Source organism: Stegastes partitus, unplaced genomic scaffold, assembly GCF_000690725.1.
Source record: "Stegastes partitus isolate 25-593 unplaced genomic scaffold, Stegastes_partitus-1.0.2 Scaffold3, whole genome shotgun sequence".
Lineage (NCBI taxonomy): Eukaryota > Metazoa > Chordata > Actinopteri > Pomacentridae > Stegastes > Stegastes partitus.
Window position 1 is genome coordinate 656138 of NW_007577734.1, and position 68575 is coordinate 724712.

Below are 68575 nucleotides of genomic sequence, written 5' to 3' on the forward strand. Positions count from 1 at the left end.
ATATAGTCACCTCTCTACAGATGTTTCTGCCACAACCATAAGTTCTGATTCAATTTTATACCACACCTAACTCCAGTTCAAAGAATCAATAGATTACAGCTTTTATTTCTTGTAGCCCAAAGTACTACAACAACCTCTGTGGAAATCTGACGGCTGCAGCAACCATAAGTTTGAAGCTATGCTCAAGAAAGCCCCCCTTTATAGGGGGAATCAAGCCTCTCACTCTAGCACCAACAGAGTTAATGTCAGGGCACCAAGTCTGACTGACTGCCTCTCCCTGATCCAGTGTACTTATACTATTACATAAGCATGTGCACAGAATGTGTTGCAGCTAGCTCATTGGTTCCTCCGTGTCCTTGGGCCTTCTTCCACCATCTTGTAGGTGCAGAAACTTGCCACTCAGCACCCAACTGTTGAGCACCTTCAGTTTCTCCCTCCTGCAGATACCTGCTTGTGCCAGAGAAATATACACAAGCCAACAAATTCTGTTTCTACCTACGTTTTCTCATGCTGCAATTGTTTACAAGTTATGTTGATTATGCCTTAAGATAATAAGAGATTAAGACAATAACAGATTAAAACATGAATATAAAATATTTGATCGTAACAAAATCAACATGGCAACGTGAAATCTGCCAGAGCACATGTCAAGTCAGTGCAAAAGTGTACATTTGTAGTCTACTCTTCATTTTATTATCAGTACCAGCATGCAGTTTCAACAACCAAACATTAACCTGGGTCGCATTCAACTCTGGCAACCATTCATCAAGTTATTCTTTTAACCTTTCAGTTGTACTTCGGGTGAGAGCGTTTCATCACTGGCAGAGGGTGACGGGATTCTGAAGCCGCTTAGAGGTAGATATGTGCAACACATAATCCAGCTGTCTCGTTTTTGGCACCCACCAGCTCTGCCAAAGTGCCTGCAGCAAGATACTAAACCTCCAACAGCTCCAAGAAAAATGATTTATGGCTGACACACCACAGAACCATCATAGTCAAATGTGTGTGAGAAAAATTTTGAAGCAGGTCCAAGATAACAGGAGCTGCACCTTATCTTTCGTGACATTTTCTGACGGCCCGTGTGCTGTAGCCGTACGGGCGGACCCGAAGGAAAAGGGGAGGCAGGAGAAACAGGTTACAAAGAATAGGTTTATTAATAAAGGTGAGGGAGTGGAGGTCACCAAGAGGAGGAATCTGGTGCAGGAGTGCCAGTCGAGGGGGTGCGGGGGGTTGGGGGGGTCGTCCGTGCTGAGATCCGTGAGGGGAGTGCCGCTGAGGTTGTGCTGGGGAGGGAGGCGTGGAGGGGGATTCCGAGGACGGTGCGTGCAGAAACGGTGCTCAGGGGACGGTGCTCGTGGTCAATCCTTCCCAATGGAGGTTTTTCCCGGAGTTGGTGCTCGAAGAGGGGTACTTCTCGTGAGGGTGCTCGTAGCTGTGAATTCCGTAGTGAGGCCGGTGGGCGATAAGGCTGGTGTGGCAAGTGGAGCGCTGGAGGCTGGAGCCGAAGGGGGGCGCTGGAGGCACACTAAGAAAACACGAATTACTCGAAACTCGAAAAACACAAACTTAGCTAGAGGCTCAACAAAGTGTAGCAGCTAAGCGGCCTGACTGTACCACTAAGGATGCATCACAATCATCTGGCACTGGAGTTCTGTGAGACACTCGTATTTGAGGTACTCCGCTGATGAGCTGATGAGCCACAGCTGTCAGTGTGAGAGTGTCCCTCTCCGACTTGGCTCCGCCCAGCCTGCACAGAAAAAACCACACGCCCATCAAAAAACACAGACACAGGAGGCAGAGAAAGCCAAAACGCAAAACATGCTCCATAACCCTCACAATTTTCTGACGAATGAATCAAAATTTTCTTTGTCAATTATTTAACTTTTCCTTGCCAAAATGGAAAGTTTGCAACAACAAAAAAAATTACACAGACTTGGTTTCTCTCTGTAGAGTTTGTGCAATCTGGCCTGTTGAAAAGAAAACCACCAATGCACATCCTCTTCAAATTTCAATCAGTGTTGTGTGGCTGGTGGCTTTTTTCATGTTTGTCGTGGGCCCCAGTTTTTCCATAATGTCCCTGAAACATGCTGCTTCTGGGATGTCAAGTATACTAGTATTACTTGTAGCACAAATGTTGGAATTCTTTGACAGCCTTTACAACAACAAACAAATCAGTGTAGTTCAGGGTGTACTATCAACATATGGCTGCCATGAGTAGCTCAGCAAGTGAGGGTAAAAACATCAGGACTGCTGGGAAAGAGAATGAATAGCAAAATTGTCTGTGACTGTATACAAACAAAATAAAACATCTTGAACTCTTTCAATCTTTTGTCAGGCAAAATTTATTTTGCAGAATTTTGCTTGATGAAGGCCTGAAACCTTGTAAACGAAGTGATCAATAGTCTCACTCTCTTGAGTACTCTGTGGTAAGTGTCATTCTGAATGCATGCAAAAGTTTGAGGGTGTGCATGAGGCTTCAGAATCAACATCCTTTCTGGTAACAGCATTTTAAGAAACCCCAAACCTCTTCCCTTACCACACGTGGCATTGATGTTGCATAGCTTCGCAGCACTCAGATCGCTTCATACTCCAATGTCTTAATTTATGCTGACACACAGTCTACAATGCTCACTGAACCTTCCATTGGGGGTTCTTAGCCCGTAACATCAGCGCTGGTGTAAACCTCAGCCTTCATCTGTCACACCGAGGGCAGAGAGCTTTGGTGCATTAGTATCGTCCCACGGTACTGGCTCAGGGCCATGCATATTGTATGAGCATGTAACCTACATCTATCCACACTGCTGTCAGCCGAGGTTCCCTGATCAGACAAGTTCAGTATGCAGAGTGTAATGGTGTCCAGGAATGTGTAGCGTGGTGTTTAGTCAATTTATTCCCTTGTCAAAAGAGATCAAGGTCCTGCTGATTTTAAACTCCTAAAACTGTTTCTCAAATGGCTGCCAGAAGTCTGGGGTGTGTGCTCCTCAAATGGGCATTCGAAATGGTTTGAGGCTGAAACAGTAAAATTATAATGGAGGTTTTATGAGGTGTGATGAGGGTGAGCTAAAACATTAGCGAATATATTTCAAATATTTCAAGAAAATAGTTTAAGATAGTTTTTGATTCGTGTTATCTTGCAAAATCAATGTTCATTTTTGCAGTTATTAACTTGCATTATAAATCAAACTGCAGTCATGATTTCATGGAGCTGCAGTGAAGTGTGTACTGAAAAAAAAAGTGAAATAGAGAGATAAAAGGTCTGTGAGACATTGAGGTCAACAAACTCCCACTAATGACAGAGAATGGGAGGTGTTAATGTTGGGATTTACTAAGGCAGCGTAAAATCAGCCAAATGGTGAGGGAAATTTTAATCATCGCAAGGCTGAGGGAGGAACACTCATGAATAATTTTACTGTGCACCATATTTAACTGACAGAATATTCTGTAAAGCTGATCAATCATTAACCACACAGTTTAAGCTTTCTGTTTGACAAAAATGTTTGTGGTTTCTCTCCTTCTTCTTTTTGTCTCAGATTCTGATTGGGGAAGTGACCAGTTTCTTTGTGAAGACGGAAGGAGCTCAGGAGAAGACCATAGTGACCGCTGACTGCTGCTATTTCAACCCTCTCCTCCGTCGGATCGTACGTTTTCTGGGTCAGTCATAGTGCTAAAGATCAGAGTTTCTTCAGTTTTGACTAATAGAGCCTCTGTACACTGGGACTAAGCCTCATTAAGACTTTCACCACTACGCCTCAGTGATACAGTATGAAGCGTAAACAAGAAAAGCCCTTGTCCTCAGTATGGGTCTCCTGTGGGCCAATTTCCATTGGCCTTCTTTTCATGTCCCGTTCTGTTGATGCTTTGTGATCTTTTTCAACTTGTCTGTATGCTAGATTGAAGTCATAAAACATAAAAGCAAAGGCTATGCCTTTCTGGCCTTTGGCTCTCACACAGACAACAGTCAGCAACAACAATATGATTCCCGTTTAAGTGCTTGTCTCTGACTCTGCACCATCAATGACTTTAAATTCATGTATATATCTGTACAATCCCTCTCATTTACTCTCTCTCTTTTACACTCAGGTGTCTACTCCTTTGGCCTATTCACCACCACCATCTTTGCGAATGCCGGTCAAGTGGTGACAGGAAACCAGACACCTCATTTCCTGTCTGCCTGCAAGCCAAACTACACAGCTCTGGGCTGCCAGTCTCCACTGCAGTACATCACAGACCGCCGAGCCTGCACAGGGAACCCATACCTGGTGGTGTCCGCTCGCAAATCCTTCCCCTCCAAAGACGCAGCACTCAGCTTTTATTCAGCTATATACACAGTGGTAGGAAACCTTCAGACATGAAATATGAACACCTTGTGTATGTGGATGCTTTGTTTAATTAGTGAAGCCATAATACTAATACTACTACTAATAATGATGATAATACTCTTTCTTTATATGGCATTTATCAAAATAAAGTTATATAGTGCTTCACAAAACTTAATAAAGAACACAGAAACCATAGCAAGAGACCAACTCATGGGGAGATTTTGGGGCCAATGCCAATAATATCTCAGAAAACGAAAAATTCTGATAACAATATACTTTATACAAATAAATAAGTAAAATGTAAAATGAGCTGGAATCAAGCTAGTTGTCTATTTTACAGTATATTCTATTCTAAATAGCTTAATATTCATGATGGATTTTGGAATTAGGATATTTAGGAAAATCTAAAATAACATCTGATCTTCTCTCCACTAAACATTGTAGTCTCTACTATACCAAGCCAGCTATGAAATAACGGTCACCAACAGCAAATAATGGTTCGCTATTGCTGAGTAATGCGAAACCAAACTTTTAAATTTTCACTTTTGTAAATGCAGTCACTGGAATTGTTCTGTTTGGAAGGCGTAATAAACTGCAAGTCCTGAGCAACTCATGTATAACGTAATATTAGAATTAGTAAGACTCTTATTAAATTTATATTGTATAAAGAGAGTGGGTTTAGATGCTAACACATTAGCTTCCACTCAACTGAGAAGTTATGAAAGCTACTTGCTAGCTAGGTAATATAGCATGTTAGCAAAAGTATGAGTAACATGAAGGTTTTCAAAGGGACTAAATGATGAGGACATTGTTTATTACTTATTTTTTACTGCAGCATTGCATCTCACCAACTAGGTGACAAGGTGGCATGAAGTCAGCACTCAGCAGACTATTAAATTAGATTTCATGCTAACCTTTTAATCTGGTACGTAGACTTTATTGTCAAGCTATGGCTAACTAGCTACGTTGCTAACATAGCCAACAGATACAAGTGCAAGTGACATGACAGTAATCCTGAAAAGATGAAATGATAGGTTTGTTTTTTCTTATTAATCTTCCATCAATGTATTTCACAAATCTAATTTGTTGGTGAAGACACCACCAGACTCTGCACCACCATCTGCTCAGCCATGATATGTATTCTGCCTGCTGTATGTGCTACTGAGATTTTGACCAACAATGGAGTCAGAGTGCTCTCTGCTGGATAAACTACATGATAACACCATTTTTTACTGATGCCAAGCCTCTTTTTTTGGCGTTACATCCTTTTAAATTAACTTTCATATTGTATAACATAGATTTTGATACCAATATATCTGTGATAGGCCTAATTTGGCTGATAAATCAGCTGGGCTCTAATAAAAACACACACAAAAAAACCCAACTGTAAAAATAGAATTAGCACACAGTAGAGTATAAAGGGGTTTATAAGTTGTGACTGAGTGATTTAGTAATGGTTAGTGTCATTCACATTACATGAATTAATTACATGGATACCTTCTAAGTTGTCATATTTTTTAAAATCCCTTTAGCTGGTCAAAACACAACACACAACTCATGCCTAAGGGTTTTCCTAATCAGTGGCTGAAAGCGGATTTGTATAAGCTATGATTTATAAAAATTAAATTCCCCTTAGGTATAACTTGTCAACCCATACTGCAGCCTAAAATTACAAGAGGACTGAAATCACACAACATTCTATTAAAAAGAAGGAACGTTCTAAGTGCTGTCTTTGAACTGACCGCTACCTGCTTCACAGCTGTTATTAAGGAACAATTCCTTATAAGGTCAGGTACTATTAAATACTTTTTTTTTTTTTTTTAAAGCAACAGAACTTTATTAATTTTTTTATTATTGTTTTTTCCCCAGTCGTTTTCCAGCACATGTTCATGAAACTGTGCAATCTACATGAGAAAAAACAAACATTTAAATTTGTAATCAATGATAATTACTACAACAAATAAAACTGTCTGTCCCCCTCTCATATTAAACAAATAACATAAACCTTCCCTGTACAGCCTGCCAAGACTCTCAACAACCTTTAGAGGCACGTGCACAAATAAAAACACACAAACATACACATTACTCAACTTGTCATATCAATTATTTTACTGCTGTTCTTTCATCCCCTGAGAATCTGACATTTTGACCTCATATCGACCTGCTGAGATACACATCTGCTTTAAAGTGTTTACACTGATGGTTATCATCTCAGTCTTAACACAAATCCTCTGCAACTTTTCAGGCATTTGTCTGATTTATGTTTTACATCCAGCAAAGTTTGTAATTTCCAAGGGTAAAAGGTGTGCACAACTATAGGCCTGGAAAGTAATAAGGTTTTGCGTTTAGTTTACATTATTTTAGATTTAAGCACCACTGGGGGGAAAAAAAATCATAAGCCTTTGTTCTCTTTTTAATCACACTGCCTTGTTCCTTTCATTTTAGAAGTATTAAACCAATCATGGTGGTGTTAATAAAGTGCTTTTTTCTCTTTTGGTAAAACCCCTCAGCTGCTCTAAAATTACTGCAAAGTATGGTCTCATGTGGCTTAATTAAGCTGTTCAAGCTATTAGTGCAGTTTGTGTGATCTCAGCTGGCTGACTGGGCCTATGATCCAACACCTGGTTTACCTCACGCTGAACACATAACATACCATTTCATGTGCATGTTTGAATAAACATATGTCACACTTCCAGATGTACGTGACCCTGGTGTTCCGGACCAAAGGGACCCGTCTGACGAAGCCCACCTTATGCCTGGTGCTGCTGTCTCTGGCTGTGCTGGTGGGGGTGGTGAGGGTGACCGAACACAGGAACCACTGGAACGACGTCCTAGCTGGATTTGTTACGGGAGGAGCCATTGCTGCATTCCTGGTGAGAAGGAGGGAAGGGAGGTTGGAGGAGGTGATGGATGGGATTTCATTTGAATCCGCAGCTTCCCTCAGCTTTATGGAGCTTGTATTCAGTTTCACTTCAGCTATCCGCCCGCAGCTTTACTGTTTGGGTAGTCTCACATAGGCTGACCACTGACTGTACATAAGGAAGACAAATTGGCTGAATTTACAAGAGCCAAAAGCAGAGATAGCAGTTACTGTCTGCAATAGTGTTACTGTTCTTTTGTTTTGTTCTGTTTTTCTGTCATGACTGAAACTAACCACTGCCTCATTGAGTTGTGTGGAAAAACTGTTATGTGGGTTAATTAAAATAGATATTTTTTCAATTACTGATAACAGCTGAGGAAAAACAAACAAGTGAACAGTCTAGTTGTAGTTATCTCCCCTGTTTGCTTTGCCTCTGTCACTGCAGTTTGCTTTTTTAGCTCCATTTTATGGTCACTTCTAATTTTAAAAAGCTGTTTTTTGGGAAATTGTACCTTCTGTGGCATATGTGCTTTTTCAATAGTAAAGTCAGGTTCAGATATTACGTCAGCTTTGACCGAATGTGTTCCACTGCATTTTTCATTTGTAGGACAGGATGGTATGATGAAGGGAGAAAGGAAGGGTCAAATTTGTATGAGGGAAGAATACAAAGATAGAGCAGTGTTGGCGTGATGTGGGTGCAGGAGAGATGGTGGGAGCATCGACTGATGAATAAGACTAGAAGGAGTTGTGTGATACAGGACACACTTTTATACCTATGAATGCACAAAAGCATGGACTGTGCTGAATCTTTATTGTGGCACATTCGTATAGCATCATTCGGTCTCAGACCTCTTGGCTTAAATCATTTTTCCAGAAAAACTTCTAGGATCAGTGTTAACTTCAACATAAAAATATTCCCTGTGGCATGCCTCAAAGACTATAGATTTTTTTCATGCCTCCTCCCATAATTCATTCTTTATCCCTCTTACTTTTATCTCTCACTCTCCCCCTTCACTGTTTCCATGCACACTTGGAGCATTTCATGCACTATAAATTCATCCATCTGTGTTGTGAAGTGAAGCGTGTCTCTCCTTTCCTTTTTCTGTTACCCCCTTTTTGTCTGCTCTCCATCAGGTGTCGTGCGTAATCAACAATTTCCAGCCAACACAGATAGGGGTGCCAACTCCTCCACCTCCACAGCGTCTAGAGCCCCCCGTCGGGCTGCCTCTCCTCAGCCTGCCTCGTGTGGAGAGTCCACTCGAAAAGTTAAGTGGCCTCCAGGTAAGGGGTGGGGAATAGAAATATTAAAATAATCAACAGAATATAATGCAGTCATGAACAAATGTTTAAATAGACATGTTAAGACGAAGCATATCATGGCTGTCTTGAGTTTCTAATGACTGAATTTTCTACGATGGAATTATTGAAACCCATTTGTCTTTGTCATAAAACACAATCATGCATTTTGGTATTTTTTTCTTGATTTATTATAGGCCTTCTGGAAATACAACAAAATCTGCGCTGTTAAAAAAATAGAGAAACAGCAATGATTATATTTGCTTGTGTCTTGGTAACCGTCAAAAAGCTTCTGACAAGTTTCTGGTTGTATCTTTAACAACTCCTGGCAAAATTGGTACAGTTCAGCAAAAGTTGTTGGCTATCCTGAATAGATTTGTTTCTATATCACAACCCACAGGTTCTTGATGGGGTTTATTTCAGGACTTTGAGGAGACCAGTCTTAAACATTAATTGTAGCCTGATTTAACCATTTGTTTACCACTTTTGATGTGTGTTTGGGGTTACTGTCTTGTTGGAACACCCAGCTAGGGGGTGGTAAGGGCCTTATGCTCTCTCCTCCAAACATATTGCTGGTCATTGTGGCCAAATAGCTCTATTTTTGTTTCATCTGACCACTGAACTTCCTGCCAGAACAGCTTTTCTTTGTCCATGTGATCAACAGCACACTTCAGTCGAGCCTTAAGATGCTGCTTCTGGAGAAAGATTTTCCTTCTTGCACAGCAGCTGCTCAACTCATGGTGATGTAAAACACACTTGACTGTGAAAATTGACACCTGTGTTCCAGCACCTTATAATTCATTGCAGACCTGCTTTTTTGTGATTCTTGGTTGGCTCTTGACCCTCCTGACCAATTTTCTCTCAGATTTGCTTTTTCATTTCTGTGCTGATGTCCTCAGACTTTCCCACTGTAGTGTTTGTGTAATGAGTGTATGATATGGGTTAGGGTTAGGGTTAATTTAAATTGACTCAGAAGAGTCACCAGCTGTAGTCCATTTCTCATGGGAATGTAAGTCATGCCAGTAAGAAAATTTGATTATAGTAAGGGAAAAATATCAAAATCTGCCAACTAAATCACTACCAAACAATTTCTTCACCAATATGTTTGTAAAAGTATGTAATAACATGCCTTCGAGTGTTGAAGTTCAACTCCCATGGGAAACCTTAAAAAAAACCCTGCTCAAGTTAGGGTACCAATAACCGATTGACAAAAAATCGATTTTTAAAAAATCGGGCCTTAAGTAACTTATGAGGGGTCAAATCAGGGTTTTTTCATGGTTCTGAGTTGATTGTTAGCATTTATATTTCACCACAAACACTCCATTGTTGAAAAAGGCCACACTCACATTTACATTTACATACACAGTTGCTTTTATTTCACACACTTATACACCGCTCAAAAAAAATAAAGGGAACACTAAAATAACACATCCTAGATCTCAATGAATGAAATTTTCCAGTTGAAAATCTTTATTCATTACATGGTGGAATGTGTTGAGAACCAAATAACATAAAAATGGTCAATGAAAATCAAAATTATTACCCCATGGAGGCCTGGATTTGGAATGAGGTAGCAGATGTACTCCGGAGGGATCTCCTCCCAGACCAGGGGCCTCATGTACAAAGGGTGCGTACGCACAAAAACTTGGCGTATGCACTTTTCCATGCTCACGTTCAGATGTATCAAGAGTGAAATAATCGTGGAAATGTGTGGTCGGTCCTCCATGTCAAATTCTTGACTGGCGTACGTACATTTCTATTGCTTTTGAGCCGTTGGCAACACTTAGAGGTGATGCTGGGAATGAAAAAATGGAAAAAATAATGGGAAAAAAAGGTCATTCCTCAAAGTGATATGCACATCAGAGAAACTTCGATGTACAACTAACACACCCAGGTGTTTGCAATCAGATGAGTGGATATAAAAGTATGCGTAAAACAGTGCAGAAGATACCGTTAACAACAATGGCAGCTTTGACACTTTTGGAGGATATTACCAATGGAGCAGTGTGAAGAGAACACATTTTCGGAGACCGAGAGAATTTTTTGGCTCAGGATCGTCCTGAGTCAAAAAATCATCTCGGTCCCCGAAAACCCGACTGGCTCATCAGCCGCTTTAGGTTCCCGAGGGCAATCCTCCTGGAACTGTGTGCGGAACTGCGGCCATTACTGGAGCACAACACGGCCAGGAGCCATGTCCTACCTGTGCCCATACAGGTGCTTGTTATATATTGGCGAGTCAGGAGGCTTGCTTTGCATGTGAAACATCACATTTTACTTGGAACCATTACATGCACTGGCTGCATCAGCTCCGGCATACTGCACATACCCAACACACATCACACACCTGCGTGTTTACATACATCAACTTCGGGTGCCTGTTAGGCACTAACCTTAATACATTACATCCCCTTTTTTCACTTTTTTTTTTTTTTTTTTTAAAAACATTCACCAACCATTCCAAACCAAACACTGCAACTGCTTCAAATTTATATCTGTTCTGTCTCTTATGTACTTCAACACATTTTAAACCATGACTCATTAACAAAACAGTTTCATTGTCATGTGAATATAACTCAGTCTCTGTATCTAGACGGCAACCAAACATGTCTACCAGATCTGGTTTGATGTGAAAGCGTTTCAGAGTGTTCATTCTGTATCCCTGTCTTGTCAACAACTGAGTGCTCAGCTGTCTTGTCTGCATATTCCACTCCTGTATCCATGTCTTCCACGACTGAGTCAGTGTTGTGGTTGGAATCAAGTTCCTGTGTAGGTTGAAAAGTTCTCTCCTCTGTTTTAAGCAGATGCTTCCTGTTTCTCCTGTACAGTCCTCCATCAAGTGTACGAACCACATAAGATCGTGGTTGTTCATGTTTTTTCAGGACTACGGCTGGCTGCCACGTCTCCCCTCTTTGCATTCTGACATTATCACCTGCCTGCAGGTCAGACAGCCTCTTAGTTTGTCTGTCAAAGTAAAGTTTTTGCTTCTCTTGCTTGTCTTTCATCTTCCTGCGCACCTGAACAGTTCCATCTGGAGTAAGCAGTGAGGTGGATGTTGGCAGTTTTCCTTTCAGCCGTCCCATAAGCAACTGCGCTGGTGACAGTCCAACACCATCCAGTGGTGTATTGCGATACTCCAACAGTGAAATATAGGGGTCACCCTTTTCACCTTCAGACTTTTTCAGCAGATTTTTTATAGTCTGTACTGATCTTTCTGCCTGGCCATTTGATTGGGTGTAGCCAGGACTAGATGTAATGTGCCTAAATTCCCAGCTTCCTGCAAAGTCTCTGAACTCAGTGCTGGCATACTGTGGACCATTATCTGAGATAACAACATCAGGAATACCATGCCTTGCAAACACTGATTTCAGTGCGCCTATGACACTGCTACTGGTAGTGTCCTTTAACTTCATTATCTCTGGAAACTTAGAGAAATAGTCCACACATAGCAGAAACGCAGATCCTTTGTAATGAAAGAGATCGGTCCCTACTTTCTCCCATGGTCGATCAGGTAGGGGATGTGGGAGTAGTGGCTCTCTTGCATTGCTGTTACGGTTTTCATTGCAAATGGCACACTGAGAAACCACCTCCTCAATGTTTGATGACATGTGTGGCCAATAAAGAATGTCTCTGGCTCTTTCTTTGTACTTAACCATTCCTAAGTGTGACTCGTGGATTTTGTTTAGCGTCTCTTGTCTTAGCTGCTCCGGAACAATGAGCTTCGATGCTTTGAACATCAGCCCAGCTGTGTATGTGATCTCATCCCTGAATGTCCAGTAGGGCTGAATTTCCTTTGGCACTGCACTTTTCTCATTCGGCCATCCCTTGAAAGTGATTTCTTTCAGGAGTTGCATTTCAGGATCCTCTGCTGTTGCTTTTCTGAACTGCTGCAGTTTTTCCTCTGAAATGGGTAGCTGAGGTGTCACCATGTGTACCTCTAGTTCTTTGTCTAGCAGATCCTCCTTTTGCTCATTGAGGTATGCTCGGCTTAATGTGTCTGCAATATGAAGTTCTTTACCTGGGTGATAAGTAGCTGTCAGGTTGTATCTCTGCAGCCTCAGTAGCATCCTTTGCAGTCTCATAGGAGCTTGGTGTAAAGGTTTTTTAAATATGCTCTCAAGTGGCTTGTGGTCGCTCTCAACATGAATGCTTTTTCCATTCCACTGGTGGAATTTTTCACATCCATAAACAATTGCAAGCAACTCTTTTTCTATTTGCGCATACCTGTGCTGACAGTCTGTGAGAGCCCTTGACCCATAAGCTGGAGGTTGTCCAATAACTACACCAATCCCTTCAGAACTGGCATCAACTGACAGCGTGACTGGTTTGTTCACATCATAACACTTCAAAGTTGGAGCATTGGTGACCAGCTGTTTAAGATGTTCAAAACTTTTCTTTTGTTCTTCTTCCCAGTGCCACTCTGTGTCACCTTCAAGCAGCTTTCTTAAAGGGGCACTGATGTCTGATAAGCTTGGCATGAACTTGGCAAGATATTGGATCATTCCCATGAACCTCTGCAGTTCCTGCTTGTTCTCTGGTAGAGGTAGCTGTATCACTGCTCTCACCTTTTCCTCATCTGGTCTCAGTCCACTGCTGCTGAGTTTGTGTCCAATATATTTGATCTCCTTTGTCCTTATAACACACTTGGTCTTGTTGAGCTACAGGTTGTATTCCCTGGCTCTGTCCAACAACTTCTTCAGTCTGTGGTCGTGCTCTTCCATGGAGTCTCCCCACACTAGTCATCAATGATATTTACCACACCTTCTAGTCCTTCAATCATCTGTGCAACAGCCCTTTGGAATACCTCTGGTGCAGGTGAAATCCCAAATGGCAAACGTAGGAATTTGTATCTTCCTATGGGGGTGTTAAACGTGCACAACTTTGAGCTCTCAGCATCAAGTTTTATCTGCCAGAAGCCCTGATTAGCATCTAGTACTGAAAAGTATTTTGCATTTGGCATGCGAGACACTACTTTCTCAACAGTGAGCGATGGATAGTGCTCCCGTTTAATAGCGTGATTTATGTCTTTTGGGTCCATGCAGATACGGATCTTCTTAGGCATGACCACTGTTACCATACTATTGACCCACTCAGTTGGCTCAGTCTGCCTGGCTGTCACTCCCAATTTTTCCATTCGCTGTAGTTCCTCTACTACTCATTCTCTGATTGCTACAGGGACTCTTCTGGGTGCATGCACAGTGGGCATTACTGTGTGGTCAATCTGTATATGGTGCTGACCGGGTAAACATCCTAGTCCATCAAAGAGATCATCATAGTCTTTCAGAATGTCATTTTCCTTTACAACATCATGCATTCTCTTAACTAAGCCTAACTTGACACAAGTGGCTCCTCCCAGTATTGCTGGAACATCTTGTTGTGTGATTTCAAACTCAATCTTGTGTTTTTGTCCTTTGTACTCACATGTTAGAGTTGACTTTCCCACTGGTGCTATCTTTTACCCAAAATATGCAACTAATTTACCTTTAGTCGCTCCAAGTCTGCCTCTAACATTCAGTGCTTTAAATGATTTGAATGACATTGCATTACAGTCTGCACCTGTATCCAGTTTGAAAGTTATCACTGTTATCTGATCATACAGAGAGGGGAATCCCACCTGTCGGCCCTGTTTATACTCATTTGCATATTTAAATTGGGGGTGTGGAGAGAGAGGAGTCTGGTACTCCAACATGTGCGGTCAATTCCACGCTGAGTGAGATGTACAAAGGAAATGTGCTTGGATTCAGGCGTACGCTCACTTTCGTTCATCTGGGGCCTCATGTACAAAGACTTACGTGAATTTCATACTGAAACGTACGCTTCAATCCTGAAAACTGCGCATGCACAAAAAAATACAGATGAACGAAAGTGAGCGTACGCCGGAATCCAAGCACATTTCCTTTGTACATCCCACTCAACGTGGAATTGACCGCACATGTTGGAGTACCAGACTCCTCCCTCTCCACGCCCTCAATTTAAATATGCAAATTAGTATAAACAGGGCCGACAGGTGGGATTCCCCTCTCTGCAGGATCAGATAACAGTAACAAGGATGAACTCACCATGTTTGAGCAGAGAGTCGCCACTATTGTGAGTGACGTTGCTGTCACAGGGGTGGTGGGAGCACACGTAGGTCACTCAGATCACCCCAAGGTCAATATATATGGTGTAACTCACAGATTTATTCACTACACGGGTCATATAATAATCTGCTCGCAGCCAAACAAGATACAGGTTCTTGCGTAATCATGCCAGGATATAAAAGAGGAAATCAAAACTTTGTCTCATGTCAGATTACTCAATTTATTATTTTTTGATAGACAATGAGGCAGGAGAAGACTGTGAGACGCAGTCCCAGCCTCGTATCACAGACCCACAGGATTCCTCCAGCCTCCCCAGCGTCAGCCGATCCTCCAGTCCGCCACAACAGCCAGCTGCTGATGCCGTCCGGGGCGCACATCAACGCATGTCGGGGGAATTAATGTTAGGACAATTAAATGACTTACTCACCGAGAAGCCACCACCGTGCCAGCTTGTAGCCTGTTCTCAACCACACTGTCGGTCAGAATGTGTTTTGATCAAGGCCGCCTCGCAACAACGGTACTTAATTGTATTTGGGCATCACAGATGATCTGTACACTGATTTAATAAAAAATGCCTCCTGTTTACATAAACACATGCATCTTGTGATGGTGCCTCTATAGCAATGTGTGTGCAGTCGACAGCTCCGATTACAACAGGAAAACCAGCCGTAGCTACAAATTGCACTTTTATGTCGCCCTGTTCAACTGTAGTGTGGGAATTTGATATATCTGGCTGACATTCGGATGGTTCCAACCCACACAGCTGGCATGGCTCTGCTCACTGTCGACTGGCACAGTCCCGGTCGGTCGGCCAGCTCCGTCTGAAATGACCCTGTGGCCAGGAAGCCCAGTGTGGTCAGCACCTGTATGGGCACAGGTAGGACATGGCTCCTGGACGTGTTGCGCTCCAATAATGGCCACAGCTCCGCGCACAGTTCTAAGCAAATTGCCCTCGGGAACGTAAAGCGCTGATGATCCAGTCGTCGTCCTGAGGTCTCTGGAAACCCGTTCTCTTGGCACTGCTCCATTGGCAATATCCTCCAACAGCTCCAAAGCTGCCACTGTTGTTAACGGTATCTTCTGCACCATTTTATGTAAACTTTTATATCCGCTCATCTGATTGCAAACACCAAACGCCAGTCAAGAAGTTGGCGTGGAGGACCGCACATTTCCACGTTCATTTCACTCTTGATACATCTGAACGTGAGCGTGGATAAGTGCGTGCGCCAAGTTTTTGTGCGTACACACGCTTTGTACATGAGGCCCCTGGACTTTTTTGTGCGTACGCAGTTTTCAGGATTGAAGCATACGCCAGGTTTCAGTATGAAATCCACAGAAGTCTTTGTACATGAGGCGCCTGGATTAAAACATCAGTCAACTCCTGTGGTGCAACGTGGAGCTGGTGGATGGAACGAGACATGATGTCCCAGATGTGCTCAGTTAGATTCAGGTCTGGAGAACTGACTGGCCAGTCCATAGCATCAATGCCTTCATCATCAGGAACTGCTGACACACTTCAGCCACATGAGGCCTAGCATTGTCATGCATCAGAAGAAACCCAGGGTCCACTGCACCAGCATATGGTCTCACAATGGGTCTGAGGATCTCATCCCGGTACCTAATGTCAGTCAGGGTACATCTGGCTAGCCCATGGAGGGCTGTGGGCCCTCCAAAGAAATGCCTCCCCACACCATTACTGACCCACCACCAAACCGGTCATACTGGAGGATGTTGCATTCAGCAGAACGTTCTCCACAGTGTCTCCAGACTCTGTCACGTCTGTCACATGTACTCAGTGTGAACCTGCTCTCATCCATGAAGAGCACAGGGTGCCAGTGGCCAATCTGCCAATCTTGGTGTTCTCTGGCAAATGCCAATCTCCCTGCACGGTGCTGGGCTGTAAGCACAAGCCCCACTTGTGGACGTGGGGCCCTCATACCACCCTCATGGAGTCTGTTTCTGACAGTTTGAGCAGAAACATGTATATTAGTGGCCTGCTGGAAGTCATTCTGCAGGGCTCTGGCAGTGCTCTAGCAGTGCTCCTCCTGGTCCTCCTGCACAATGGAGGAGGTAGCGTCCTGATGCTGGGTTGTTGCCCTCCTACGGCCCCCTCCACGTCTCCTGGTGTACTGGCCTGTCTCCTCGTATCTCCTCCAGGCTCTGGACACTGTGCTGAGAGACACAGCAAACCTTCTTGCCACAGCTCGCATTGATGTGCCATCCTGGATGGGCTGCACTACCTGAGCAGCTTGTGTGGGTTGTAGATACGCCTCATGCTACCTCTAGGGGTGAAAGCACTGACAAAATGCAAAAGTGACCAAAACATCAGCCAGAAAGGATGAGAACAGAGACATGGTCTGTGATCACCACCTGCAGAACCACTCCTTTATAGGAGTTGTCTTGCTAACTGCCTCTCATTTCACCTGTTGTTTGTTCCATTTGCACAACAGCAGGTGAAAGTGATTCAAAATTAGTGTTGCTTCCTGACTGGACAGGTTGATTTCACAGAAGTGTGATTGACTTGGAGTTACATTATGTTGTTTAGGTGTTCCCTTTTTTTTCAGCAGTGTATAACACAGAGTTATTTCTCATTCACAATGTCAGAAGCTTCAAGAGTCATTGTCTATGTCTTCTTCAGACTCAACATCATGACTGCAGTTTCTACATGTAATGCCTTTACAGATTCCACAGGCCCAGATACATGTGACCCCATTCTTCTTGCAGCTGGAGATGTCCATGGACTCATCCATGTCCCCTGCACATGTTTTCTGCACATGTTTTGTGCAGGGGACATGGATGAGTACATGGACGTCTTCCTTGACACAGAAGCCACCAAAGAGCCAGTGATTCAGGCTGGTAATGTGCTGGTCCAGCACATTTATCATGGCGCAGATACTACATTGGGTGAAATTTGGTACAACCTGTTCTCAAGGAGGGCTGCAAGGTGGCTCGGTGGTTAGCACCGTCGCCTTGCAGCCAGAAGGTCGCCAATTTGCCTCCTGGTGAGGACAGCCGGGATCTTTCTGTGTGGAGTCTCCATGTTCTCCCCGTGCAGCGTGGGTTCTCTCCGGATTCTCCGCCTTCCCCCACCAGTCCAGAAATATGTTAATGTTAATTGGTGATTCTAAATTGTCCGTGCGTGCTTGGTTGTCCGTCTCTAAGTGTAGCCCTGTGATAGACTGGTTACCTATCCAGGTGAACCTGTCTTCACCCTGAGTCAGCTGGGATAGGCTCCAGCCCCCTGCGACCCTAGTGAGATAATGGATGGATGTTCTCAAACCAGAGACTCTAACAGAGGGTGCAGCTGCACAGCATTCACTCTGCAGACCCGGGACTGGATCCTTCTACAGAGCATGTCTCTGAAGTCCAGTGACTATGGATAGACATTAGGTGTGCATGGGTATGAGCCAGTTCCAACACTAGACCCCATGACTCCTGAGGAGCTACTGGAGTTCATGAGCTGTAATTGTCATTCTTCTTGCAACAACTGAAGTTCATGAGCTGTAATTGTCATTCTTCTTGCAGCAACTGAAGTTCATGAGCTGTCACGTGCATCTGGGCCTGTGGAATCTGTGAAGGCATTACATGTAGAAACTGCAGTCATGATGTTGTTGAGTCTGAAGAAGACATAGACAATGACTCTTGAAACTGACACTATGAATGAGAAATAACTCTGAGTGTTATATAAGTATGTGAAATAAAAGCTACTGTAAATGTAAATGTAAAAGTGAGTGTGGCCTTTTTCAACAAAGAAGTGTTTGTGGTGAAATATAAATGCTAAAAATCAACTCAGAATCATGAAAAAAACCCTGATTTGACCCCTCATAAGTTACTGAAGGCCTGATTTTTAAAAATCGATTTTTCATCAATTGGTTATCGGTACCCTAACTTGAGAAGGTTTTTTTCAGGGTTTCCCACGGGAGTTGAACTTCAACATTTTAAGGCATGTTATTACACACCTTAACAAACATATTGGTGAAGAAATTGTTTGGTAACGACTGAGTTGGCAGATTTGTGATAAATTTCATAAAATGCCCTTACTATATAATAAATCTATGAAAGAACCAAAATGCACGATTGTTTTTTTGTGACAGAAACCAATGGGTTTCAATGATTCCATTACTGAACGTTCAGATACAGCGCCCTCCATAATTATTGGCACCCCTGGTTACGATGTGTTAAAATCCTTAAAATAAATTCAATTTTTATTGCAGAAGCATACTCTCACACTGAAAATTGTAGAAAATGTAACCTTCAACTCAACTCAAATGAATTGTTGGCAAAAGGGGGGTTGTACAAAGTATTAACATCAAGGGTGCTAATAATTGTGGCACTACAGAAGCCGAGAGCGGTCATGGTGGCCCCGCTGGTGACTGAGGATGGAATCCCAGGTGTGTGGGAGGTCCCACACACCTGGGATTCCATCCTGGACCGGGCACGAGCGGGCAAACACAAACATCAATTATCTTGTTTTCACGAGAAAACGACTCTTGTTGTCCCTTGTCCTCACTATAAACTTTGTTGTCTCATTGAATCTTAATCTGTCCTAAATGCTTCTTTGTGTCTGATATCTTAGTTTCGTGTGGTTCTCTTTTCTAGAAATCATTACAGTGAATTGCTGTCTCTTATGGTTTCAGTCAAGTCCAGTTGTTCTGATGTTTTTAATAGTCTTACTTCCCTCTCTGTCTCATTTTCGCTGTTCTTAGACTCCAGGGCTACCGTATTCTGAGATCACATGACCATCAGCCAATCCCATCCCCCGCCCCTCCCGATGTGCTCCTCCCCTCAAGGCGTTGCCTCACCAGCGCAGTCTAGACCTGCCCATCGAATGCCCCCCGCCCTGCCCTGCCCACCCTGAAGGACGAAAGCCTCTCCGACGAGTCAAATCTACCCAGGTCTGAACGTCTACCAGTCAAAAGAGACAAACCAGCAACACCTGCACACGGCGAGCTCGGCTGAAACTTGTCATTTGGTGAGGACCAGTGGAAGACAGAGAACCGTCCTTCCTGCCCTGAACTGTCCTGTTTGTCCTCCAAGATGGCCTCCTTTTTCTTTTGGGTGTAAAAGACCCAATCAAAGACTCGCCAAAGCCAGAGCTGTTAAAGCAATACTGTGTCCTGTTTCCTTGTCCGGTTTTCCACAAAGACTCAACAGTGACTCTAAAGACTGTTGGCTGGTGATGACTTGATATTTCCAATCAAATAAAGAAAAAAAAAAAAAGGTTTGGGGATGAAAGAAAATCCCAGTCACATGTGGATTGTCCCCAAGACCATTTTGCAACACTCAGGACAATTAAACTGAAACAAGCAAAGGACAAGAATAACAACAAAGACGTATGTGTAATCAAAAAGCAGGTACCATCGAGTATTATGGTACAGATTTTTCTCTGTCCTCAAAACTAACAAGAGATGCTGTCAAAGAGGAAAGCACTTTTGTAAATTATAGCACAGATGAACCAATTTAACGTTCACTCAACTGTGTTGTACCTTATTTTGTTTTGTTTTATATTGCGTGAGGTGATAGATGAGAGATTTATACACACTAGAGCTGTGCTTGTGATACCACATTGTTTTGAGGCATCAATTCATTCATCCCTGAAATGAGCTGAATTGGATTTCTGCCAACTTTCCAAATATCTTTCATTTACTTACTATTCAAATGTGTGTTATAAAATGTCTGTAGGTTTAATGTCCATGCTGTGAAATATCTGGGAAGTTTTATGATTTGACCAAATATCCATTCCCATGTGGAGGTCCTAATATGTACTAGTTTATAGAAAAGTCACTTTTCTTTCTATTTCCCTCCGTTGTTTTAACATATTTACGCCTCTTTTTTTTTTTTTCCCCTTCAGACTACAACTATCTAAATACAGGACGCTAATATGATGTTTTCTACATTCACATCAGCTGGTGTTTTCAAAACCAATGTGATATACGAGTGGTTGTGACATCAACCTGCTGCTGTTTCTGCATCTGTCTTGTCCAGTTTTTCCCTGCTTCTGTCCATCATTACTTCCTCACACTTACTCTATGAAACTAATGGCACAGACAAAGTGTGTAACACGGAGGTGGGACCTCTGAGTTTTGTATAGTTTTGTACAGTATATAGATTTCTTTACACAGTATATACCACACCGTCATTATGTTTAAATTATGTGAAGAATGTGAAGCTACCTGAAGCTGTCTTGCAGGAACATGAGTAGTGGCCTGATCTAAAGCAGGAATGTAGCGCAGTGGAGAAGTGTGTGAAATCTAACAGCATACAACCAGTGTGATTGGCTCACAATTTGCTTGGTTCTGCTCAGTTCAAAAGGACACTGCAGGAAGGTTTACGCGATGGGTTATATAAAGAAGATGTTGTTATGGTTTTATTTAGTGTGTGTGTGTGTGTGTGTGTGTGTGTGTGTGTGTGTGTGTGTGTGTGTGTGTGTGTGTGTGCTTATTGAGATTTGTGTGTATGTTTATAATGAGCATATTGTATGGCAGCATAACTGTTAATTTGGCAATCTGTTTTCTTAAGTTAAACTGTCAAAAGTAGCTGCTATAATTACACACTTGTGCTTGTGTGTAACTGCAGGCCTTCAAAGGACCCCTGCCAAGGCGTCCTAATAATGCCTGTTATAGCAGAAGGTGCTCATTATAGCTCTGAGATTACCTACAGTGAAACTTTTCAGTCTGGATTCTTTTGTAAACAACTGAAGAGATAGAAAACACCATTACTGTCCCAACAAGGTTATTTTCATGTTAAAAATGTCTCTGTTTTGTATTTATTTACCAAAATAAATTGCAATTAACACATATCACTGTGTGAACAACATTTTTCACATGATTTGTCTGAATTCCCTGAAACCCTTTAATAAGGCCATATTTGTTATACCAATTCTATTTGTTCCATTGCTGTTACTTCAAATTACTGAGATACAGTAGCCACTGAATGTGAAAGTGTGTGGGAAACGACTTTCAATTAATCTTTACTTTAAGTCAGACTATGAGTAACAGGAGACATTTTGACTTAAGCACAGTGAATTGCTCGTCCTTTTTTATAAAATTTGTGTTTAAACAGATCGTAGGCAGAAATAAACAGGTGTATTATGTATTCTGACAATTTGTCACTTTTCCACAGATATTGTGTGGAACAGGGACACTCTAAAAGGAAAGCACTGCCCCTTTGTGGACTTTAACGGCTTCTTGTTTGAAAGTGTAAAGGTGAAAAACAATGTGCAAAATTCGTATGTGAGATAAACATATTCTGACTGAGTATCAAGGAGGCGCATTTACAGCAAATCTAGTTGGGGAAAAAAGCATTAAAAAATGTATTATTGCAAGTTTCAACATATCAAAAGATTATGTTGAAAACCTACAGAGATGCAGGATCAACTCAGTTCAATAAGCTGTAGTAGGCAGCTGTGGACACAGGGTGGCATTGTTTACCATGCTTAGCAGAAGGCCGGGGAAATGCAGGCGTGAGGCTTCCAGAATCCATTACTTCTAATGTTTATAAAATCAAACAGCACATTAGCAAAGTGAAAATGAGCTAAAACAGAAAAAAATGTAACTCTTTTTTGCTTGAGACTTCTGCTGGCCCACAGCAGGTATTTGTCATGAAGCTAATAAATGTAAAATAATGGCACAATTACTTTGAAATATAGACAGAGGCAATTTCTCTCTGTTTCTTTCTCTCTCAATTGCCCTAATCTCTTCCCGCCCCCTCTTTGTGTTTCTTTGAGTTTGTGTTTGTCAGTCTTGTTAACGACAAGACACACACATACACACACACACACACACACACACATACACACACACACACACACAAAGAGAGAACTCTCTGCACTCTCTCGACAACATTATCTTTTCCGGAAATTGCTTCTCAAGCACAGCCAGAGCCCCATTAGAAAAGAAGGGCTCTACGCTGTAACCTTTTTAAAAAGCCATTAGTGGTGCACCTGCTTCTCTCTGTCTCTTTCTCTCTCTCGCTCTCTGTTCCTATTTGTGTGTCCTATTTGTCTCCCTTGTTAACTCTGACACACACACTCCATTTCTCCATCCTCGTCACCAGCATCCACATTCCCAATCCTACAAACTGAGCAATATAAGCACACTTCCACTTCAATTAGAGTATGAATCGCTTACATCTTTGAGTTCAGCCTCAAAGTGCAAAAAACGCTCAATTTAATAATTTACATGTGCTATTCTAATGGTTTGTGACTGTTAAATTAATGTTTTGGACATGAGTAATTCTCTCTCAAAGCTACACAGTGAGAAAACAAGATATTTCATAATATGTCAAGTCACCACAGCGAACAGGCTCCATCCGAAATAGAAGAGGAGCTTATTTGTAGGGATTGAGATACTGTTTACATCAATTACCTTAAGTGCTGCCAAACTGGAATCAATGACAGTGACGTGAGATAATATGTTGTGTGGCATAACATGTATTAAATTCTCTTCAGATAAATGTTTGGAAGAGAATATTAAAGGAGAACTCCACGGACTTTACAATTTAAAGTCTGTTTAAATGCATTTAGGAGGACATACGTGACTAAAAAAAAAGCCTTTTGTGTTTCCAGATGGAGCTATGTAAAGCCTGATAAATGACTCCTTATATTGTTTCTTCTTAAATAGTGTTGGGTTTGGGTTCGAGGAATACAAGCTTGAAATTAAAGCAAATCTTAAGGCGGGTTTAGAAGGAAGTGAGCTTATCAGACCTGCATGAGGAAAGCAGCTCAAAGCTACATCAGCAGATGTGCACTAGCATAACACATTTAAATATCCAGGTGAACTGACACTGATCAAGTTGCATCCTGGGTAATGTAGGCAACAGGTTTTGACAAAGAAGAATAATGTGATTGAGGCAGTTTCATTGCATACTTCATAATGGCAAAGAAGCTTTTGGATTTCAACCCAAACCCAAGATTTAGTTTATACATTACAAGGTCCCTTATGAGTGATTGTGTGCTTGCATTGACCTTAATGCATGCATGAATGTCTGTGTGTGCCTGTGATTTCCTGTGATGAGCTGAACTTTGCTCTCCTGACTCAATGTCTGTCTGTTCGGCATAATGTTCCTGACCCCCAGGTCACACCCTGTCTGCAGCATAACCACTGTATGTGTGTGAGAGGGAGAGAGAAAGAAAGAAACAAACAAACAAACAAACAAAACAAAACAAAACAACAGAGATAGCAAGAGAGAGGATGTGAGTGTGCCTATGTGAAATGGGAGAGATTAAAAAAAAAAAAAAAAGTATGTGGATGAGTGTGGTTTATCGCATCCCAAAACAAAGCAGAGGCCTCTAGGTGTTAAAAATGTACTATCTGTCATAGTAAATTACAAATACTGGTCTTTGCCATGCTGCAGTCTCATGATTATGCTCAGTGGTTTGCCTCTGATAATTATGAAGCCATTAACACTGTGTATGAGAGTGTGCATGTGCTTATGTGTGTGTGTCAGAAAGAGAAGGAAAAAGCGAGGGGGGTAGAGAGAGAGAGAGACAGAGAGAGAGAGAGAGAGAGAGAGAGAGAGAGAGAGAGATAGAGAGAGAGAGAGAGACTCTATGGCTGCTGATTTGAAGAAATATGCTATCATTTATTTTGTGGCCTCAAAGGCTCCAGTGCCTTACAGCATTAGCCTTGTGGGCTCTCAAACATCAAATTTACATGTTTGCTGCCTGCCTGCTAATCTGTCACTGATGCCTCCAAACAAACTAAAGATAGTGAGGAGAAAAGGGAAGAGATTAAATGAAATATAATGGATAAAAGTTAGTGTATAGCAAAAAAAAAAAAAAAAAGAATGCTTACAAAAAGCTGGTTTGAGCTCTTGTGTGGGTCATCATTCTTGCATTTAGCTTTGAGTTTCAAGGGGCAGCGTTTTTACAGACCACCAGATGAGGAGAGAATTATACAAGGCCTTAGCACCAGTCCCATCCAGCATGTCTGCTGAGGAAGACCATCTATCAAATACAGAGATCCCATTAGGAGTAGGATTAGGAGTAGGAACACACACATGCACACAGACACACATACACTTGCACACCACAGGGAATTTAGAAACCTCTGTTGAGACCCTGCAGGAAATAGCCTTAAAGACATGCAGTCCAATTTCAGCCTAATATGGTTTCAGTACTAATGATCACTCTATTTCTGCATCTTATATATGTATATGAATATGTAATACGGCAATATTACAGACTCCAGAAAACGCTCAGCTCTGTGAGAGATAATGCTAGGGCTTCTACTGTTAATAAAATATTATCTTTATTGTTCTAACACAAGTCATAAAAGAAATTTGCGATACTGTGCGCTCGACAAAAAAATAAATAACATAAATTGACAAACGCTAGAAATATTGACGTTATAGTAAAAATACTTATTAAAAGAGATGAATTTAAGTGAGATTTCAAATAAATAAAACAAGCTGCAAATACTGTACATCTAATGTCAAATGCAATACATTGCAGCAACCCAGCAACACATTCTTGATTGAAACTTATTCTGTGATCCAACAAAAGTCAATAACAGCACAAACTATGAATTCTAAAATGACCACTGGAGTTAAAGCAATGTTTCAATATGCTAAATTGCCTCCAAAAATAAAGAATAAAAGATACAATTGCAGACTTTGGTTATTTATTGCATGGCTGTTGCACAGGATTGCATTGTGTTTTAAAGGTCTGTCCACCCCCATTATTAAGAACACTGTCAGACCGTAGGAGTCACAAAAGCACTATTAAGACACACACAAAAAAAGACTAGTGATGCACGATACTAAAATTTCTGGCCAATACCAATATTAAGATTTCTGATATCGCTGATAATCGATATTACTGATGTCGATGTTCAATTTTTTGTTCACACCAAAAAATAAGTATAAGTAAGCACTGTAAGAATGTGAAAACTATTCAAAAGAAGCCCATACCAAATTAGACCACATAGTCTTCTTTATTACGTAACAAAAGTAAAACATATTTAAACATATTTAATGCTCAAGTCCAGAACAATTTAAGTAAAAACATCTGTGAAATAGCAGCAATATCAAATGTAGAGATGAAGACGCCAATGTTAGACAATCATCAGTTTTTCACATCGGTTAAATATGTTCATCGGACCATTACCGATATATGGGGGAAAAAAACACTAATATCGGCCGATATCGATGTGGTCGCAGATATATCATGCATCCCCAAAAAACACATTACAGGTTGTGTTTTAAAAATCCTCTAGATAGCATGTGAAGGAGCCCTGCCTCAATCCTCTGTGTGTGGTCAGTGAAGCAAATGAATCAATCTCACACATGCTAACCCCTAAAAACTCTTATTTCATCATCAATACTGTTTTTTCACTCGGGCCTACCGGTGCTCCATTCATAGACTCTGAAGTCCCCGGACCCCAGCTTGGGAACCGCCGCACTATGGGGGCATGCTCCTCGGGCAGGAAGGGTTTGGATGGAGGAGGGCACGGACCAGAGAGGAGGAGGAGGAGAAGAGGATCAGAGGAGGAGGAGAGGGGAGGAGAGGTGAGAGGTTGCAGATTAGTTGGGATGCTGATGCTGCTGATGCTGCTGCTGCTGCTGCTGCAGCATAGGCTCCATCGCTCCATCCCTCCCTCGGAGAGAATGGAAAAAACAAGGAGTGGTTATGTGATTCCCCACAAGCGGGAGGAGGACGAGCGCACAGTGGAGAAAGGAATAGCAGGGAGGGAGGGGGGGGCGTTTCCCTGCACAGCATCGCCTATTCTCACACTTTAGCATGGATACAAATGTATGGCATATGGAAGCGGCGTCTTCGTGGCAGCTGACATAAAGGGTGGACACAGCGGTAAGTTCAATATTATTTTTCTCGCTGTTATTTGACACGAAGAGTGGAGGAGGGGGGAAAAAAACAACAACAATAACAACAACAACGATTTGGACACAGTTCAGAGCGCGGCGGTGCTCCGGGTCCAATCACTTTAGACCTGCCCTGGTAATTAAGAGATATTCCTTGATAATCCCTGAAGTGGAGAGAGAGAGAGAGAGAGAGAGAGAGAGAGAGACAGAGAGAGAGAGAAAAGAAGCAAGAGTTGCGGGTTTAAGCTTAAAGGGGGGAGCCTAATCGTGGCACAGCGTGGCATAAGATTAACGCCCGATCCATTTCTCGTTGGCACGCTTTATGGTTTGATAACTAAACAGGTAGGTCCCAGCAGCATTACTCCCAAGTGTCTATCAAATGACTTGATGAGAGCTGCACCTGCACGCAGCTTCACATGTATGGCACATTGCCAGCATCTCCTTTGTATCCTGTTAGATTAAAGAAAGAAAGAAAGAAAGAAAGAAAGAAAGAAAGAAAGAAAGAAAGAAAGAAAATGTTTAAATCTCTTTCCACTCCCTGCAAAGGGTTAAGATTCAATCCACGCTTGCCACTCTGAACTGGGTTCTCCTTGTCAGTGGAAAGCGGATGTATTTACAAACAAAGAAAGCTTAATATCCAAGCCTGTCACGTAGGGGACAGGTGCTGACTATCTGCGATTTGTACAGTGCTGTGTGAGGTTGTCTGGTTATCTGGGCTAGTAGGCCAACTGGAGTCTTTGCATTAAGGCCCCTTGCAAAAGATTAAGGAGACCAAAAGTGTCTCTGAAAGTTTGGCCCAAAGGCAGACAGTTTCCTTTTCTGCACTCCAAGGCTGAATTTGTTGCAACAGCCATCACCAGGTCATTTATTTTTTGTCTGTGTGGTGACTATTAGACTCCACAGTGTAGCCAAAATGACTGTAAAGATTTGCTATTGCAGGCATAAGCATAAACATCCTCATAACAGCGCCTTTAGTTCCAAGCAATTAAGCAGTAATGTGCAAGCAGCCGCCCGGCATCAGCTTAGTCTCCGTCTCCATCTCCAGCCCCGTCTTGTCTTTGCACCCTGGCACAAGCCACTTGTGTTTCTGTATCCTATCTGAAATACCAGGTACATTAAAGGATTGATAAGTCTGTTGTGTCAGACATAAATATGAAACACAGACCGATTTTCTTTCATTAGGCCCTCCAGCTGGAGCCAGTTCACTTTCAATCAAGTCAATTCAGGAAATGGATTTTCTTATAAATGCAAACCAGATGTCTTTCACCATGAAATAAACTTCTTACCCGGTTCTACACAGCAATTATTGGGGATGATTGTAAATATGTGGATCAGTTTACATGAGCGTACGACTGAGGTGACAAACGAAGGTTCGAAACTGCAACTGCAGGCACACCCATGCGTGTGAGTGTCATGCGATCACAGCTCAAACCCCCCTCCACACCCACATACACGACTAAAAAACCACACCGAGGCATGTCTTCAAATTAGACGAAGACATTCCAGTGACACAGAGCAGCAGACTGGTCCTGTGTAGTGAAGAGGGCAAGCAGCAGGGTGTATTTTTACACCAGATCTCTGACACCTACGTACATCTCTTCGCAGCTCTTGGTGAGAACAGAAGACACGTCCACTTGAGTTGTCATCATCAGCAGCCCAGACATGGACAGTTGGGGATGGAGAAAGAGGCGAGGGGGGAATAGAGAGAGAGATGAGGATAGAGAACACCAGAGGGGTATAGGTAATGAGGGAGATGTCAAGATCTTCTCCACATGACGGGCCCCAGCTAGTTTTGACACTTCCCTTACAATGACAGCAGGTTAGGAAGTAGACGAGTGCTGGCGTGAGAGAGGTGAGAAGGTTGTCAGTGGCAAATGGGAACTTTCGAGGAGTGTCAGGTTTCATGTCGTGCAAGCTTTGATGGGGGAGGGATGAAGGCAATGATGCATGCTGGTGTTTGTGTCTGAGCGGACAAACACGCTGGTCTGGGGAGAAGAAAGTGGGGACAAAAGGGCAAACACAGGGCAAGAGCAGGAAGGGATCACAATGATTAGAGGCCAAGAGGAAAAGTGAGAGAAACAAGGAGAGACAGTGGAGTCATGTTTGTAAACCAGCCTGAGTTTTCCGGGGGGAGCTGTCTGTGGTGCTGATGCAACCCCACAGACCTCCCTCCGCCTCCCCATCACCCAGTGACTCTCCTTTCTTCATCGCTCTCTCCTCCTTAGCTGTTGACTGACAGCTACTGTGTCTCTAATTGGCAAGTGTGGATAGGGGAGAGAGTTGGGCTTATTCTCAATGGGACGGACCAAGAGAGGGAGAGAGAGAGAAAGAGAGTGTCGTGGTGGGGAGGAGATGAGGCACAGCCGGGGAGTCTTCCAATAATAGTTGAGGAGACAAAGATAGGAGGATAGATGGTGGGAAGAAGCGAGGGAATGGAATGACAGTAGGTGAGGAGGAGGGGGATGGAGGTGAGGGCTGAACATCTGTCTGGTAATCACTCTCTCCCATCAGAGCAGTGTAACACACACTGACACCTATTTGATAATTGGTGAGCCTGCCCTCTCCTCATTGCTTGGCTAAATGGTTGCTTGATACCAGGGAGAGCAAAGAGACTTGCTGTTGGCAGTGTAATCTGTTTACTTGTGCAGCTCAAGTAAAGACACATAGCAGGCTGCCTGTGTACAGTAGAAAGAGGGTGTGCGGCTACTGTACTAAGGTCACAGTCGGGGGTTACTAGTCGGACAGGGTGCTCAAGGTGTGACTACGTTGTCATCCATGGATAAAATATCATCTCTTTTATCTGTTTTATCCTAGGTGCCACTCTGTAAAGATTCGCCTTCACACAGACCCCCCTGTCCTTCTATGCTGCAATCTTATTCAGAGTGCAGGAGCTGAAGGGATGCACACAAGAAGAAGAAGAAGAAGAAGAAGAAAAAAAGGAGAGTGAGCTCTGGAGCCAAGAGGAGAGAGGAAGGACTGGAGGGGGGGAGGAGGAGAAGGAGGAGGTGGGCATCTTTGCTCCGGTCTCGACCACGGGTATTCTTGGGTTGATAATACAGATGTGGATGTTATTGCTTGAGAATACGCGTAGTCGAGAGGAAGCTTTATCGTCAACACTGGACCAAAAGCAGAGAGCGATTCAGTACGCTACAGTGGCAGAGACATGGAAATGTACAGCCAAACTGAGAACAGGCATTTGGTGGTTTTTAATTAAGCACCCAGAGGTGACTTTTTTTTTAATGGGAAAGGCTTGTTTTGTTCAATCAGAAAGGTTAAAAAAAATATAAAAATAAAAAATAAAAAAGTGAATGCAATCAGACCTAGCCAGGTGCCCAAATCAAATCCAGCCACTGAAAATGTTTTCATCATCATAGATTTATCAACCATGTCACTCTTTGCACCTGTGGAAGAAATGAGTTTGCAGCCTGATTCAGTCCCTCCTGAAGAGGCGCTGCTGTGGAAATCTTGCACCGTGCCACTAAGCTAAACCCTCAGGCATTAGTTCAGGGAGCTTAACACAAAAGTCTGTAGACTCAGACGTTAATTTCAAACCTCCTTGATTACATATCCTTGTCATTCAGTCGTACACACAAGTGATCCCATAATCAGTTGATTGGTGTCTTTCACAGCCCTTCACACTCAGCACTGAACATTTTCCTTAAGCTGAAAAGAAATTTTAAGTTTGCAAAATTGGTGCGAGAGTGCGGCAGTTCTTGGTCCTTGGACTTAAATGACTGCGATGCTATGGGATGGTATGTTATAGCTGCACATAGTCTCTCATTTCTATTTTGGACTACCCGGCTAAAAATGTGTGAGAGTTTGATGCCTGTAGCAGCAACAGGAGACAGTAACACATGGGGACACGTCAAGGCTTGCTCTCGTAGCTGACATTTCAACTTTTGACTCAGCTGACTGGCTGTCATGATAGAGATTCGGATCCCTACACACACACAACTGCACGAGGGTGCGCATAATCTACATGCCTGTAGGGAAACGGGATTGATGAATCTTATGAAAAGAGGCATAAAGATAGATCACGTACATGTGAATGTGCACACATTGCAGCGAGTAGGTTCACTCGGTCCACAAGCCAGTGGGGAAATAAGGAATTGACTGATTTTATGGGTAGCTATTTTTAGTCACAATGATGGATGTTTATGTCTTTTATTGATCAAGTTGAGGTGTGGGTTTGAAGAATTCTTGGACGTTTGGGCATGCTGATTAATCAGGTAGAAAAGGTGTTGGACTAAAACATCCTGAATTACATTTTTGGTACATTAGCATTATTGTGAAGTATTATAAATTAGAAAATCAACATTTCATTGCAAATTCAGCAATACATTAGCATCTGGTTGTGCACATGATAAATTACACTCTTATCATTTACAATTCCATGATTTCTTACTCCTGTGTAAGCAAATCTGTTGCAGTGTGCGATTATAATTCATACAAATTTCACTCCGACGTTGCGTAAACTTGTTGATTGGATAGAGCCATTCCCGTGGTTTTGTGTGCATGTGTGCGTGTGTGTGTGCTTCCAAGCAACAAAATGACTATTGTGAGCACAGCTCCAGGTGCCTAGCAACCAAATCTCTCTGTTTCCTTGGCAACAGTTGCCTTGCACTCACTGTGTGGGTGATTGGCAGCCTTGACAACAGAGACGGAGTGACACTTGACCTCGCGTGCTGAATGGGAGAGGAGAAAGAAGAAGCGAGAAATAGAAGAGAGGAGGAGGCAGTGGGAGGGGACGTGCAGAGACAGAGGAGAGACTAAGTGATAATCACTCTCTATTGTAATCATCCTCCAGCATGTTTCATAAGGCGTCGTCAATACCTCTCCAGCTGGGGTCCATCATCAAACACAATGCACAGTGCAGTGCACGCATGCACGGACACACTCTTCCTGGGTGGAGAGCCCAGGCAGGCACTCCACATCTCATCTATTATCACTCAGCTCTGCCTGGTGCACAACCTTGCTACACTGTGTCTTGTGCTCTGTTGGGGATGAATGGATACTGGACTCCTGAAAATGTGTCATAGTCACAGATGCCACAGGAGAGTAGATCAGAGCTGCTCACAGAGACATTCTAATTTAAAATAGGCGCTGCCAGTGTCTTTGGCACATTCAAATGTAATTGCTGTAATTATTAAAGCAGGAGTAAACTAGTGCTTTTTGAGGTTCTCCTTTCACCTATTCCCTAGCTGGGGGCGTTCCATTGTACGGGGTTTTATTTGAATTTTAAAAAAGCATGTTTTTCATGGCTGACAGTACTGTGTGTGTGGTGATGAATCAAAACTGGAACAGTACAAACTCTAATAGATCCCACATTTGGAAGCAGAGTCTCGTCTTTCATCTCATTCAAATTTTATGGTTCAATCTACATTATACTCAACAGTACAAAGCTGTAGTAACAGCTCAAAAGAATAGCAGCTTGAGTTTACGGTCCCACTGGTGAGACTTGTAAAATTACTTGTGAATATGCATTTTTTTACTATCCTGTGTGTTAAATCTCAATTTCTTCAACAGGTCGTCTAAAGGCCAACTGTAATGTCTTTACTCTGAGGATGAACTTCAGTTCATCACCAGCTGGTGGTGTTCATTACTACATGGGATGTGTATGTCACATTAGAGCTTTCTGTTACTTTTAATTTACCCATTCCGGCCACCGCTTGTTCAAGGAAATCAAACTCTGTGACAAAAAAGACACTGATTCCTAAACAAACCAAGAACTCAGCAGCACATCTGTGCTGCAAGACTCGACGTGACATTTGGTACTGAAAAATGTATAGGTCCATATTGTATACAGTGTAATATTATCGGTATCTATTCACACAAAAACAAATATATACTGTATTTTGGTGTTATTTCAAACTGAACAGATGCATCAACATATATTGTGTTTTTAGCACAATAAACAATATGGAAAAATTCTACTTATTTGTCAACAAATCATATATATATATATATNTATATATATAAACTCATACAAGTGCTTCTTGCCATTACCATACCGTTAGCTTGGCTCTGTCCCATTAAGGACAACAGCAGCAAGAAACAAACAACTATGCATGGCCAAACTTACAACTAAATTTTAAATCACCAATGAACCTACCATGCATGTCTTCGGGAAAAAGCCAGAGAACCAGGAGAACACGCTCAACTCCTCACAGAATCCAGAAGCTTGTGGCTGTAAGACAACAGTGGTAACCATGGCACTACCATGCCACCTAACATCTTCCATTTGTACCATGAATATCCATTGTTATGAAACTATCAAAATTACATCTATCAGCAATTGTTACACTGGGTGACTTGTTTTTTCCTCAAGAACTGGACAGTATTTTTTATATACATCATTCTGCTCCCAGAACACACCAAATGTTTCCGAATCTATGGCGGAAAACCATCTAGTATTTATCAGTTTTGGCAGTATGTACTAAAACTATAATGACTTGTGTTTTTGGAATTAACTGAGCATTAAAAAAAACACACACACAAAAAAACTAAATATCTTTGACCAGTTTTGCAGGATTTACATCTTTAATAGAAACTAATTGTAAAAAGCTGAGTGTAGTTATGTACCAACTTCATGCTGGTTTGGGTTTGTTCATCACATTTGTCAACAATGAAAAAAATACTGAATCATGCCCTAGCTATCTTTTAATCTCTACCAGTGTCAAAAAAAACCCCCACTGAGTTCAGTATACAAAAAACCAAAAAAAGCAAAATTTCCTGACATTGTCAAATGTATGGGCTGCAAGGTGGTGCACTTGGTTAGCACTGTTGCCTCGCAGCAAGAAGGTCGCCAGTTTGCGTCCCAGTGAGGACACCTGGGATCTTTATGCGTGGAGTCTCCATGTTCTCCCCGTGCAGCATGGGTTCTCTCCGGGTTCTCCGGCTTCCTCCCAGAGTCCAAAAACATGTTGAGGTTAATTGGTGATTCTAAATTGTCTGTAGGTGTGAATGTGAGTGTGCTTGGTTGTCTGACTCTAAGTGTAGCTCTGCGATAGACTGGCGACCTGTCCAGGATGTCCCCTGTCTTCGCCCTAAGTCGGCTGGGATAGGCTCCAGCCCCCCCGTGACCCTAGTGAGGATTAAGCGGTGTACAGATAATGGATGGATGTCAAATGTATCCTCTAGTTTTCGATCACACTTAAAATTCATTTCAGTAAGAAAAAAACGCTTTATTTTATGCTACCCAACACTGATTGCTGTACGGGAAAATAATCACTCAGTGCTTAACAAAGATCATTTATGTTTCTTGTATTTTTTTATTTCATGAACATGTCAGCTAACAGCATATCATCAACTGAGAAACTGAATGCATCAATACAAATTCAAAACCAATGAACTTAGCAGCTAAACATAAATCTTAGCATTTTTGATTCTCTCTACAGTGGAATGACCTAATGCTGTGACACAACTCTCATTGTGAGAATGAATAGAGGTGTTCGTAATTTTTATCGTGAAAAGAACCCGTAACAGAAAGCCTGACTCAGAGTAATCAATATAGATTTTTTTTAAACTCAAAAAGAAAAGGCTTGAATCAACTCTTGCATTCACATGAGACGCTGAAAACAAACTGCTAAGTGTGGCATCATCAAGCATTACTGTTGGCCTTAACAGCATTAGCATGCAATCCAAGAAATTCCCTCCTACCTAGACTTTGCAAGGTCTAACAGTGCAGCCTACCAGAAAACGTTGTCCTCTCCAACTAGATCTTGCTGCCAGTGTCAGAGCATGATTGAGAATAAGTGTACGCAAAATTTAACATTTTCAACTTTTAAACACACCTACTCACTGTTCTGTTTTTAAGACTCTTTCAGGCTAGATCCACATATTCATATGTGTCTTTCTCATCATGATAACTAAACAGATACATTATTGATTTCACACTGAAAATGTCAAGATGGGAGTCCATTCTCTTATGCTACAAGTCTCTTGTACAAGCTTAAGTTGGCTCAGCTAACTATACCAAGCGGTCAAAAATCTAACTAAATGTCTGGAAACGCTGCTGAAAGTGTGAAAATAAATCAGGGTATACCGCATAGAACAAATTATGTAATAAATCTCAAGAGTCAAAACTAGAGTTGTGGGCTGAAACCTAAGGTTTCAGAAAGGGGGGAACTGAGAAGACAGCAGAAACATTTCACAGCATGTTTGTACCGAAGACCTCATGAGCGAGACTCCTGTTCACAGAGCGGTAAATCTCAAGTGACCATAAATTCTGTGAATAATCAAAGTTTCAAAAATGTCCTCTGACCGGCTTGATCCCAGTGGGCTCAGACCCACCAACCACATGCTCATCCTCTCCCCCTTCCTGAGAGGCATCCAGCTCTGTGAGGGCTACTGATTGGCTGCTTCACAGGCGTCTATCCAGTCACTGTACACATCAACTGGCTCTGACAGATCTGAAGAACGATTAAGGATAAAACAGACTCTGTTGCTTATGAGTAAGAGTTTCAATATCAATATATACAGTCAAGGAAAGTGACAGTGACTTCTCAGAAAGGTTTTCTGTTTGGTATTAAACTGAGAGTGAGCAGTAATCCCAACTGTAAATTCATAAAGTGAATTCACTAGTACATTCTGAATTATTTTTTTCCAATTCAGAGTCCTTCTCTACAACATATTTTTCCTTATTTTATTAAAATTAAACCAAAAGAAAGGGATACCAAAGCATGAAATGAGCTGCAGTTCAATATAGACAAAATAGTTTGGAGGCATAGATGACCAGGGGAAAAATATTAAGTGAAATTAAGTTGAATGAATATAACACACATCGTGAAATTAAACAGACATATTTTTTCTGATGCCATAGTGCTAACGTTTCACTGAAAACCTAGCTTGAATCCTGTCTTATAAGTTGCTCCCACTATTATTGTTAATGACTGATAAAAATTGTGGTGTTGGGAATTATGAACCCTTTTTTGGCTTGTGAAGAGGTGAAGAGGCATGTCAGAAAAAGCAGGAGACCGACTGCCTGAACTCAAAGTCCACTGACAACAGATACAATCTTGTATCCACAAAAAGAAACTGGAGTTTGCTTAGTTGTGATCAGTGAATTGCTGACATGACCTACATTAGGTATGGAATTTTGGTCACATGAGAGGGACTGATTTGGTGTTGGACAACCTTGATCTCTCTTAAGCCAATGTATTGCAGGGTGTCCCGAAACCAAACACAAAAGGAACTTGCATGAAAGACTAAACTAACTCTAAACCAACCACCTGCAGACACACGACTGAAAATTCATGGCACTTCATAACATCTGAGCAGGCATCGTGACAACTTAGCCGATTCAAGGTGCTGATGATGGCTTTGGAATGTCATCAAAAGTGTCCAAAAAATCTGAAGTTGATATTATTTTGTCAAACAACTGTTCCTCAGATTAAGAATTAACATTAATCAGTGTTTCCTCTACGTTCATTTAGCAGTGGCAGCCACCTCTCAGAGAATTTCTCTACAACACAGCCTTAGAGCTCGTTTGTAAAAGAAAAAAAAAACTTTCATTTATTTATTATTTTTACATTCAGCCTTTAAAAACCCATTTTTAACTGGCCATTCAATAAATAAGTTGCAAAAGTAAAATCTGCAGTCAAATGACATTTGTTTACATCACCACGGCTCCCCAGAGAGCCTGCCCCCACTGCTGGAAAAAATCCTAGAGGAAACACTGATTAAGGCTCAAAGCTAATAAAATAATTCTTAAGTACGATAACACATTCAAATGCACCTTTACTGTTCGGCCTCGTTAGTATTTTATAGCTGTACAAGAAAGAGAGATGTCATCTGAAATTTATGCGTGACAAAGGATACAGGTAATGGGGGTCTGGAACTCCTCCAAGCAGACTGTACATGATATTATTCCAGTATTTCTGCTTCTTTCCCTGTTGAAAGACGAAGCAAAAGATAAGTTAGAAACCTGAGAAATCAAAAGATGACATATTAAACTGTTCTACTCAGAAGGGTAGTAATGTGTGTATTACATTTTGACATCACATGACTTCTCGTGGTTGCAGAAGGGACAGGTGAACTGACTTTCCAAATCCCCCGTCATCTTCTTCTTAGGTGGAGGCTTTCTTTTGGACTTGCGGCGACCCATGGCACACAAATTGAGACAAAGTCTGAGTGAAAGGCAAAAAGCAAACTGCTTCAACAAAGACAACACGCGGTTTGGGCGAATACCACCAAACATGTTGGCCAGAAAACAACTCTAGCTGGCTGGTACTGTTCATATTGTTAGTAAGTTAGCAGGCTAGCGTTAGCATGTTTGTTGTTGATCAAAGCATAATTTACTCCACGATAACAGAAAAATACGACTCAAGCGGGCTCTGCTGAGAAAACAGTTCGATTATATCGACTTGCCGCAATTATCAAACAGACAGTGACTGCTGAACGTGATCTAATAAAAGTTTAATCTTGTTTACCTTTCCTTGCTGAAAATACACGTTGGCTAAAATGAAGTGAATTGGCTTCCGGAAGACCCGGCACCCACAACTGTTCGCGTCAAATGATTGGAGGAGAGCGGACGCTTCTCGGCCAGCTATTGGCTGTCTGACACGTCAGTTACGTTGATAGGCAGTGACGAAACGGAGTCCGACACAGCCTCCTCCCGCGTGGTGGCGACAGAAGCTAAGTCAGGGTTTGTGTTGTTTCCTTAATTTAGTTTTTTTTGTCACTTGTTCCCCAATCCTGGAAATGTCAAGCTGTTAGCGTCAACACTTCTCTGCAGGTTGGCTTCGTTTTAATAGTGACTGTGTCGCTCTTTCCTCAGTGTTTGGTGTTGGTGTTGTATGATAATGTTTACACTTTGACAACACTTTGTAATCTGTTGAGCCAGAAAACAACCAAACAATGTTGGTTTAACTACAATTTAAATTCAGCCAGCTTGAATTAGCTTGGTTAACCGACTTGGTGAATCTATCTTCTCAGCACTAGTCTGTTAAACTCATAAAATTCAAGTGAAAATCTAAATTTCAACTTTCCCAATCTGTATGTTTGTGATGTTCCCCAGCTAATGTGAAAAGAACTCAGTTTTGCTGTGTTGCATGAGTTCTTAATACACAGTTTAGAAAAAAAAGAGTTTTAATGCAGTTGAACAGGTTCTGTATTTAATATAGGGCTTTAGAAAGAATTATTACACCACCTGCTGATATCTTTACAAAGTCTACACAACAGACCTTTAACGTTGGATCACAAAAGTTGAATTACACCATCTTCTAAAACACCCGGAAAATGTCTGATGATAATTCAAGACACATGATAAATTATGTTTAAAATAAAGATTTTCTTTGAAACTTCAAAAATTTAAGAATTCACACATTTTTTTGGTAACAATTGTTTTGTGCATAGACTTTGTATGTAAAGTCAACAAATAATATAATGTTAAGTGTCACGCCACAATGCTTTAAAGAAAAATTGTTTTATTCAGAGAAAACAGATGTCTTACGCTTAATGATGAGGAATGCAGCAAGAGAGCTGTTGCTAACTGTCTTGGAATCAGCAAAACAGCTGTACATTACAACCTTAAGGGGAAAAAAATCAGTATGGCTCCACCAAGAACTGCAGAGGAAGAGGCAGAACACAGTGGTCTAATCATTTTTTTTTCCAAAGCCGTACTTGGTAGAGCTCCAAGCAATAATATTTTTAGCACGGAATGATCTGCTGATGTTTTGTTTTGCCTGTAAAATGTCTGAATATTGTGACAAAGTCCCATTATCATTTCTCAAAGTGGCATTTTCAAACAGACAACAACAAAAAGATATTGCATTTGCAAGAATCTGAATCCTTAAAATTGAGAAGCTAGGCTAATCCTGTTTGTTGTTGCTGTTGTTGTATAGAATATATGTTACATTGATTAAAAAAAAAAAGTGAGCTTTTACAAGATTGAATTTCCCTTCTGGGATAAATAAAGTATTTTTCATTAATCCGTCATTCAGCTTTTTTCAGCACCACACAACACTTATGCAAAACAAATAGTATAATTCTAATTTCGCATGAGATCTGTATGGAAATGTACATAATAACTTAAGACAAAACTTGTTTTACGATCATTTATAAAGACAAGTAAGTTTTCTTCAAACCATATGTTGGGTTTATACATTTTATTTTGCTAGATGTCAGTGATGTGGACAGTGAAGGTGGTCAGCCTGGGCGTGGTGGCCCTCTCTTTCAGTCTGGAGCTGCTTGGCCGGCTCTTCTGTCGCCTCAGGTCTGGAAGAACCCTCCATGAAGTCCTCTTCTTCCCGTCAGAGGTGGCTTGTGTAGAGCACATCTTCACTCCCACTTCAGCTCAGTAGGTGAAACATAATTGTTATACTGAGTAATAGTAAGCTATTCGTCATTTTCTCTACGTCACATTCAAAAGTGTTGGGATCATGGCCAATGACTCAAAAGTTCACAGCCTCAGGTGAGTTCAGTAAGTCAATCCAGTCAGTGCGTTAAACGCTCCACATTCCACAGCGTTCAGCTCAAAGGTATTAACCTTTTATCTACTAGAGTAGTTTCTGTCTATGAAATTAGACCTAAAAAGCATAGTCCGACTGGAACTGGATTTTTGATTTATCACCCATGTTCCTGAATGTATATACATATATGTTAGCTGTGAATTGAGAAGGAAATATTTTAGGAGGGGGTTATTGTATTTTAATGTTACCAGCAGGTATATTTCACAAAGTAGTTGACATATTACCATGAAGACTTGACCACCTACCACCATCTGCTCAGATGTGATGTGTACTCTGCTACATGTGCTGCAGACAGAGCTGAGAGAATTGTAAACAGTGGAGCTGGAGGTGCACTGCTGGAAAAACTAACACAATTTATAAATTACACAAATCATCTTTTTCTGCATTATTTTCTGTAAAACAAAGTTTTTATAAAGAAGCATATTGGGCAACATAAATGTCAATACAGATATATTTGTGATAAATATATTTGCCAAACAATGTATTAGTCGGCTATACTAGAAAATTAAACTTTAGTTAAGTGACCTCTAGATTAACTACAATTTTCTTCTCTTTTCTTTTCTTCCAGTCCCTGTTTTTGCTCTTTGCCTCACGGTGTAGAGACCTCTTTCACCCGTCTTCTCCGCCGCATCCTGTCTGCTTCCTCCTCTCTGGACTTGTGTATTTTTGCATTTTCCAACATGGACCTGAGCAGGGCTGTACTGACGCTGCATAGCAGGGGGGTAACCATTCGAGTCCTTACCGACAAGGATTACGCTGCCATCACTGGCTCCCAGATAGGGGTCCTCCGCAAGGCTGGTAAGGGGGACACATCCGTTTAATCATTATAAAGCACGTGTCTTCATGATGTGTGGCTCGAAAAGTCATTTTGACAAAGTGTCCTTATACCAAGAAATTTCATGAATACAGACCAGGGAGCCATATGTCGCCCTTGTGGAGATATTATTGGTTTTAAAAAAGGGTCACACCAACCTCTGTCATTTTATAGACACATTTTACTTGAGATACGGGAAGGATGACTCTGGTCTTGCTCAAGAAAAGGTGGTCACCCTATGTTCTTAGACTTCAAGTGTCATTGTCGGTAAGTCACCCAGGGTTCTTTTGTGGTGAATAGAGAGATGAGAGGAGGTGCCTGGCTGAATGGTGGTTGCTACTACAAGCCCTCCTATGAGTCATAGTAATCATGCCCTGAAAGATTTTGTGTCACGTGTCTGACTCATGCTGTCTCACTTTCTCACTCAGCCATCTCCGCATTTAATGTATTACTGCCACCGTATATTGTTAAGTAAGAATTAAGTAAGTACGAAATTGGCAACCAGACTGCAAACGTTATTAGGCAAAGTGTTTCAGAGTGTGTGCGTTTGTGCGTGTTGACTGCAAACCTCATGAAAACCATTCCACACCACAATTGACTCTCCTTTTCATGCTCTAGCTGGGCTATTTTGTCATGATTGCGCAGAAACCTTTTTTTTTCGTAAATTGCTAAATGTAAGTGGCACTAACACACTAAGTTTGCAGTCAATGGCTGAAGTAATCCTGAGTACGTTTGTGAAACATGTCCCTCGGTGGGAAAGATATTCTCTGATGTGCCCAGAGTCTTAAAATGGGACATCTTATGAACTGTATGTGTTCTCGGGTCAAATTGGAAAGACATCCACCTTTTATTGCCAGTTGCATTTACTCTTTCACATCATTCCTGTTTCTCTTCACTTTACTAAAAAGCCATTTACACGTAGCGATCAGGGAGGCCTCGGGGACATGTTCCCTGGACGAAAATTGCTCCGAAAATTGATTCTTAAAAACACATTTCCGGTAATTGTTTTTCCCTTTTTTTTTTCTTTCAAAAGAGGCATTGTACTTACCCTTTCAAGAGAAAGCTTGCATGTCTTATCTCTCTCTGAGAGTAATCTGCAATCCGATCTAAAAAATTGCTCATCTCCAGAGTGATGCAAGCTGGAATTAAATAGCCTACCAACCAAAGTAATGCTCTTGCCCTAAAGCCCCATTTCAGTCTTGCACTCCTTTCTATTAATCTGATGGCATCCGAACATGTTGGTTTCATGTCTGAATGAGCATGCTGGCAACGGATATCTTATTACAGTAGATTTAACCTGGTAGCTTTTATGCATCACTTTAAATGCGGCACTAATCTGAGCTGCATCCTTTAATGGAGAGTCACACACATTCAGTGAGCAACGTGGTCCTAAAGGAACGAGAAGAACGTTGCTTAGGTAAGTTCTGTTGTCTTTGTTGGTAGTGCTGTTTGCCACTGTTAAAATAAATGTCACAGTGTGGTTGTTGAGTGCAGTAAATGGCTTCCTAATGTTGTTTCTTATTGTACACAATTAACTGGACACTTTTTCAAGCTTGCTGTTTATTTAGCTTCAATCTTTCGTGGCTCCCAAAACCTGGATATGATGTCTAATCTTGTGCATGTGGCAAATTTTGTGTGCTTTCTTTGGCTTTCTCCATCACTGTTGTGGGTGTATCTGAATGAAGCTGTTGAATGACAGAGTGCTGTCATTTTAGCAGATTGCTGAAGCAGCCAGTAATGTTATATCCCATGTCTGGAAAATGCCTAAGATAGTTTTAATTCAATATAAATACAGAAAGTTTCTGCGCAAAAGATTTAAAAATACAGCACATGTGCCTTATTCTATATTAGAACAAATATCATTATTTATCCATCCATCCATTATCTATACACCGCTTAATTCTCTTTCGGGTCGCCGGGGGGGCTGGAGCCTATCCCAGCTGACATAGGGCGAAGGCAGGGGACACCCTGGACAGGTCGCCAGTCTATCACAGGGCTTCACCTAGAGACAGACAACATTCACACCTACGGACAATTTAGAATCACCAATTAACCTCAATATATTTTTGGACCTTGTGGGAGGAAGCCGGAGGACCCAGAGAGAACCTATGCTGCACAGGGAGAACATGCAAACTCCACGCAGAAAGATCCCGGTGTACCGAGGCAACAGTGCTACCAACTGCGCCACCCTGCAGCCCTATCATTATTTATGATTTATATGTTTTGTTCCCGGGCTGCAAGGTGCCGCAGTTCGCAGCAAGAAGGTTGCCGGTTCGCATCCCGGTGGGGGGACCGCGATGTTTCTGCGTGGAGTTTGCATGTTCTCCCCGTGCAGTGTGGGTTCTCTCCGGGTTCCTCCCGGCTTCCTGTTAGTTGGTGATTCTAAATTGTCCGTAGGTGTGAATGTGAGTGAGCTTGGTTGTCTGTCTCTAAGTATAGCCCTGTGATAGACTGGCGACCTGTCCAGGGTGTCCCCTGCCTTCGCCCTAAGTCAGCTGGGATAGGCTCCAGCCCCCCCGTGACCCTCGTGAGGATTAAGTGGTGTATAGATAATGGATGGATGGATGTTTTGTTCCAGTAAAATAACTACACAAGTTTAAGTGCTAAACGATATGAGTGATTGCACCTCAGTTGAGCTTTTAATGGATTTCTTCAACAGACTTTACCCTTTACAACTCTTCTGGGTTATCAGTTAAGTCCATTTAGAAACTGTCACACATTATTAGCCTTTCTGTCACATCAGAGCACCTAAAATATTAATTTATGGCTGTTAACTTTTCTTCAACACCAACATTTTGCTCTATTCACACAAAGCACTTTGCTGTTTGCAGAAGCTCATTGATATTGGTGCACAGCCCAGAAGTTCAGAGTAGGCTGTGGAAGGGATCAATACATTTACCTTACACTGTTAGACACTGAAGAATTTCCCTCGTCCTTCCTGTCCACCTTCTGCTCCCAGGGATCTGTGTGCGCTGTGACATGGGCTCCGTGTACATGCATCACAAGTTTGCAGTGGTGGACGGCCGGCTGCTCGTCACTGGCTCCCTCAACTGGACGCTGACAGCAGTGCAGAGCAACATGGAGAACATCCTCGTCACAGAGGAGCCAGAGCTGGTGCAACCCTTCATCAAGGAGTTCCACAGGTTATGGGTACGCAATGATCCAGCCACATACCTGTGCTCAAGTGACCAAAAACCTAACCAGATCAAACACTGAATCGGAGTTCATGAAACTTTGAGGTAGAAGACACGTGTAATATCCGTTCAGTCAGCTTGACCACAAAATACCTCCAGGATTGATGCTTTCTTGATGTCATGAGGCTATGTCAACTTTCTGGTGGTCAAGACTTGTGTTATAGTAACAGTGTAGAACACAACACATTTTCTATGTTTCTGACAACCATGAGACACTTGTGATTGTTCGGTCAAGTCTAAAGCCAACAGTTCTTGTTTTTTTTTACTCGTTTCAGTAGTTATTGCTTTGTTTTTCTCCAAAATGCCTGTGAAGTGCTGTCTGTTAGATTAGCCTGAGGTAGTAGTGCTGCGTTTCACAGCCCTAATGCATAAACATGCTGTATAAGTTATGCAACATAGGTTTGGTTTCCCTGTGTTTCAGAGTATAAAACACTTTTTTACGTTCCTGTTTGAGTTTTATTTTTTGTCACAGGTTGACAAAAGTAGTTGCAGTTACTCTTCTAAAGGATCTCCAGTTCGGTGATCAAAGTGATAGTTTTTCTTTATAGTCATTGCATATTCTTCCTCATAACTTCAGGGAAATATATGTAATGTACTTGAAGATTGCGATTAATTCCTTTATTAAAACCACCTTGTGTACAGTGTAGCCAGGGGTTCCCCTGGCTGTTAAAATCCAGTGTATTGTTTATTGTGTGCAGTCTCTGTGGCTATATTTTGCCAAGTGCCAATAAAAACCCTCTTTCACTGTGCAGTTTTAGCAGGTCTCTTGCATCATTGCCCCCGCAGGTGTACTTTTTCCTCTTACTCTAACATGATTTATTTTGTTTTCGTTGCTCAGAAAGGCCTCACAGCACTGCCATTATTTGAAGTTTCCCAATAAGGAGCTCTGATCTGGTTAGGATATGATTAATCCGTCTGGTTGCATGACTCCTTCAGTTGCTCCCAGACAGGCTGATGCTTGCAAATACAGGCCTGAACTTGTTTCTCTCAAGACTTGTATTATTCCAGAAGTTAACATATTTTGAAGCTCAGCGTAGTAAATGGTAATGTTAGACTTTATGAATCAGCTGCAGTATTTTATCCACGGTACAAGTTATCGATGTCAACTGACAGGTCATGGGTTTTGGATGCGTAACTGCTGCGTAATTCCTGCGCCTTTCAACACATCTCCGAGGGTCGGCAGAAGTTTACTATTGAAAGTGCGTCAAGTACACAAGTGACACAACAGAATAACAGGAATTTGACAATTTACTTTTCAAAATAGACGTCTGTCGCTTACCGATTCTGAAGCATTAATTCAATCAAAGACAATGAATCAGAAATAATTTGGATGATTGCTAATTTATGTAGTTTAACAGGCATCAATTCCAAACCTGAAGCTTCTACATTGTGAACATGTTTTACTCCTCTCTGTGTTTTATCATTGTGGGTTGAAAATATCTTGGATTTTGGATCATTGGTCAGACAGACAAAGCAATTTGAAGATGCCATCCATTACTACCTGTGGCAAGTGTAATAGATGTTTTTCATTATTTCCCATCAAATGATAGTTTAAACAATTCATTGTTCATAAATGGACAATGACATTGTGAGAGCAATTCGTGATGAAAACCAATAGTTACAGGCTCACAACGTAAATCATTTTAAGTTCATTCAGCTTGGAAATCTAATTTCCCCTGCTGCCTCAAAAATGTGAGTTAAATGTGCTTAGGTTGATAAATTAATTCAGCATCACCTAACAGGTTCTCAAAGTGTAAAATTCGCTCAGTTAAATCAGCAAAAATTCAGAAAATAAGTCAAAAACTTGATATATTAAGACAATCACCTAGTCACATTCAGTGATTACAGACTTGATTTCAGTTTAAATAGTTTCTTCTTTGATTAATATTAATGTATTAATATAATTAATCTCAGCTGTTGAAGTCATTTTTGACCAGAGTCAGCACAAATCCAGTCTTTAAGGCTCCTTCTGGTTACTGTGAGATAAATTCTAGGTCTATTACTGACCTGTGACATGGAATTGTTTTGATTATTATAAAAAGAAACAGCTATAACTTAATTTCAACAACGACAAACAGCAAGTTTCCACAATGAACGTTTTCTCAAACCACAGAAAAGAAGAGCCTCTGGGGAGTTTTACTTCTGTACCAATACATGTTGGGAGGTCTGCTTGATTGGTAATTTTATTTCTTATAAAGTTAATTTAATCAGTTAAGTGAACTCTCAACTGCTCATTCATTCAACTTTTCATTATAAGTCAAGGAATAGGAACTTCTTTTTTTATCTTCTGAAATAATTTTGAAAAAATCAGTGTTTAGTTGAACCTGAAAAAGATGAACCACGCTTAAATTAACGACAAATTTGCGCCAAAGGTGCTAAAACAAATTACTCCAACGGCCATATATCAGTCAAAAATGGTGTTTATGTTCAGACTTGTGATTTTTTTTATTTTATTTTATATTGAAAGCTCTTTCCGGATGCAGCTTTCATATGTGGTAGGATGCTTGACGGCTGACACGGTATACGTCCCATTGACAGACGGGCACATGCACAGACTGGAGATCCGGGAGCGGAGCACCTGAACAGGAGCGGCCGACAGCAGCACACACCCATTGGCCTTTAGGTGGAGGTGGCACACCGTTGGAAGGACGCAGGAGAAAGACTCGTAAATAACATCCGCGGTGAGCAGGATTCACCAGTTTTCAGGGGCGGCTGGGGGGTTGTTACTGTGGTGTTATCTGATTGTGTGTGTGAGAGTTACCGTATGGCAGGGCGGTGTAGGGAAACTAGGTTAACTGCCAATGGGGAGCAAGCTTCAACCTCAGAAAATTAACTTTATCTTTGTTTTTTTGTTTTTTTACGGAGCATCAGGCTGATTGGTGCGCAGATGATTGAATTAAGTGTCAACAAGTGGATTAAAAGTGTTCCCATACAAACAGCTGCTTTGTGCCAGCATCCGCTCATTAGTCCAATATTGCATTATGATGCCTTTGTTTGAATGCAAATGAGCAGTTCCTTCAAAGTAAATGGATGGACGTCCACACACCACTTTCTAGGTTTCATGTGTAGGTGCATGTGTGGATATTGCTGTTTTGCTGAGTGTGTACAGCAGCCCAGTCCCTCTTTTTATGATCTTGGAAAGGGGTATAATGCTGAGCTGGTCTCCACAGACACATCAGCAGCCAGCCAGGGAGGAGCAGGAGGGGAGGGGAGGGGAGGGGGGGGTGAATGGATGGTTCAGCCTCCTTATGATGCAGAGGGATGGAGTGGGAGGAGGTGAGATATGGATGGAGGACGACAGGAGGGATGCATAGATGGATGAATATGAGAGTGTAAAGGAAGATAAATGGGAGCCGGAGTGTGTTTGTGTGTGCATTTAAGTGGAGGTGTCAGCGGGTGGATGAACGAGCAGCCGGGTGATGGATGGGATACACAAGGAAGGGAGGAGGAGGATCTATTGCTATCCCCCCCCAACCAGCCCACCACTCAGTGTCTACTGATCCTATAAGTTTTTAACGTGAGCTCATGTGACAAATGGACAGGGGGGGCAAGCCGGTGACTGATTGAGGAGATGGGTGGGAACAGTGGAAAGAGCACCCCCTGCCTGTGATTCATAGCACAGTGATGAGCGCTGAGAGGGATGAGGGGAGGAAGATGGAGCATTTTTAAAATAACACTTCCATTTACCAACATCTGCTCAGCTGTTAGCGTGGATGAATTTCAGACCATCACACCATCACATAGCTCAGATTCCTCACTCTGACTTTTGACCACGGAAGTACCCGCCTACCACATAGAACCCTCCCTACAGCCCGTATCAGGCACCGTGGCCGATGGTGGAGCCAAATCATGCTCCTTATCAGCATAGAGGATTTATCAGCTGAGCAAATGCTTGCCATGTTCGTTGCCGCCTGCAAACGCTGCAGCTGATTTGCTCGTATAGAGATACCTTTGGTTTTCAGTTTATGATTCGCCTTGTTTTTTAATTAACAGACCTGTGTTCAGTGCCTGCATTCATTTTCCCATCATACTGATCTCTGATGGACTTTCCGTTAATTGAAGTTCATTGGGGGCTGCAGGGTGGCGCAGTTGGTAGCACTGTTGCCTCGCAGCAAGAAGGTTGTCGGTTTGCGTCCCGGTGGGGGCACCAGAGTCTTTCTGCGTGGAGTTTGCATGTTCTCCCCGTGCAGCGTGGGTTCTCTCCGGGTTCTCCGGCTTCCTCCCACACAGTCCAAAAACATGATGATGGATGGAAGTTTATTGGCAACTCTCAGTAGAGCGAAGAAATCTTGTGCTGGATATCTGCATCAGCTTAATCCACTTCTGTCGCAGTTTTTTTCTCTTTGCCACAGTCATCATTATACAATATAATGTCATCACTGGCAGCAGGCCTCTTAATGCTTTAATTTCTTTATATCTTTGCTGCATGCATCTATTATGTCATGTGCAATTTAGCAAGACAGAAACTAGTAGGCACAATAGTTCCTCATCTTGCATGCATTTACATATCTGCAGCACACTGAACATCAGTAACATTTGTCCTTATGTACTGTTTCTGCACATACTGTACCACCGCAGCTATGTTCTGCTGCTACAATGAGGAAATCTTGCAACAGTGTTTTTTGGTGTTTTTCTGTTTGGAGAGCTGCAACGAACAAGCTTTTCTCTATTGCTATTTAAATGACCAAATGTTAAATTTACAGTCAATAAAATGACAAAAATAACACTGAAAAGTACATAACAATCTACATTTACCATCTTTAAGTACTTTGTCTGGTCTGACAGTCCAAAACCAAAAGAGATTCAGTTTTACAGTCTACAAATGCTCTCTCTGGAGAAGCAGGAATCAACAATGTTGGGCATTTTTGCTGACAAATAGCACTTTTCTGGGAACTGGTTTCATCAATTAAAGTAAAAAATGATAGTGGATACCTTTTTTGTGAATGAGTTTCAAGTTGGACAGACTGCTTCTCTCCTTCTGATAGATGGCTTTAGCCAGAGATCCAGGGGTGGTCCAGGAGCAGAAAGACGCGGCCGACCAAAACTTCGACTACATGTTCAAGCTGCTGATTATCGGCAACAGCAGCGTGGGAAAGACCTCCTTCCTCTTCCGCTACGCAGATGACTCTTTCACTTCAGCGTTCGTCAGCACAGTGGGCATCGACTTTAAAGTGAAGACCATCTACAGGAACGAAAAGAGGGTCAAACTACAGATCTGGGTGAGATGGGAGGAAGCACTCAGACATTAATCAGTGAAATAAGATAAATCATCTGTAGACAGAAGGAAGATTAAAGTCTATAGGAAGCAGGAAAGTCATATAATTCCTCACTAACTCATACATTTGCATCTTACCACTGCATTCAAAGTGGGGCTATCTGCGATGTGTCTTGTCTTGTTTATTTGTTTGTTAGGCTGAGCTTCTCTGCTACATACTCTCCCAACAGCCACTAGTAACAATTGTGTTTTTAATATCAGGTTCTGAAGAGAGAATTAGAAAAAAAGAACCCACCCCTGAGCTCTGTTTCTTGTATTACCCTCTGCTGCATTCTTGACTTCTTTATTTTCTTACCTATTTACCTGCTGTTTGACCTCATTGAGCATTGTTTAGTCCCTTGGGGCACAATATCTTGCACACTATTATAACACTGCTTTCTGTTTGTGAAACAAACACATTCCAAAACACATTGGAATCCCATTTTTGTTTCTCTTTCAGCTAATGCAAAAGTCCTGTTATCATGGTTTTATTGTCCCATGCAAGTAGTTCTTCTCTGCAGCTGGAAGAAAGACTGATAAGGCCCTGAACACACCGCACAATTTTGTTGACTCGTGGAAGGATGTTTGTTCATTGCAGGAGCGTGCAACTAAGTTACACCAGTTGGACCAGATTTAATTGTAATTCTTTTAACTCACCTTGCTGAAACATTGTAAAATCATTGCACAATTGCAAGTTATCCTTTTGGAGTAATTCAGCCACACAAGCGACCCGGAAACTAATTCAGTTGAAGAATAATGATACAAAAAGCTCCACCTTGTCGGTCTACAGGATCAGTTTGTTTGGTTTGTTTGTTTGAAATTCTTCAAGTCTGAATATGTGTTTTTGAGGCTGTCATCTGCACACTGCAGTTCCAAGGTGGAAATACATAGCCGTGGCTTTGACAGCTTGTTTTCCTCATCATATGTCTGTTAGCATATAAACAGCACCATATTAACGCGTTAACAAGGTTAAAAACTTGATTTTCATCTGAGCCGGTTGTAAAGGCTAATGTACTCCTGTGTGTCTTTAGCAGTTAGCCTCAGGGCAGCTCCATTGGACCAAAGCCACATATCTGCACACTTTTACGAGCCACAAGCGTCATTAGAAGTGGTTAACCAAACAAATGTATTTACAACAAAGGTGTTGATATTTGCTAGTTTTTACTGTTTATTTCACTCTGTCCTTGTTCCTGAAAAATACAGGGTCTAGTTGGCCTACAGAAAGAGCTGTGATGCTCACATTACTGCAGCCTGACAAGCTGCTAATAATTTCTGGTGGAGATGCTCATCAAGCTTTTTCATTCCCCCTTACTAGATTAAAAATGTAATGGCATTTACCTATGGTTGAGGGTTGGGGTTTTTTTATGTTTTGTTTTTTGTTTTTTAAAAATGCATCTCTCACAAAAAGGCAGAATAGCAGAGTGAATGGAGCCTTTCAAAGCGTTGTTACACAACATAGACTGTTTGTCCTCATCTCCCTCTCCAGTTGCTCTCTTACGTGCTGCTGCCTGTTATGGATGTATACTAATTTCTCACACCTTGGAGTTAGTGACAGTTGATGTTTAACAACGTCCCGAGACAGCAGGGTTCATAAAAGATGCATGGCTTGGAGCTGCCGGAGCTGAATGTGCTTACTGCGCAGACTGACAACCAGGACAGATCTATTACTGAATGTTAGTGGAAGGCGAGGACTCACCCACAGTACTCCCGTTAGATGAAAGTAATACATCTTTTTTCATGGCTTTTCCGCTCTGCTTTACAGTGACACAGCAGGAAGGTGCCAAGTGTAATGATGTAACTGTAGTATAAAAAAATAACCATATTAAAATCGTGCAAAAAAAATAATAAAATAAATAAATAACCGTAAAATATTATTACAGATGCTTTAACAAGTAAGCAGCATTTTAATCTCCCAGCTGACCGACGTGAAGTTAATTTTTTTATTCAGCGTGCACGTACGGTAGGTGCGGTGGTTGTGAAAATGTGCTGCTGTTCCGCAAGGCAACCCATCACTTAGGCATTTGGGTTATTGGCTGCTGAGCAACTTGAATGAGTTTCATGGGAGCATTAAAACAAGCTCAATTCATTTAGTAAAACCATGAACAAAACTAAAGACAAGTCCTACATTTCATCTTCAGTGTACATTAATATTGTACATGACATCTGTTTGCACTACGTTTCAGGGGAGAACTTTTACTTTAACTTTAGTTACAGTAAGCAGTTAAGTCTTACGAGTCTTATTTCGTGCTGCAGCTTTACTGTATCCAGTGCAAGGTTGTTACGTACTAATTTATCCCCCCCCCCCAAAAAAAAAAAAAAAAAAANCCCAAAAAAAAAAAAAATAAATAAATAAAATAAAATAAAAAAACACAATCAGGCAGCAACATAAAGAAGAAATATAGCATCTGCAGAACTTTTTTTTTTTGTCCCTTAAAGTACAGCCAAGGGCAACGTATCCTGCTGTGTTTAAAGGATGTGGCAACATCAACATTTGATGGAAGAGATTGCTTGTGTTCCTGTTAGTTAATGATTCACCTTTTCTTCCAAATTAACCATTTGTTTGGTGATGTTAATTTTAGAGTTAAGTTGCTTTTGAAGTGCTTGAAATTAAACTTAACTTTGAGATCATGAAATTTGTACAGTAGGTGTAAAATACTGTAGTTGACAACTATGTGTTCTTAATTCACATGAGATTATTGTGGTTTAAGCAAAAGTAAGTCAAAAATACCCTAAATTTCACCAAAAAAAATGTGTTTTCAGGACACAGCAGGGCAGGAGCGCTACCGGACCATCACCACAGCATACTACAGAGGAGCCATGGGGTTCCTGCTCATGTATGATATCACAAGCCAGGAGTCGTTCTGCGCTGTTCAGGACTGGTAGGTGCATCTATAAAGGCAGCAGCATATTAATAAATCAGCAACAGTGTGTTGTGTAGCAGGAGAAGGCATTTGTAAAGGAGTGTTTTGATTTGTTGGTGTTTGACCTGATGACACCAAACGCAACATGAAGAAATTTTGCTATTGCAGCTGTACCAAGATATAAACAGAGAAAAATAGAATATATTTGTAGACACAGTAAACATTTTATCTAAAGGGAAATGTCCAGTCATGGTAAAATATTTACTGTAATCTAAATGTAAAAGTTTGAAAAACAACAGCATTGTTGATATACGTAATAACTAAATATAAATAACTAAAACAGAGCTACCCAATGTGAAGGTAGTGATACCCTTCTAAATCTATGCTGTCAAAAATAAAAGACTTGTGTTATCAGCAAAATGTATTTAAAGTATCAAAAATTCAAGTGTTTTTTTTATTGGACAGAAGTATTTATGTAAACATTGCATTATTAGAATACACAAATGCATGAACAAGTATTTTAACGTGACAGCTGGTTGGCATGAAATTTATTTCAGTATCTTTGTACACAGTAGTTTAATTTACGTTAATACGTCGTATTTTGTAAGTTGATCACATGTTTTTTTTGTGTAAAACTATATTCTGCAAAGCATTTACACAAATATGGAGTAAATATTGGCTCTTAGAATTGTGGGTTATTTGAAGAAAAATTATCAGCAAAGTGCAAGTAATAGAGCTCTAAAGCTTCACAATTTTTGAGTAAATGCTTTGTCAGCAGCACAGTAACTTTCCATCGCTGTCTTTAAGCAATGCCAAATTGTTAATAATATGCTTTTTCATTGTTGAAAATATATGTGCAACAATAAAATAACTTTTCTTTAGTATTACAAAGAGACAGAGGCTGTCTGTAGGTTGTGTGGCTGAGCGGCTGTGAAAATGTTGTGTTTTGCTGTTTCCCAGGGCAACCCAAATCAAGACTTACTCATGGGACAACGCTCAGGTGGTGCTGGTGGGCAACAAGCTGGACCTGGAGGATGACAGGCAGGTCCCGACCGCTGACGCCCAAAAATTGGCCACTGAGCTCGGTCAGTGACCACGCACACGTTTGTCACACAATCAGCAAGAACACACAAACTTTACTTTATGATTATTCACGACCTTTTCTCTCTGCACTCTCTCCTCAGGCTTCCAGTTCTTTGAGGCCAGCGCCAAAGACAATATCAACGTGAAGCAGGTCTTTGACAAGCTGGTGGACGTCATCTGTGAGAAGATGAACGAGACCGTCAACAGTGATGTCAGCATGGCAGCCAATCAGAAGGGAGATACCCTTAAGAACACAGCCAACAAAAGTCAGGGCAGCTGCGCATGCTGATAGATGATAAGAGAAATTCACAAGAAGGTTTCAAAGGGAACACACACACACACTTCCACAAATTACCTGAATAGCCAAAAATCTGTCATTATTATGTCACTGGAACACTAACATAAGTGCTTGGCTCCTTTTTTAAAATTGGTTTTCACTTGATTTTTTTTTCCTCAACTCGGTGGCATTTGGAGCACTTCCTCATTATTTCAATGTGGCTTGAGATGCCAAAGAGCTGCACTAAGCAGCTGTGCCTTTTTGCACAATACCTCTGCTACGCTTGTACAGTGTTGTGAATGAACACCTGTTGCAGGTGAGGATGTCAATGAAAGGCAGTTACCTCATGAGCACAGCGAGGGGATTCACTCTGATTTACTTGTGTCATGCTTCCCCCTTGTGGGTGTTACATGAAAATGCATCACTGTGACTCGTCCTCCGTGTGTATCCCGTTAATTATATATAGCCCCAAGTTACCTCACTTAATGTTCGGTACAAAGTCAAACATACCTGGAAGTTGAGGTCACACCTGAAGGTACTATGTCATTCCAGGTGTATGTGCGTCATTCACTCTTAGGAATTTCCTCATTCCGTTTAATTTATTTTTCTTTTCTTCTTGTACATTTAATGATTATTGTTAGTTCAATATTTCATTTTTCAGATTTATTGTGTCCGTGTTGAAGTTGTGATTAAAAGATATGAATCTATGTATCACGTCTGTTGGTCTTCATTTGCATCAAGTCATTTTGCGTTATTTTTTATTTTTATTTTTTAATACAGCAAAGTGAACAATAAAAGTTCCCCACAAGTTCCCATGCAGTGTTGACGCCAGTAATTAATCACGATTAATTGATCAAATCGTAAATGGTATCTGTACTGTCTTTTTTCCATTTATTAGAAAATACAACATTCATTAGGTTTGTTAGTTGATTATTTAGTACTTTAGAATGGCTGCTCTTTTTAAAATGCTCCTCAGTTTCCAGTTTTAAAAAATGAACATAATGATCAATAGTTTCTTTGACTGTAACTTGGCTATAAAGTTCTTGGTCATAAAAGTTTGTTTTTTTTGGATGGACTTTGCTCACCTGGAAAAAGTTTCTCACTGCAGTAATAAAGTCAGTGACGTGTGGGTTATGAACTCCTGTTTTCCCTATCTCTCTCTCTCTCTCTCTCTCTCTCTCTCTCTCTGTGTGTGTGTGTGAGACCTGTGAGAAGATAAAGGGGCACTGAAAAGCCTCGGTGAGCAGACACTCCTGATTGATCAGACCTCAGAAGACACACACACTTCACTGCATTTACAGGTATGAGCTTCACGCTTTTTCACACTTTTTCAAACGTTTTAATTCAAATATATCCAACTATCACACTCAACTATTCATCTGTTAGTCTTCATCTAAACTCACATTAAAACATGTAGTTTTGCCGGAATTCTTCATGAATTCTTTCACAAATTACAGTAAAAAAATTATAAACAAAAAATCAAAATAATTGAAATTTTAGAAGTTCGAAAGTTAACATTTTAGTTTCATGATGTCCACTTCTCGGTGATATCTGAGTATTATCATTTTGTGTATTTAGTATTTAATAAACATTTGTCTTAAATAAAATGGTTTAACTTGCAACACACTGTTTTCAAAATGGCAACAGACTGAATACACCAAGTATTGACCAATTCTGTTCTCCTTAAGTATACATATATATATATATATATATATATATATATATATATATTTTTTTTTTTTTTTTTTTTTTTTTTTTAAACAAAAAACAAAATCTTTAAATTGGGTCTTTTATCAAAAGTAAAAAAAAAACAAAGAAAAAAAAAACTTGATGTAGAAAGTGTATAAAAATAAATAAATAAATACATTTTTTAAATTTTTACATTTATTTTGAGGTTGCATCATATCCTGTTTTTTGACCTGCTGTGCATTGGCCTACTTTGAATTTATTCAGAAGAACAACATGTGTGTTTTTTTTTTTATTGGTGTCATAAGAGCTTTTTATCGCAGTATGGAAAAAAGGTAGCAGATGTCTCCCTGATTACAATATCGTTGAAGCTGCAATGAGGAAGTAAAATGCTCCAAGAACCATAAAACTGAGCTCATTCCTTTGATTCCGAGAACAGAAGCAAAGTCGAGTAGAATCCAGGACAAGGTAAAGGTTAAGTGTGCAATTGTTTTTATGGTTCTTCTGTGGAACATGCAATGGAAACCAGTAAATTGGTAAGACAATCACTAACTGATTAGAGGACATTTGAAAAGCTAGAACCAAGTGATGAAAACATGTTAATGACACTTTTTAACCTGTATTTCATACATTTTCTAACATACTGCATGTTCAAAGAAACTCCTTTATTCTCTGCTGATGTAGATAGAAGTTATAATTCTGAATAGAGACAGTAAAACAGCACAATAATTATTATTATTATTATTATTTTTTTTTTTTACAATGATGAATGCAAAGTCCAAAGCAGGAAGAAGTGAGTTTTTCCTTTTGTACCAGATACAGACTTACATGTGAGACAGATAAATCATCAAACATATCACATGACTCAACTGCACACTTGAGGATCCTTAAAATTACCTGCAGGAAAAGCAGTTTAAAAGTATGGATGAACAAGCAGGTTTTGTGATACTTCAGCCGAAACCTTGTATCACGTGATTGCATATTTAAATAAGATTAGGACCCCCTTCTCTTTCCCTGCCAGCAACTGTGGTTAATGTATAACCAAAGCAAAAGCAGTTTGACCTGTGTCAGTGCTCGTTTGAGTTGTCAGTGATGCCACTGATCTTCCTGTGAGTGAGATCATGCAAAGTTGTCTACCAAAACTAAACAATAAAAAGGGAAGTGTGGGCAGTTATATGATACACTCAGTTAGTTTTCAGCTCAACTGACAAATTTCTTTGTTGTCTTTTCTTCAACAGTGTAAAAGAAAAAATCAGCCAAGATGTGTTGCTCCGGCTTTCTCAAGGTTATGATGTTCATCTTCAATGGCGGCATCTTTGTAAGTTGGCTGTGCATCTCGTGAAAAAACAAACCACACAGACAATAATCTCCTTTGTAGATTATTGGCTTTACATGTGTGCTTTCTATATTTAGTGATGGATGGTTTAAAGGAAGAGTTTTGGGTAACATGCTTATTTGCTAGTGGGGCACATTGTTCTGCAGGGGGAGGCTACTAGAGAGCATGGTTTCCATGGAGGGGTGTGCTTGGCGTGCAATGGGTTTATGTGGGTGGTCAAAGTAACATCCACATGAACGACAGCATCCGAGGTTTCCCAGCAGAACATTGCAGTGTAACAAGATGATTAGCATTATTCACTTCACCTGTCAGTGGTTTTATTGTTGTGGCTAATGGGTGTAAAGGCCATTGAATACAAAGATGGAGCTCAGAGATGTTTAGCTTTGCATACACTTGGGAAACTTGGGGAAAACAGTTAATCTGGCTCTGTACAAAAGTAACAACATTGGCCTGGCAGCACCTCAAAGGCGAACAAATCTTAGCTGACCTCACTAATGTATCACACTCACAATGACGATACAATACCTTGGCATCCACTACAGCAGCTACTATAGGAACTTGAAAACTTCATAATTTTAGCAAAGTAAAATGATTGGTTTATGAGCATTTCAAGAACTACAGCTCCCATGAATATCACTGAAGCATTGCGATTTCTCACACCATCAGAGTTTGGCTTAATCTATATTCATAAAATTTACAAACTCTCTTCCAAAGTTATTTTTCCAATTTTTTTCCCCCAATAAATTTCAAATCAGCGTTTACTCCTTTCAGCCCTTCTGTTATGACAGAAATGCATCAACCTCTCAAGGACTCACCTCTTTCATTGAACTGTGACGTTTAATTTTTGTGGGAAATGACTTCTTTCATTCCAGTTTTCTTTGTATCGCGCCAATTTACAACATACATCATCTCATTTTCTTTGGATTCCCGTTGAGCAAGCATTTGGTGACAGTGGGAAGGAACAAAAAATCCCCCCCCCTTACAGGGTAGGCCACAAAAAAATTAAAGAAAATAAATACAGCAGAACCAGGCTCAGAGAGGGCGGCCATCTGCCTCGACCGATTGGAGTGAAGGTGGAGATATCAGAATAGCAGATGGAGAACAGGCAAACATAGGAAAACAACAAATATGCTTTAAAAGGCTGCTAAGCTGCAGAAATATTGAGTGTGAGTGGTATCAATCTTCTCATCTAACACTTGAACACAAGAGAAGGCAAGAAATTGAATGAATATATTTCTCAAAATGTTCCTATGAGATGACTTGTTGTTGTAAATATGCGCTATATAAATAAAATTGAATTGAATTGAATTGAATTCCAACTCTTCCTTTAATAAAAGAGATTTTTCCTAAGTCATAGTCTCTCATCACAGGACTAGATCAAGCATAACTCGACTTGTTTTCCCTCGCAAGTCCTTTCATTTATTCCTGCTATGTCTGCATTCCGTCTATTTCTCTGATCACTGATAGCATCATCTCTCTACTATTTCCTTTCCTTCCTCACCCATCATGCAGTTGGCAGGTGCAGCCATTCTGGGTGTGGGAGTGTGGGTGAAGGTGGACAGCGAGTCTCTGCTGGGTTTACTGGAGAACTTGGAAGATGCTCCATCTGAGTTATCCCAGCTAGCCAACGTCAGCTACCTGCTCATCGCTGTGGGTGCTGTGCTGCTAGTCATTGGCTTCCTGGGCTGCTGTGGAGCTATTAGGGAGAGCAGGTGTCTGCTGCTGACGGTGAGCAATGTTTGGGTGAAAGTTGAAGAGAACAGAAAATTGAGTGAATGATGATAATAAGGCAATTACAACTGGAGAGGAGAGAGAGCTCTGTGTCAATTGGTGAAATGTTTGGTGTTTGTTTCACCAGAGAAGTCTGTAAGAGATGCTGTAGCTTTATATTTGAGCAGATATAAGCTTTTGTTCCCTCCAGTGTTTACATCTTTCACTTTGAGAGCTTTGCAGTCTAATTGTCCGTTCTCTCCCCCATCAGTTCTTCTGCATTGTGCTGATTATCTTCCTCATCGAAGTTGCAGGAGCTGTGGTGCTGTTCGTCTTCCAGAGCGTGGTAAGTGGCTCTGAAGAGCAAAAAGAGGTTCTTCTCTGCAACAAATTTCTAGTCAGAATTGGAAACTTTTAAAAAGCTGAAGGACTTTCTTCAAAAAGTCCAAAGCGTGATGATGATGAGCTGCTGTCTTCTTGTTCTTCTCAGGCTGCAGAGCTTCTAGACAGTGTGGAGACTGCAGTTAGGAAGAGCATTCGCACCAATTATGGACAGGATGAAAGTCTGACCTCTCTCTGGGATGCCACCATGGAGGAGGTACTGTATTTATTGATTGCATATCTGTATGGTCACAGAAAATCATTTGATAAAATTATTCAGGGAAAAAGCAGTGTGTCTTTGGGCATACACTTCATCCAGACAATTATTGGATTTTTTTTTGCATATTTATACATTCAAGATTGCAGCTGTCCTTCACTAACAAACAACAAAACTATTTTTACTACACGTCACATTATTGCACAGTGGTAGTGCTGATGAGAAGAATGTTTGGGTTTTAACGCTCAGTGGTTTTCTCCTAGTTTAAATGCTGCGGATACAGGAACTATACCGAATTTGATGGCTCCCCATTTAATAACGAAGGCCTGTACCCACTCACATGCTGCAATTCAACAGTCCCTGAGGGGCAATGCACTGAACACAACGCGCATCTTTCGGTATGAGAGCAACTCACTTCAACTCGGTCCACGTTAGCAACAAAACCTCTTTCTGTCCTCATCTAAGACCTGTTGTTTCTCTTGCAGGCTATCGATGGCTGCTTTGACAAGCTGCTGCAGCTGATAGAGGACAATGCATTGATCATTGCAGCTGTGGCTATTGGAATCGCTGCTCTTGAGGTACAGTGTTAAACAACCGGGTTCTTAATATTTTCTCAGCCTCAGGACAAGAAGAGCTGTGTGTATTTTGGCCACACAGTCACTGTGTTCAATCTGTCACTTTTTTAACTGTATTATTTATATTGTCAACTTCTCGATGCTCATACAGTATATACATTGTGATAATATATTGATTGGTTGTCATTATTACTTTCAGTAAGAGTTAGAATATCTCCTCATGTTTGGATATTTCAACATACCACTAATCCTGGAGTAAAATGTAAAACACTACAGATAAATGCATAGTGCAATCTTAATAATATAGTAGAAAAAGCAGAAGGAGGACTAATGATAATAATGACTATTTTGGAAAACACCTTTCTTTGAGTTTTACATCTGTGAAGCAAAACATTCAAATATAAATTAGATTTTGAATTTAGCATGCCAGTTTTATAATAAGAACATGAGTATATAATTTAGGAGCAAGAGGAAATGGTTTTAATGATTTTTTTTCTAAATAAATGCTTTGTAGTTTTGTCATTGTAATTGTACAATAATTTGTCCTGTTACCACAAAACAAAAAAGGAAATATTAGGGTAGTGGACTTTTATCATGTAATAAACTGTAAACTAAGGCTCTTATGGAGCGAGTTTTCCAAATGAATCACCTAATAAACAAGAAAAGAGTTAATTTATGACACAGTGCATGGCTTGCTCTGACATTTTTAATTCTACAGGATATATTCAAGAGGTTTTTATCAGCTTGTTCAGTCTGTAAGCTGTATCTCAGCTCCATTTACTGTATTTAGATGAAAAGTTGATGAACTCTTGTCATGTCTTTACAGATTGCTGCCATGGTGGTTTCAATGGTTCTCTACCATAAGGCCGGCAAAAAGTGATGTTTCAAATTTGGGATGATCTAACAACTTTGTAATTGTTGGTAAAATTTTACAAAAGCACGTTTATAAGTTTCAGAACAGACAGTTTAACAAAGGAATATTTAATGCTACACATGCACGGCTTGTCGAGCTTTAAAATCAAGGATGAAGAGGTCGTCAGTGGATCTAATGTGTTCTTAGTTGCACAACTGTATCCGTGCACATTTACGGCATATTGTGATTTATTTATGTTGGAGGAAGGGCTGTCCCCACCTGACATGCTGATGCATTTATCAAGTAATGTGAAATGAAGCATGTAATAATGTGATTATTGAATATGATGCATTTATTTTTGTATGTTTGATAATACTGAAAAAAAATAAATATCAGGTCTTGGCCTGTTGTAAAGTTACACATTGACTGTGGTATTATTTGGTAAAAGTATGTACAAGTTAGTTTACTAAACATACAACATGCAAATCTTTATCAAGATTAAAAGTGAAAGTAGGCCAAATGAAACCTAATGCCTAATATATGACCTACATAAAATTAGTTTAAGACTAAGCGAGGCAGGAACAAACAACTACACTGTCACATGTAAGATTTATCTATCTATCAATGCATTTATTGTCAGCAGACACTTAGATCATTCCAGAAAGAGCTGATAAGAAAAGTACTTTCCACTGATGCATGTCAAAGACAAACATGTCAACCTTAAAGAAACAAATGAATCACATCATAAAGCTGCTCAATTCAATTAAATTTTATTTGTATAGCACAGTTTACAACATATGTCATCACACAGCCCCTTTGGATGTGGGCCTTCAGTTTTACTGTTTTTACAAAGCAAGCATCTAGTTGGGGAACATAGTGAAACATTTAGCCGCTAAAGAGGGCGACGTTCTTCTCAAGAGACTAAAACTGAAATTAAGAGGAGAGTGAATTTAGGATCACAGTTACTTAGGTAACCAGAGGCATGACTCCAAATGAATGGTATTTCATGCTAGATTGATATTTTTGTTCTACGAACATTCTGAGACAGTTCTGCAAGGTTTAAGAAATGTTTTCAGCTGGAAGTTCTTTTTAGTTCCCCAAATGTTCTTCTTAAAAGCAGAATAAAGACTTTTCTCTAACAATGTTCCTAAAAAGTCAAATGTTGCATTGAAAACTTCATTCCTTTATTATCATATAACATTGTAGAAATGTTTTATGGAAAAATGTTCTATAATGTGTTACCCTGACAGCATCCCCCAAACATCCTCAGAACATTGCAGGCAAAATGGTCACACAGGGGGAGCTCGGAGTAGAGCTGCTGCTCCTCCACATCGAAAGGAGCCAGCTGAGGTGGCTCGGGCATCTGTTTCGGATGCCTCCTGGACCACCCTGTTCCGGGTGCGTCCCACCGGGAGGAGGCCTCGGGGAAGACCCAGGACACGTTGGAGAGACTATGTCTCTCGACTGGCCTGGGAACGCCTGGGGGTCCCCCCGGAAGAGCTGGAGGAGGTGTGTGCGGATCGGGAAGTCTGGGCGGCTCTGGAATTTTCCAAATAAAACATTCTGTCTTAATGTAACATTAGGAAAATTATTTGAAATGTGAAATTGTCTACCTTCTTTGAACATTTGATTAGAAAACAAACAACATTTGTACAGCAGGTGAAATTAATGTGGAACAACCTGACACTCACCATACACTTAAAACAACCTTGGAAGAGAAGCTTCACATACTTTGGTGAATATATTTATATATTCTTATTTGGCGTTTTACACTTGTATTTTGCACTACTGGAGATGTCTTTTAATTTCGTTGTACTTTTGTTATGGCCGGTGACCACTAGGTGAGTGAGAAAAAGCTGGACCCAGAACAAAAAGGGAACAGGGTTAGGAAATAACAAGGTTTATTAAAGGGAATCAGGGAGTGTGGGAAACCGGGGAGGCAGGTGAGGGAAACCGGGGCTGGTGCGCTGGTGCCGTGGTGAAGGGGGGTGTTCTCTCCGTGTAGTTGTCCGTGTTGTGCGTGTTCCCGTGTGGCGTCCTTCCCGTAATGGTGCACGTGTGGCAATCCTCCCGTCCGAGTGCGCAGGTGGTGGTTTCCCAATCCCGGTGCTCATGTGGTGTTTCTCTGGTGTGTTCTTCCCGTGTCGGTGCTCGTGTGAAGAATCTCCAGGCTCGTGGATCCGTGGGTGGCGAACCAAGTCAGAAGTGGTGGGCTGGAGTGGCTCGAAGCTGGGACCGGTGGGGGAGACGCTGGAGAGCTGGAAAATACAAACAATTACTCGAGAGCTCGAAAAGGGATAGCGAGTAGCACAAGTGCTGAGCTGGCGACCAACAACACCGCTGCAGAGAAGGCAATCATCTAGCACTGGAGTACAGAAAGACTGGTGGCTTTATCCAGCGCTTAATGAGGGTGATGAGCTGTAGCTGCGAAGGTGCCGACAAGAGCTCAAAAACACCACAACAACCTTATTAAGGAATGTCACCACAGCTTATGAGCAGCACTTTCAACACTTGTTTGAAACCTTGGACAAACAATCTGAATTTCTAAGGAACCAATTTGCAGCAAACCTCAATTCAGCATCATCACAGAGAAATATTAAAGGATATCGGGCACCCGGTAACCCAACCGGATAAGACGGCAACTCATGTATAGAGGGTATAGTCCCCGAGGCAGCAGCTGCATTTTGAGTCCAGCCAACAGCTCATTTGCTGCAGGTCTTTCCTCCACTCTTCTCCCCATGTTTCTCTGTCTCTCTACACTGTCCTGTCGAATAAAGGCAAAAAGCCCAACAAAATAATCTTGAAAAAAGAAATATTAAGAGGACATCAAAGACTTCATGACCCAAGTCATGCAATCAGTTGAGCGCCTGCATACTGATGTACAGAAACTCTCTCAAAGCATGGATTCAATGTCTCAGGAAGTGGTGACAATGAAACAAGTACTTAACATATCTGAACTTACAAGTGTCCCTGTCCAAAAAGAGTGATCAGTTGTAGGAGGCTCAGAGGCAGCGCTTCCAATCTACTGTAGTGGCAGATAAGGCAGGTGTGGTACAATCAACTCAGGATTCTCCTGTCCTTCCAAAGGGAGGGGATGGTGGATGGGGAAATGACCTGTCAAGCTGCCGTTTCCATCATTTGGGAAAATTGAGGATGAGCCAGATTCCCTCTTATACTTCAAGAAATGTAATAATTTTGTAGCTTTAAATCAACTTACTGAAGAGGAATTGATGGCTACCCTGAGGAATGTCCTTCATGAAATATCAAGAGACTGGTGGGATGGGGTTCGTTTGAACACACATACCTGGTAAGACTTTCAGGAAATTTTCTGTGCTGCCTATTTATCTGAGGACGGAGAGGATGAACTGTCAGAGAGAGTAAGGACAAGGGTACAAGGTGATGGCGAAAGCATCCGCAACTTTGCCTATATGAGGTGTGTTAGAAAAGTTCCAGGACTGGTGTCATAAAAGATAGATTTTAAACCCAAACTACAAATACAAGTTTTCCCTTCAGACGATCAACCAGCATGTCAACGTTTGCTTCGTTCGGTGCACGAGAAGAGGCGAGAATTGTGGCAGGACAAGTCGTGGCTGCTTCACCAGAGCAAGTCAGTCTCAATATGACCAACAAAAAAAAAAAGAAACTGTTAAACAAAAGGAAAAAGAGAAAGTGGATGTGTTGGCTAACAATTCCCCACGACCAAACCCAAGTTGTTCACGACCTCTCTAAAATCTCTTGGCCAGGTTGTGACTGCCCAGTTCATGTTGATCCAGACAAGACTGAAGCTGTGTACTTTCTGGTACTCACCAACATGACGACCATACAGAGGCTCCTGGGCATGGCAGATCAGTATTATGACATGACCTCTGCCTTTGGCTCGACCTAGTGGAGCATTTTTGGTTGTTTGTGTTGAACATGCTGGTGTGTAGGGGGACAAGGTGCCATGAGTTGGCAATCAACCGATTGCTCCAGCTGCGGCGAGGCGTGGCTTGCCGATCACTCATCAGACATACACTTACTATATAAGACGCCAGCAAGCCACAAGTCGACGCCGGATCGTAGTAAAGCCAAAGTTCGTTCATGCTCGTTCGTATGCTCTGTTCGTTGTTTTGGTTCAGCTCTTAACTCTCCTTTCCTGTGCTCCAGTTTTCGCCACGCTCAATGCCTCTGAAGTCCACTTGTCATCCCCAACTCCTCTCCGTTGGATTCTTCTGGCTCAGCTCTTCATACCCTCCGTGTCCCTCCGTTGTAATCATCTGGTCCACCTCCGTGTCCTCCGGCTCCCCAACCCTTGCTTCCAGTTTGTCGTTTGTCAATCTCTTGTCTACTCAACTGGTAGTTCTAGTGTTTGATTAGTATTTTTGCAGTAAGTTTGTTTATAATTTGTAATCATAATTCGTCATCCTCTAGAGGACATTTTGGTAAGATTTCTGATAGTGTGCATTTGTTAGTGGTAGTTCAAATTGCTGCCTTGTCGGTTACTGGATTTCACTATTAGTGTTTGTTTGTGAATAAACATTCTCTTCTATTTTCACCTGTTTGGCGGTCGAGTTGTCTGTCTGCATTTGAGCCTTTGTGTGTAAATCGTGACATTGCGATCCAGCCATAATGAGCTCAGCAGACAATACGACCGATGCTGACCAAGCTGTTCGTAATTTAATGGAGAGCCATAGCTCTAGATTGACTCAACATAAAGAGTTTTTGAAGGCTCTTTCAGAAAGTAATAATGCTTTGTATAATCAAATGTCTGTGCTTACTAGTATATTTTCTGAGCTTGTTTCTCAGTTGGGTTCTTCCCCTAGTGGAGTGCAGGCTCCAGCTAGTGTTGCTAGTATAGCATCTAACCCGGTGCCAACAGTTAATACTGTCGCCACTCGAGAACCTTTTGTTCCAACTCCCGAACGATATTCTGGGGACTTGGGGACATGTAAAGCATTTTTGACACAAGTCTCGTTAGTTTTCAAGTTGCATCCTTTGTCTTACTCCTCTGAAAGATCCAAGATCGCTTATTTGATAAGTTTATTGAGTGGTCGAGCGAGAGATTGGGGAGCTTCAATGTGGGAGGGGCAATCTGAGTGCTGTAACTCATATCTGTTGTTTATCACAGAAATGAAGAAGGTGTTTGACCATCCGCTGCGTGGAAAAGAGGCAGCTAATCGTCTGGCTTCTCTAAAACAAGGAGGGAGAAGTGTGGCTGACTACTCAGTTGAGTTTCGGACTTTGGCTGCTGAAAGTGGATGGAATGACTTGGCGCTACAGAACGCTTTCTACAGAGGTCTAAACGACGCGCTAAAAGATGAGCTGGCTACGCAGGACGAGACAGCGAATTTGGATGATTTGATTGCCTTGTCCATTCGCATTGACAACCATCTCAGGGAGAGAAGACGAGAGTGAGGCTCGTCTGCTAGTTCTCCTCCCCGGGTCCAGACGTCAAGACCTCCTATGGTCGCTCCCACACCCACTGAATCGGAAGCTGAGCCGATGCAGCTGGGCAGAGCACAACTGACTACAAGAGAAAAGAACTGAAGAAGAGCTGAGAATGCATGCCTCTACTGTGGCGAGGCTGGACATTTTGTGGCGGCTTGTCCCAAAATTGCAGCAAAAGGTCAGGCTCACCAGTGACGGGAGGCATTCAGGTGAGCCGAACCTCCACTACCTCCCCACAACGCTTGCAGTTAACTGTTAATATTTGTTGTAATTCTCAGAGCCTTTCAGTGTCTGCTCTCATAGATTCAGGAGCAGAAGAGAATTTTCTAGATAGCAGGTTAGCTGCCCAGCTAAAGATCCCCACTGTACCCCTGGAGTCGCCCCTTGTGGCTCGTTCATTGAATGGTTTGTCCTTAGCCAAAGTGATTAAAAAGACAGTTCCTGTGACCTTAGTTTTGTCGGGCAACCATCAGGAAACTATTTCTTTTCACTTGATGGACGATTCGGACCCCCCAGTTGTTTTGGGTTATCCCTGGTTAAATGTACATAACCCACAATCGATTGGAGTAAGGCTGAGGTATGTTCATGGAGCCCTCGATGTCTTGCACGTTGTCTTCGTTCCGCTTTGTCTCCACCCTCCACTATTCCTGAACCCCCGGTTAAACCTGTTGACCTTTCTAAAGTGCCCCCAGTGTACCATGATTTGGCCCCTGTTTTTAGTAAAGATAACGTCCTGTCTTTACCTCCTCATAGACCTTATGATTGTGAAATAGAATTGTTACCTGGGGCTTCACTACTTAAGAGTCGACTCTATAACCTCTCAAAACCTGAGGAGGCCGCTATGGAGGCCTACATTCGCGATTTCTTAGCTGGTGGAATTATTCGGCCTTCCTCTTCTCCTGTTGGTGCCGGATTCTTCTTCGTTGACAAAAAGGACAAGACGCTCAGACCCTGCATAAATTTCCGAGGAATGAATGACATCACGGTAAAGAACTCATACCCACTCCCTCTCATTAACTCTGCTTTTTCCGCACTACATGGAGCAACTATGTTTACGAAGTTGGATTTATGCAATGCTTATCACCTGATCCGCATAAGAGAAGGAGAGGAATGGAAGACTGCTTTTAACACTCCGTTGGGCCATTTTAAATATTTGGTGATGCCTTTTGGCTTGACGAACGCTCCAGCAGTGCTCCAAAACTTGATCAATGACGTTCTCAGAGACATGATCAACAGGTTTGTGTTTGTATATTTGGATGACATTCTGATCTACTCAAGAAACCTGAATGAGCATGTTCAGCATGTTCGTACTGTGTTGGAGAGGCTGTACAAGAATTGACTGTTTGTTAAAGCAGAAAAATGTGAATTTCATGTATCTACGGTTTCCTTCCTTGGATACATCATATCTCAGGGACAAGTGAAGATGGACCCAGAAAAGCTGACTGCTGTTAAAGAGTGGCCACGTCCGGAGACACGTAAGCAGTTGCAGCGCTTCCTGGGATTCACCAACTTTTAGTGGAGGTTCATTCGTGATTATAGTAAGGTCGCTGTACCCCTCACTGCCCTGACCTCCACCCTGCGAACATTTGTTTGGACCCCCGAAGCTGAAGGGGCATTTGTAAAGCTAAAGGAGAGATTTACTTCACACCCTATCCTCATCCAGCCAGATCCTTCTCTGTAGTTCATCGTAGAGGTGGACGCTTCGGATACTGGAGCTATTTCAACTGTTTGGTGGTCGAGTTGTCTGTCTGCATTTGAGCCTTTGTGTGTAAATCGTGACATATTATCAATTTGTCACCAACCTGAGCCACTCAATGCCTTGAAGAAAAAAGGAAAAAAGGTCCTATCTGCATTGAAGCTGTGTGGAGGCACAGCAGGAGGACACTGAATGTCAGACCCTATATGAAAAGGTGGTAGAAAAGACACAAGTTGGATACAAGTTAACATCTTCGTATCACCAACCTCACAGAGAGAGACACATACCCTGAAAACACAATTACTTCTTATGTTGGAGATCAGCACAAATACCGGGACAAACACCTTTCAGAGTTAAGGTTTGATATCAACTCAGCGGCCCAGGGACCTCAGTTATCAACAATGCGTAGAAAAGGTTCTTAATTCTGTCTTACGAATGAAATTTACAATGTGCCTAAGTTAAAAAAAATTTGTATTTATCAAACATGCACATGGGTCGTGTGCACATCAGTAAGTCATTAGTGTTGATAAATCCCACTTGTTTTTAACCAACATGCTTGTGCACTTTTGGGATCTTTTGCCTTTAGAAACGCCTCCAATTAACCATATATGGCAACAACACACCTCTTTATAAAACAACTGAATATTTTTCCGCCTCACGTTTCAACATCATGGCAAAGAGAACAAAAAAGAGGAACTTTTCGGAAACTGAAATTGAGGTACTTGTCAGCGAGGCTGAAGCTAACCAGAAACTATTGTTTGGTGCATTGGGATAACCAAGAAAAGAAAAAATGCTGCACGGGACAAGATAACCACTTCAGCTTTTTCTGTTGGGTCAGAGGAGAGATTGCCAGCAGAAAAAAAAAAAAAAAAAGTGGCTTGATGTTCAGTGCCAACACACCACAGCCCATAAAAGAGAAATGACTGCAACCGGAGGAGGACAAATTAATACCAAATTTTCACCCAGTGGTTAGAGTTCCACTATTCTACTGCTAGATTATGTGTGTAAGCATGGTCAGAGTATAAGTACAAGTTGATAAATTCCATACTTTCTGTGGGAATGTTCGTACACACTCATGCATGAGGCCCCAAGAGTCCATTGGAGTTTCAACTGCAGAGTTACACCTTGGTTGCTTGCTGAGAGCACCTCTCGATGTGCTGCAGCCCCAGACGACAGCTCCAGGCACCCTTGTTCAGACCACATATTTTCCTTTCTTTCAAAAAAATTGGACTCCGCCAGACACTGACAGAAAAGGAACTAGAACAAGCATCAAAGAGACATGACCTTTAAGGAACTAGCTAGAGTCTGGGTATGAGCTCATCTGCTCTTCAAAGCTGAAAAGTCCTTCACTGCCAAATTAGCCCCAAAATGACAAGGACCATATCTGGCGGTGCTGCAAGTCGGGCCAGCAGGTGGTATTTGAGACTTACAGGTTGTGCAAAATTCCTGGCTAAAAACCACGCTTCCTCTCTGCTCAAGAGCTGCAGGGGCAGGAAGGTAAAGGTCTTCAAGAGATCCTCAATGAAGAGTCTGATGAGGAGGACTTCTTTGGTTTCTCTGACACCACATGTGCTGCTCCCAATGGAGGATGGAGGAAAAGGTCTACAGGAGGACAGGAAGATTATCTGGATGAAAGCGTATCTGACTCAGACATAGAGCCCACTTACAAACCTGGCACCCATTAATCTACCATGGATGGAATACCAATAAACAAAAAACAGAAACGGACACCTTTGGATCAACTACTGTGCCCTACCCTTGTTCACCGCTCACATTTAGCCAGGTCCGTCTCAGTTACCACCCACAATCATCCAATAATCTAATCCTAACTTTGCACACAGCCCGCGCAGTTTGAAACCAACCTCTAAGAAAACCTATTAGTGTGAGTCTTGGAGACACCGGTGTTTGGCTCAGTGAAGCAGAATTACAACTTTACCTCAGGATCCAATCGCACATAAAAATGCGCCTTATTGTGGCTGTTTGAGATCAGAAGGAGCCCCTTTTATCAGCAGCAGGAATGGACGTGGATTGAGTATGTACTTGTTGGAGTTTCCCAGGAGTTAGTGGAGCCAAGGCCAACACAACAACTTTTACTGACTGACTGGTCCATGGCACTGTGAGTACCCGATGTAAATATTATACAAACTGTCACTGTTGAGCTGTTGCACTGCACTGACAGGTCGCTGTTTGAGTTGTTCAATATTTGATTTGCTGTTTTGGTGTTGAAAGATCCACGGTAAAACCCGGAGTGGAGTTCTGAATTGTGTTTGGATTGAGCTGAACCGCGTTGGGAAACCGGGGCGGATCTTTACCTGACTGGATTGGACTCGTAATTGCAGCACATGCAGTCGTCCTCAAATGTATTCATA

The 68575-nt window shown here is 41.5% G+C and overlaps 5 protein-coding genes across 5 annotated transcripts in view; 4 read left to right on the forward strand and 1 right to left on the reverse strand.

Annotated features, from left to right (window-relative positions):
• Positions 1-19367, forward strand: part of LOC103353592 (lipid phosphate phosphatase-related protein type 5-like) — a 64940-nt gene extending 45573 nt beyond the window's left edge. The window contains exons 2-6 of the mRNA XM_008276649.1: positions 3531-3651; positions 4081-4331; positions 7016-7192; positions 8314-8444; positions 19259-19367. Of these exons, the coding sequence (XP_008274871.1) occupies positions 3531-3651; positions 4081-4331; positions 7016-7192; positions 8314-8444; positions 19259-19367 (789 nt within the window). The remainder of the gene's footprint in view (positions 1-3530; positions 3652-4080; positions 4332-7015; positions 7193-8313; positions 8445-19258) is intronic.
• A 14256-nt stretch (positions 19368-33623) lies between these two features.
• Positions 33624-36884, reverse strand: LOC103353603 (transcription elongation factor 1 homolog). The gene is made up of 4 exons (XM_008276660.1): positions 36803-36884; positions 36362-36499; positions 36192-36262; positions 33624-34783 (listed from the first exon to the last, which is right to left on the reverse strand). Exons 2-4 carry the CDS (start codon positions 36475-36477, stop codon positions 34719-34721), a joined length of 252 nt encoding a protein of 83 aa, XP_008274882.1. The 5' UTR covers positions 36478-36499; positions 36803-36884; the 3' UTR covers positions 33624-34718.
• Positions 36885-38491: 1607 nt separating this feature from the next.
• On the forward strand, positions 38492-42872 carry pld6 (phospholipase D family, member 6). Its single transcript, XM_008277568.1, has 3 exons — positions 38492-38670; positions 39411-39640; positions 42616-42872. The coding sequence occupies exons 1-3, from the start codon at positions 38492-38494 to the stop codon at positions 42870-42872; spliced, it is 666 nt and encodes a 221-aa protein (XP_008275790.1).
• A 2551-nt stretch (positions 42873-45423) lies between these two features.
• Positions 45424-53032, forward strand: rab3da (RAB3D, member RAS oncogene family, a). The gene is made up of 5 exons (XM_008276671.1): positions 45424-45531; positions 47836-48069; positions 50865-50983; positions 51926-52050; positions 52150-53032. The coding sequence occupies exons 2-5, from the start codon at positions 47836-47838 to the stop codon at positions 52335-52337; spliced, it is 666 nt and encodes a 221-aa protein (XP_008274893.1). The 5' UTR covers positions 45424-45531; the 3' UTR covers positions 52338-53032.
• A 557-nt stretch (positions 53033-53589) lies between these two features.
• Positions 53590-59493, forward strand: tspan34a (tetraspanin 34a). Its single transcript, XM_008276684.1, has 8 exons — positions 53590-53626; positions 55250-55329; positions 56860-57075; positions 57329-57403; positions 57548-57655; positions 57919-58053; positions 58141-58233; positions 59057-59493. Exons 2-8 carry the CDS (start codon positions 55273-55275, stop codon positions 59108-59110), a joined length of 738 nt encoding a protein of 245 aa, XP_008274906.1. The 5' UTR covers positions 53590-53626; positions 55250-55272; the 3' UTR covers positions 59111-59493.
• The last annotated feature ends 9082 nt before the right edge of the window (positions 59494-68575 follow it).

Coding starts and splice junctions, on each gene's coding strand:
- tspan34a (XM_008276684.1), top strand. CDS start 55,273: ATGTGTTGCTCCGGCTTTCTCAAGGTTATGATGTTCATCTTCAATGGC. Junction 57,076..57,328: donor GCAGGTGTCTGCTGCTGACG/GTGAGCAATGTT, acceptor CTCCCCCATCAG/TTCTTCTGCATTGTGCTGAT. Junction 58,234..59,056: donor TTGGAATCGCTGCTCTTGAG/GTACAGTGTTAA, acceptor ATGTCTTTACAG/ATTGCTGCCATGGTGGTTTC.
- pld6 (XM_008277568.1), top strand. CDS start 38,492: ATGTCAGTGATGTGGACAGTGAAGGTGGTCAGCCTGGGCGTGGTGGCC. Junction 38,671..39,410: donor TTCACTCCCACTTCAGCTCA/GTAGGTGAAACA, acceptor CTTTTCTTCCAG/TCCCTGTTTTTGCTCTTTGC. Junction 39,641..42,615: donor AGGGGTCCTCCGCAAGGCTG/GTAAGGGGGACA, acceptor TTCTGCTCCCAG/GGATCTGTGTGCGCTGTGAC.
- rab3da (XM_008276671.1), top strand. CDS start 47,836: ATGGCTTTAGCCAGAGATCCAGGGGTGGTCCAGGAGCAGAAAGACGCG. Junction 48,070..50,864: donor GGGTCAAACTACAGATCTGG/GTGAGATGGGAG, acceptor ATGTGTTTTCAG/GACACAGCAGGGCAGGAGCG. Junction 50,984..51,925: donor TTCTGCGCTGTTCAGGACTG/GTAGGTGCATCT, acceptor GCTGTTTCCCAG/GGCAACCCAAATCAAGACTT.
- LOC103353603 (XM_008276660.1), bottom strand. CDS start 36,477: ATGGGTCGCCGCAAGTCCAAAAGAAAGCCTCCACCTAAGAAGAAGATG. Junction 36,263..36,361: donor AAGTCATGTGATGTCAAAAT/GTAATACACACA, acceptor GTCTTTCAACAG/GGAAAGAAGCAGAAATACTG. Junction 34,784..36,191: donor GTTCCAGACCCCCATTACCT/GTATCCTTTGTC, acceptor ATCGTTCTTCAG/ATCTGTCAGAGCCAGTTGAT.